The sequence below is a fragment of the Kogia breviceps genome, chromosome 2, assembly GCF_026419965.1.
Source record: "Kogia breviceps isolate mKogBre1 chromosome 2, mKogBre1 haplotype 1, whole genome shotgun sequence".
In the NCBI taxonomy this organism is placed as follows: Eukaryota; Metazoa; Chordata; class Mammalia; order Artiodactyla; family Physeteridae; genus Kogia; species Kogia breviceps.
The window spans coordinates 180,484,142-180,556,230 of record NC_081311.1 but is presented as its reverse complement, the minus strand read 5'-3'; positions in this window follow the sequence as shown (position 1 = coordinate 180,556,230).

Genomic DNA, 72,089 nt, shown 5'->3' with positions numbered 1-72,089 from the left:
AAAGTGTGAGGGGAAGCTGGAGAAGGGGCTGGGGCCAGATCACATGTGTGACTTAGCCTAGGACATGTGACAAGGTGTGGGTTTCATTTTAGGAGCAAAGGGAAAGCTCAGTGGGACTTGTAATTTCTGATTTGCATTTAAAGATCATTCTAGCTGCTATGTTGGAGAAAGATAGAGAAGGTAAGAGTAGAGATGGGGGTACTAGCAGGGAGACTCTTGCAGCTCTGCAGTTGGTATGATGACATGGTGTAGTGAACTAGGGTGATTCAAGTGGTTTGCGATTACGAGAGAGATTATTTGAGGATTGGAGACCTGGTAATGGATTGAATGCGAAGATGAAGGAATGCTTGCAGAAATGAGCAGCAGGGTGCTCAAAGCGACATTTATGAAGGTGGGAAAGACTGGAGGCAGAACAGATTTGGCTGGGGTATTAAGGATTCAGTTTTATATATTATGATTTTTCATTTCATAGTGCTTGGGCAAGATAAAAGAACGTGGCCATTCCTTGGGAAATAACTTGTCTTATATCCATTGCTAGCTTTGACAGCAACCAGCTGCTAACAGATACCATTTATCAACCATTATCTAGGTACCTTCCCATGCTTTTCTTCTGCTAATGAGCTTATTTTTGAGGATCTCAAACTGCAGATAAGGAAAGCTCTAGCTGGACAACCCTGTGGGATTAAATGAGCCGTACTAATCATATTTGAGCAGTCACCTGAAGGTCTCCTTTGAAGAAAATACCCCTACATTTTTCCTTTTTGGTCCCTGCCAAGGGAGTAGGGGATTTTGTTCTTAAAGGTCATGTGTTTGAGATAAAATCTTTACTGTTTACTCCTCTTTGGCACGCTGTCTCTGGATGTTTTCTGAGTAAAACACTCAGTTAACTGGTGAAACAGAGAACTATTTCATTACAGTGCATGCACGTTTAAGGTAGATGTACCACTTATTTATTTAGCTATTTTATTTTATTTTATTTTTTAACATTTTTATTGGAGTATAACTGTTTTACAATGCTGTGTTAGTTTCTGCTTTACAACAAACTGAATCAGTTATACATATCCATATGTTCCCATATCTCTTCCCTCTTGTGTCTCCCTCCCTCCCACCCTCCCTATTATTTAGCTATTTTAATATTGCTTGTTCTAAAGAGATATAGTTATGGAGTTTTCCCCTTTCAGAATTTGAGAGGATAGTTCACCTTTTATGTATCTACTAGATGTTCTTGGGGCAGTACGATATACATATAATTCCCAAGTCACATCTTGTGTAAAAATAGGGCTTAGCTATTGAAATATAGAAAAGAAAAAATATAAGATAATGTAATATTTAAAAAATTGAAAAACCCTCAAAGCAAAAATGTCTCATGTAATTCTTTGGTTATTTAACTGCTCTAAAAATGGCTCTCAGAGCGGTAGTGTTTTCTGAACAACAGAAAGCACTGTTTTTTTTTTTTTTTTCCTTGAGAATTTCTCTTCCTTAACTTGGTCTCCTTGCCTGTGGGATTTCTCTCAAATCACATGTATTTTCTCCGAGTACAGTTAGCCACTTTGAAGGCATAAGCTCACTGGTTGCAGGCATTAGGGTACAGAGGAGAGAGGCCTGGCCTGATTACGTGGCATCTCCCTGGGAGGCAACTTCCTACCTGAGTTCACCACCTGGAGCCCATTTCTTTTTAGAGAAGTAAAACTCTATTGGCGATCCTTGCCTGGCTGAGTTTGTGTGAGGATAAATGACCTGGGTGTGAGTTCAGAAACCATCGAGGACTGCACCAAGGTAAGATATTGTTCTGGTTCCTTCTGCTTGGAGGAAGTTTTCAACAGCCTCTCTTCTCAACCCTGCGGTCTCTGCCTTGGCAAAGACCACTTTCCTCTCTGCCCTGGACGGCTGAACAGACTCCAGCCTCATCCTCCTCCACAAAGTTGCCGCTGCAATCTTTCCCAAATGCACATCCCGAGAGGCTGAGTCGCTACTTAAACCTCGTGGTGCCTCCCTGAGTTTTACAGAAAAGCCACCTTTTATGAAATGACTTTCAGGGCTCCCCCAGACGTTCTGCCATCACTGCTCCAGCTATGCTGACCCACCTTCCATTCTCCAAACTCACCCGTGGTTACGTTCCTCTGGGCCTTTGCACAAGCTGCTTTCTCTCCCTGGAATCCCCTTGTCCTAGTCGGCCTGATGAACTACTCTTACTTCCTTTCTTGCCTTAGTTTAAGCCTTACCATCTCTTCCTTGAGTCCCCAAACCCCTGTTTTCCTCACCTCATTTATTTATTCTATTGCTTGTTTGTTGGGGCCGTATCCCAATTATAGCCCCTAAACTGTTTTGTAGTTCCACATTTTGTGGAACCCAGGTGTTCCAGGCTTCAGCACTCTGAGGAGAAATGCAACCACCTTCAGCTCAGTGCCCCATCCAAAGGGCTGTTCTCTCTTCTCTGTTCACAGGCTTCTCTTCTCCAAGAATTTCTGGGAGTTCCAGGGTTGCGGGAGAGGGTCACAGCCGGGTCCTTGAATCCTTGCTCCCTTTTGCTATGTGGCCTGTGAGGCAGCTGGTGATTGACTGACTCCCCCCTCCCTCTGCAGCTTCAGTTCGAACCACCCTGGATGTTGGCCGCCATCACATCCGTGGGGAGAAGGGATGTGGGAGGCCTGAGGTGAGCTGTGCTGCTCTCCCTGCCCCGCCAGCTGACGTACAGATTCCTGCCTGGTTTCCCTCCTTGACTTTTTGAATCAGAAGAATGTTCATCCAGGGCTAGAAGCCTCCAAGAGTGACAGAGGGGATGATGGCTATACTGTCAGTTCATGCTACACTCTCTTCTCTCCCCAGACCCACAGTGCTGTGGATTTGGGCTGGGGAATTGTCCATCGTCCAGTGGGAAGCTGTACTGATGGTCCCCACAAGCAAGGTGATAGGAAATGGTTAATATGAATACAGGGATCCTGGCTTGTCTTATATTACCAGGAGCAGGGGGAGGTGTGGAGACTGTTAAGTGTCATTTTTACATTTATACTTGTTTTTAAATCCCAGGGACTGTGAGAACAGGCATCCTACAATTTCCAGAAGTCACAGTCTAGACTAGAGATAAGATTCTCTAGTCTCTCTGGCCAGTCTTCTTCCCTTCCGGCCCCCCTCAGCAGGAGAGGGACTCTTTTTACAGTTCTGAGGTCTCTGGGGACATTATTCTGCCTGACGGAAAAGAAGAATTCCTTAGATGAAATAAAAAAAGAAAAAGAGAGAGAGATGAATATTTCAGATGAAGAATTAGGGATGTGTCTGAAAATTCTGGCATAGATGGGGAAGAGGTCCCAATATGTTTTTGTGGTTATACAACCCCAAATTATGTTCACTACATGAATGATGTGACTTGACTGGGAAAAGGCAACCTGAGAGTATTTTAAGATTCCTTGGTTATGTAATTATATATCCAGGAAGTACCATATCTAGCAGAGTGATAGATTAGAAATTATAATGGGTGTTCTTAAGCATATAATTAGCATATTGAACATCGACAGTTCAGACCCTAATTAAGTATACAGTCTGCTAACAGAGGGCATTCTGATTTTTATAGTGACATAGGAGCCTTACTCCCCAGTGAAGGAAAATTTTGATCTAATCATGTAACGTTTCTCTTCCATACCTCTTGGAGCAGGAAATCAAAACTGCCCTCCTTCCTCTTAGATCTGAGGAAGAGAGTGGGAACAGGAAGTGTAGGAGGGAATCTCGTTGCTCTGTCAGAAACGTAAACTGAATATTCATCATCGCAGTTTCCTTCTGCATCTGAAATAATTTCATATGTGACTCTTTGGAGCATTATGGGTAACCTTTAAAATACTTAGTGCTTTTTCTTATACCACTGAAATAAGAAATCAACCTCTCTTCCCTCCCTCCCTTTCTTCCTTCCTTCCTGCCTTTCTTTTTCTTTCCCTCTTTCTTTCTTTCTCTCTCTATTTCTCTCTTTCTTCCTTCCTTCCTTTCTTTCTCTCTTCCTTTCTTTCTCTCTTCCTTCCTTCCTTTCTTTCTTCCTTCCTTCCTTCCTTCCTTTCTTTCTTTCTTTCTTTCTTTCTTTCTTTCTTTCTTTCTTTCTTTCTTTCTTTCTTTCTTTCTTTCTTTCTTTCATTCTTTCTTTCTTTCTCTCCCTTCCTTCCTTCCTTCCTTCCTTCCTTCCTTCCTTCCTTTCTTTCTTTCTTTCTTTCTTTCTTCCTTCCTTCCTTCCTTCCTTCCTTCCTTCCTTCCTTCCTTCCTTCCTTCCTTTCTCTCTCTCTCTCTCTCTTTCTTTCTTTCTTCCTTCCTTCCTTCCTTTCTCTCTCTCTCTCTCTCTCTCTTTCTTTCTTTCTTTCTTTCTTTCTTTCTTTCTTTCTTTCTTTCTTTCTTCCTTCCTTCCTTCCTTCCTTCCTTCCTTCCTTCCTTCCTTCCTTCCTTCCTTCCTTCCTCTCTCTCTCTCTCTCTCTCTCTCTCTCTCTCTCTCTCTTTCTTTCTTTCTCTCTCTCTCTCTCTCTCTTTCTTCTTTCCCAAGATCTGTTTAGAAGTACATTTGCGTTATAGCCAAGGGTAATCTCATCACTGAGCAATGCTTCTATTTATATGTCTGTCTCTCAGAGTCTGTCTGTATCTTAAAGAAATCCTCAATGCAGGAGGCAAGATATAAAATTGAATACCATCATGTAATATCCCAAGGGGACTTGTTTAGTGTTTTCTTATCCAGTTACCCATGGCTACAGGGAAATATTTTTCAAAATTCAATACAAATTGTGTTAGCTTGTTTTTCTTCTTGACACCCTAAGTCTTCTTAGATCACAGTAGATTTTAGAGGAAAGGAAAAAAAAAATTCCTTTAGATCTCTCAATGTCAAGGGGCACCCAGATAGTTACTCCACTGCCCTTGCACAGAACTGTTAATTATATAGAAGGACAAAGATATCTCAGAATAAGCATTTTGGGATCTCAATAAAAGCTGTTTGCTCTGCTCAGTGTCAGAAGGGCCTTGGGCACTAGCCAAAGGGAATTAATTATTGAAGGACTTTATTAGGAGATAGTTATCTCTGAAAGTCAATTCCATTTGTCATATCACTGATCAAGCATCAAGTAATCAACAGGTATTTAATTACTGAGAAACTATTATGTTTTGTGTACTTAAATTAATTAATTAATTAATTGATTGATTTTTGGCTGTGATAGGTCTTCGTTTCTGTGCGAGGGCTTTCTCTAGCTGCGGCAAGTGGGGGCCACTCTTCATTGCGGTGCATGGGCCTCTCACTATCGCGGCCTCTCTTGTTGCGGAGCACAGGCTCCAGACACGCAGGCTCAGTGTGTACTTTAAACTATTATGAAAGAAGTGGATAAAATACTATCAAATAGCATTGCACGCTACAGAGAAATTGTTCATGAAAGGAAGAGTCAGTCCACGCAGCAAACTTCACATGGCGTTTTATTATAACAAATTGCCACAGCCACTCCCACCTCCAGCAGCCACCATCCTCATTGGTGAGCAGCCGTCAACATCAAGGCAAGACTCTCCACCAACAGTGTTGGCCAAATGCTTGACCTTCTTTGGGTTCAGAAAATATAGTCACTCCACAGGAGCCAGAGACTCCAGAATTTGAAGGGAAGGGTAGAAAACAGCATCCTCATGGTTCATTAGGTGCTAGAATTCCTCAGATCTCACTGAAGACATTATAATGCAGTTAATATAAAAGACTGGGTGCTCTAATTCATTTTGACTTCCCTGAAGTAATTTTATAATGGAAAGGGTCAGTCTCCATACAGTTTAGAAAGAGAAGGCCAAAAAAGTCAAGCATGTTTGTGTTTGTCCTCCTGAGAGTAGAGCTCATGGTTTTCAGCATACTGAGAAAGGTAGCCACTTTGTGAAGTAGACATAGTCAGCCCCACCCCTTCCTAGTCTGAGGGAAATCTGTCATGGAGCCATCCAATTCCCTTTGCTGTGATTCTATGTCCAGCACATGACCTTGGGAATGCACATATTTTCCCCCCAGGGGCAGGAGGATCACGCTGGGTGAGTCAGGATCTGCCAAAATGAGGGACCCTTCCCCTGCCTGCCCTATAGCATACAGGCATATCATGAAGATGTTGCAGGTTGGATTCCAGACCACCACAATAAATTGAGGGTTGCAAATAAAACAATTCATGAAAATTTTTTGGTTTCCCAGTGCATAGGTTTATGCTATACTGTAGGATATTTAGTGTGCAATACAATTATGTCTAAAAAAATGTTTGTACCTTAATTAAAGAATACTTTATTGCTAAAAGAAATGATAACTATCTGAGCCATCAGTGAGTCATAATCTTTTTGTTGGTGGAGAGTCTTGCCTTGATGTTGATGGCTGCTCACTAATCAGGATGGTGGCTGCTAAAGGTGGGAGTGGCTGTAGCAGTTTGTTAAAATAAGATACCATGTGAAGTTTGCTGCGTGGATTGACTCTTCCTTTCATGAACAATTTCTCTGTAGTGTGCAATGCTGTTGGATAGTATTTTATCCACTTCTTTCAAAGACCTTCTTTCAAAATTGGAGTCAGTCCTCTCAAACCCTGCTGCTGCTTTATCAACTAAGTTTATGTAATATTCTAAATCATTTGTTACCATTTCAACAATCGTTACAGCATCTTCACCAGGAGTAGATTCCATCTCAAGAAACCACTTTCTTTGCTCATCCATAAGAAGCAATTCCTCATTCATTAAAGTTTTTTCATGTGATTGATTGCAGCAATTCAGTCACATCTCCAGGCTCCTCTTCTAATTCTACTTCTCTTGCTATTTCCACTACATCTGCAGTTACTTCCTCCACTGAAGTCTTCTTTTTAAAAGTGAAGTATAATTGACTTACAATATTATATTAGTGTCAGGTGTACAACATAGTGATTCGATATTTTTATACCTTACAAAACAAGACCATCATAAGTCTAGTTACCACTGTCACCAAGGTTATTACAATATTATTGACTATATTCCCTATGCTGTGCATTACATCCCTGTGACTTATTTATTTTATAACTGGAAGTTTGTACCTCCTAATCTCCCTCACCTATTTCACTCATCCCCCTGATCCCATTTTCTCTGGCAACCACAGTTTATTTTCTGTATCTAGACTCTGTTTCTGTTTTGTTACGTTTGTTCATTTGCTTTTTTAGATTCCACATAAGTGAAATCATATTGTATTTGTTTTTCTCTGTTTGATGTATGTCACTTAGTTTAATGCCTTCTAGGTCCATCCATGTTGTTGCAAACAGCAAGATTTAATTATTTTTCATGGCTGAGTAATATTCCATTGTATAAATTGATAAATGTATGCCACATCTTTATCCATTCATCTATCGATGGATACTTAGGTTGCTTCTATATCTTGTCTATTGTAAATAATGCTGCAATAAACATAGGGATGCATATATCTTTTAAAATTAGTGGAGGTTTTTTGTTTGGAAAAAGATGCAGAAGTAGAATTGCTGGATTATATGGTAGTAGTATTTTTAATTTTTTGAAGAACCTCCATACTGTTTTCTGTAGTGGCTATATCAATCTACATTCTTACCAACAGTGCACAAGTGTTTCCTTTTCTCTACATCCTTGGCAACACTTGTTATTTGTTGTCTTTTTGATAATATCCATTCTGACAGATGTGAGGTGATCTCTTATTGTGGCTTTGATTTGCATTTCCCTGATGATTAGTCGTGTTGAGCATATTTTCATGTGTTTATTAGTCATCTGTTATGTCGTCTTTGGAAAAATGTCTATTCAGGTTCTCTGACCATTTTAAAATCAGGTTGTTGTTCTTTTTTTTTTTAAAATGTCAAGTTGTATGGGTTTTTTATATATTTTGAATATTAACCACTTATCACTCCACTGAAATCTTGAACTCATCAAAGTCATCTCTGAGGGTTGGACTCAACTTCCAAACTCCTGTTAATATTGATATTTTGACCACCTCCCATGAATCATGAATATTATTAATGGCATTTAGAATGGTGAATCCTTTCCAGAACTTTTCAATTTAGTTTGCTCAGATCCATTAGAGGAATCACTATCAATGGAATAATAATATCATAATCACTATCAATTATGAAATATATTTCTTAAATAATAAGACTTGAAAGTTGAAATTACTCCTTGATTCATGGGCTGCAAAATGGATGTTGTGTCAGCAGGCAAGGAAACAACATTAATTTCATACATCTCCATAAGAGCTCTTGGGTGACCAGGTGCATTGTCCATGAGCAGTAATATTTAGAAAGGAGTTTTTTTTTTTTTTATGAGTAGTAGATTTTAGCAGTGGACTTAAAATATTCAATAAACCATGCTGTAAACAGATGTACTGTCATCCAGGCTTTGTGTTCCATTTACAGAGCGCAGGCATAGTAGATTTGGCACAATTCTTAAGGGCCCTCGGATTTTTGGAATGGTAAATGAGCATTGGCTTCAACTTAAAGTCACTAGCTGCATTAGTCCCTAACAAGAGAGTCAGCCTGTCCTTTGAAGCTTTGAAGCCAGGCTTTGACTTCTCCTCTCTAGCTATGAAAATCTTAGATCACATCTTCTTCCAGTAGAAGGTTATTTCACTACATTGAAAATCTGTTGTTTAGTGTAGCCACCTTCATTAATTATCTTAGCTAGATCTTCTGGATAACTTGCTGCAGCTTCTATGTCAGCACTTGCTGCTCCACCTTATACTTTTATGTTATGGAGATGGCTTCTTTCCTTAAACCTCATGAATCAGCCTCTGCTAGCATCAAACCTTTCTTCTGCAGGTTCCTCACCTTTCTCAAGCTTCCTAGAATTGAAGAGAGTTAAGACCTTCCTCTGGATTAAGCTTTGGCTTAAGGGAATGTTGTGGCTGGTTTCTTCTTCTATCCAAACCACTTAAACTTTCTCCATATCAGCAATAGGGCTGTTTTTCTTTCTTATCATTTGTGTGTTCACTGGAGTAACACTTTTAATATTCTTCAAGAACTTTTTGTTTGCATTCAAAACTTGGCTGGATTCTTCTGGTCATTATTAGTTCTATTGAGTCTTATCACCGCTAAAACTAAAATGTAAAAATAGTGTGTTAGGGAGAATTTTGGTAAGTTATTTCACAAGTATACAGTAACGTGTCTATAGAAAATTATAGGTATTACAGACATTTTCAAAATGGGAAATGTATACTTGTATTAGTTATCTATTGCTACATAACAAATTACCCTAACTCTTAATGACATACAACAACATACATTTATTATGTCACAATTTATTTAGGTCAGGAGTCTGGGCATAGCTTAGCTGGGTCCTTTGTTTCATGGGCTTTCACAAAGATGCAGTCAAAGGGTTTTCCAGTGCCAAAGTCTCACCTGAAGGTTCAACTGGGGAAGGACCTACTTCCAACTTCACTTATGTGGTTGTGGGCAGATTCAGTTCTCAAGGGCTGTTGGATTTGAAACGCCTCAGTTCCTAGCTGGCTGATGGACAGAGGCCACCCTCAATCCTTTGCAATGTGGGCAAGAACACTCTACTCCTTGCGACATGGCAGTAGCTTCATCAAACCCAGCAAAAGAGAGTCTATTGATTAGAAGCAAATTACTCAAGGGTAGGAGATTACTTGGGAAATACTAAGAAGGGGGAATCATTAGAGTCATTAAGAGGCAAAGTATATTCAAAGATATTATGAAAAATTCCATTTCATAGCACAGCTACTTTGGGAACTTCAATTGCATAGGCATGTTTAGTGGAGAAGTCTGTCTTAAATCAAATACAATTTCCTTAATTAAGGCACTGCTTTATTCCTCAGACATTCTGCAAACTTCCTAATCTAATCTTTGGAATCTTTGAAGCCATTATCAAATGCTTTCAAACTTTTGCCAAATATTTTCCTCTCTTTTATACTCCCACATGAAATTTCTCTTCTAGGTCATTAAAGAAAAAGCTCTACAGAAAGACACTGTGATTGTGTGTACTTTGAATTGTGGGCAAGGGATGGTGTTTATGAAGGTAAATAAAGCAGTTTCTGAAATCTTATGAACAAGATCCAGCCTTCAGTTAAGCTAAACAGATTGTATTTCATCTGCAATTCTCAGCATGGTGTATCTGTTAATGGCTGAAGAAAAGAGTTCTTTATTTTGAAAACATACAGAGATAGAAAAACTCTCATATTGAAAAGAAAAAAGGTGAAAAAAAAGACAGTGTGAGTCGAGTTGAGACAGTTTATTTGTGGAAATTTATAAAAATGTGTCACAAAGCTCACCTTAAATTTCCTAATTGCCAGCTGTGGACCTAAATGTGGGATGGGTCTTAATTTCCATTTCATGAGATTTTTCTCTACAGCTGTCCTGATTGCCTGGTTGCAATATGAGTGCATTTTTTTGAAAAAGTTGAATTCTCTGATTTCTTTTCTCTTTTGCTCTTGAATTCTTAATAAAATCAGCGCGCTCTCCTTTCTATCTGTAGCTAAAAAGTAAGCAAATGGAAAGTGAGGGGAAGGAGAGAATTTACAAACAAATGCCTCTCCTACTACACAATGTCTGATAGTCCCTGTATCACAAGAAAATTGCCTTTGGAGAATTGTATCATTTTTTTAATTTTCTGATTTAAATCACAGCCAGCGAGTAGAAGAAACCTAGTGATAGCACAATTGGGAATGCTCTGGGTAGTTAAGAACCAGAAAGAAGACATGTTCCTAGAAGATTGGTTCAGTGCTAGAAGAGAGAGGAGACCCAAAGGGGAAGCAAGTGTGCCAAGATAAACCTTAATTGTCATGTGCCAAGTTTGTCTATAATTGATCCTGGTAGAGGCTGGTTAATTTTTCAAAATGATTATGCTCTTGGAGATATGCTTTGTCTTCTGAACCTCACTGGCTAAAAAATTATTTTAAAGGGCATTCATCAATTTGGTCTAAATATAGAAATAATAAAAATTTTGAAGTATAGAAAATTTGAATGTACATGAAGCTGAGTGTTTGATGAAGATGAGACTTTAAATTATCTTTTATTGAGATAACTGCCCTTAGGAGAGTCCTCAATTTTTGGTTGCTGCAGATAGTGGGACTCCTAGTTCACACTTGATTTCGCTTTATCATAGGAATGAGTGTAAAGCAAACACTTACCTAGAGTTCTTAAAATGATTTGAAGTCACTGTGTCTCTGACTGCAGATGGTGCAACTGGAGGTATTAAGGGTTCAGTTCAGTAGTATGAACTGGATGTATTTTGAGATGGACAGTTATGTGCTTGAAAGAGTTAAAGAAAAAAATTTTTTTCCTTACATATGGATTTTGATAAACTTTTAATAATTCTCACTTGATGCTATCCAACAGATTTTGGGAAACATACCTCTGGCTATTGTGATTTTGTCTACTGAAAGAAAATAATCGTTCCGTTGCCAATTATCCTGAGGCATGAAATGAGTGTACCTCAGATTGGGGTAGAGGAAGATCTCTACCTGTGGTTGAGGCTAAAGCTTTTATGGGGCTATGAATGGGAGAGACCTAGAGGTTCTGGGTGGTGAGGGGTAAGCTGGCTTTGTCTCATGGTAGACAATTAAGAGTAAGATAAATAACTTAGGAGTAGAGTCAAGTTGCAAGTGACCACTTTTTGTAGCAGTAAAAGTCACTCTCCAAACTCTACATTTATTATTCCTCAATCACTCATAAAGTGTTATGTAAAACCACATTCTGGTCCCAGCTCTTCTTTGGAGTGGAAAGGGAAGGAACTGGGTCTGGGCTTTGAGTGAAAAGGTGAAAAGCAGAGAAACTAACCCAGAGGAGCCACTAATGTGAGGGATCAAATGACTTGAGAGATTGGGAGTATGATGTCCTCTTCCTCACCTCTGACAACACTGGATAGTATCGAGCTTCCTAAGTTTTGCCTATTGGACTGGAACAAAATAACACTTCACTATTATTTTAACATGCATTTCTTTAGTTATCAATGAAGTTGAACATCTGAATATCTTTTCAAATAGGTTATTGACTATTTGTATTTATATTTTTGGTAAACTTTTTATATCTATCCCCATTTTTCTATTGCATTGCTCATCTCCTTTTTAAAATTTATCTGAATTTTTTTTCTTTTTTTCTATGAGTTCTTTTTAAACAAAAGAAATTAGTCTTTTATTGGGTGTAAGATAGACTCAAAGATGTATTGTACTACATGGGGAATATAGCCAATGTTTTGTAATAACTGTAAATGAAAGTAACATTTAAAAATTGTATAAAAATTTTTTAAAATTAAAAAAAGACACCTCAGGAAAGTTTTCTATTAAAAAAAAGAAATTAGTCTTTGTGCTTCAAATGTGGTGTACATATGCTTTCTAATATTTGTTGTTGGTCTTTCAACTTTGTTTATTATGTATTTTTTCTATTAAAAAGCTTTACATTTTAATATAGTCATTTTTATCACTCTTTTCTTTATATGGCTTTTAGGTTTTCCATCCTGTGCTTTGAGGCCTTCCTCAAACATGTTTCAACATCATTAAAAAAAATCCTTCTTTTCCTTACTAAATTGAAATGCACTTTTATTAAAATTCCCATATATATTTAGGTCTGTTTCTCAACTCTTTTCTTCCATTGTTCCAGTATCAAAGAGCTTTAATTATTGTAGCTTTATTATATGTTTTAATATCTTGTGAGGCAGGTGCCTCCTTTTCCTTTTGGGAGTTTTCTTGACTAATCTCACATTTTTATTTTTACACGTGAACTTTACTAATACATCTGACAGTCTTGTCCCCACAAAATCCTATTGGTAATGAATTTATAAATTAGTTTAGGTGAAATAGACAACTCTACAGCAAGGAATCTTTTTGTTTTTATTTTTGTTTTACTGAATATTTTATTTTCATTACATGTTTATAAAAGTGCAATTGGCATAAACAGTTTGGGAACAAAGCTTAAGAGCCTTTGGTAAACATGTACCACAATTTTGGGGGGCTGAAGAAACAGAGAGCAACCCACTAGCATGTCCTGATTTACAATGCCAAGTCTGCTTTGCAATGTGGGGAGAGGGCATTTGTTAATCTGATGATTTTGTTATGTGGAGGTCGCGTAAAGGAGTCTTTTTTTTTTTTAATTTAGTTTTTATTTTATATTGGAGTATAGTTGATTTACAAACTTGTTCTAGTTTCAGGTGTACAGCAAAGTGATTCAGTTATACATATGCATATATCCATTCTTTTTCAGATTCTTTTCCCATATAGGTTATTACAAAATATTGAGTAGAGTTCCCTGTGCTATACAGTAAGTCTAAAGGAGTTTTTTCATTCAAGGGCACAATGGGTCTTTCTGCAGTTTTACTCATCACCTTGGCTTTGTTTTTCAGCATCATCTTCCCTGTGTAGTTCCAGGTTGGAGTTCACCAAAAGAGAAACATGTGTGCGGTGTTCAAGGCAGATGGGAAGCAACAGCCCTTAGCTCTAATGTCATTGTGGGCAGAGGTGATGAGAGGCAGGTGCAGAGGGGCAAGTGGGTTCCAGTGGATTCTTACTCTTCTCCACTCCATGTCCTGCTTTTCTTCCTGACTCTGACCCTACTGACCAAGAGCAAACCAGTCCCACGAACTGATATTTGGCTGTGAACTCACGGAGGTGGTACCTATGCATAGGTGGTAGTCTTCCCAGGCTAATATGCTCATCTCTCTTTGCATATCACCTTTGGCAGCTTCATGTGCCTTGCTTCCTGATTCTCCTGCAAGCTCTGACTTTTTCATCTGGACTAGTGCTCAGGAGAGCTGATGCGTTTTCTCTGATTTTAAGGTTTCCCATTGGACCTTTTCTTCCCCAGCTCCTTCCACAGTTGAATGAGGTCTGATTCTGTAATCAATTCCGTATTTCTTAGCACTCATAGTGATTCTGCTTCCTTTGTGGAGCCCTAATGGATACACTGCCCACTTACATAGCTCTTCTTTTATTTCTTACTACAGTATCAATGTATTCTTCATATAGATTTTACGTATTTCTTTTAGTAATTGTCCTTAGATGTTTTCTCTTTTTGCTTGCTTATTGTGAATGGAATTTTCCTTCCATAATATTTTCTAATTGGATCCTATCTCAAGGCCTTTGTACTTGCTGTCCTTCTGCTTAGTACCTTCATCCACCAGATATTTCCATCACTCCCTTAAGCTCTTTACATATTATCATCTTTTCAATAAGACCTTCCCTGGCAACCTTGTATAAAATTGCAGTCCCTCATACACCATGTATCCTCCTTCCTTACTTTATTTTTATCCTTAACTCTAAACACCATTTAGCCTACCATACTTATTGATGAAATAAAATTCATATTTTAAGACAAAACAAGAAAACCTTTATACAAAATTTTTTCTCCACATGTTTGGCCTTCTCCCTCCCCCTAGTGTGCATTGTGCATCTGCATTAAGCATTAACCAGAACTCCCCAATGGCAGAAATACATGCTCAACCTTAAAGATCAAGTTTTCTTCTCCTGGTGTCAGCCATGTAACTCCTTAGAAGATAATGTTTCTTTCTTAATCTTGTAGGTGGTCACGATGACCCCGCCTTGTATGTGCAGACACCTTTGGTGAACTTTACATACAATGCCTATATATCCCTTCCCTTAAAGATAGCAACTAGTGAAGAAAGACTGGGTCAGCCAACCTGGGGAGATACTGGGTCACACCTAATGAAAGTTCTAAGTATTTACATATGACCTTATTAGTGTTACTAGCTATATTACTTGTATTCTGCCTATTTTACAGGATTATTGTTTCTTGTATTACCAAATGTGCAACTGAGCCTCTGATAAAAATAATGCCTAGGCAACTTGAAATGATTGACCAACTATATCTTTCTATAAGATCAATGATTATAATAGTGTAACTCTAGATATGGGAATAAGCAACAAGAGGGAACCATTTCCCGGACCATGGCAGACTAGTTAAGACTAGTCTCTGGTCCAGAGATTTTCGCTACTGTTAACAGGGCCTAGTCCAGTAATAGAGCATTGAGTACACTATCATGAAACCCTTGCCTGACCTGGAAATGAGCATTCCTAGTGCCGTGGTACAAACTGGTCATGAAGTGCCACACAAAAGTTGGCTGAAATTAAGACTGAAAGGGAAGGAATTGTAAAATGAAGAATGTTGCTGACCATCCAATTCTACAAGAATCAAATCATTAGCCACTGTAGTTGCTAAGGGTGAAGATCAGGATGAGGCATCTTGTTCTGTGGGAAAGTTAGTAGAACTGGTCTTCAGATAGTGACATATTTTCAGGAGAAAATTTTATGAACTGAGTTTCTTGCGTGTTCGCATACTTAGAAAAACACTAACCATTCAATATATCTGTTCCTTGTGAATAACAGTAACTTTCTACCAAGATGCACTTGATTGCATGTACCCCTTCACCAAAATCACATATGTACTGGCCTCCTCCCATTACCTCTTTGGAACAGTCTTCAGAGCTTTCTGAAACACTGTTTCCTGGATTATAATCCTCAGGTTGGCTTGAATAAAATGCTCCATTTTGTTCTCAGATTTATAGAGTAATTTTTTCATCAACGTTATATAGTGTCTGTCTTTCCTCACAGAATATGAGCTCCATGATGACAGGAATTTTTCATCTGGTTTGTTTACTTCAGTATCTCCAGTGCCTAGAATATTGTTTGTATGGCAAATAGTAGGTGCTTACAAAATATTTTCTGAATGAATGAATGTATAGAAAATTATGGATTTAACAAAAAACTTTGCGTAACTCATCACCTTACTTATTCTGTTATTGTTTCCAGTAGTTATTACGTCAACTCTTTTTGAGTTTTCTAGTCTGTAAACTCACATCATCAACAAATAATAATTTTGACTCTTCCTTTCTACTACTTATACCTCATTTATTTTTATAGTCTAATTGCCTTGATTAGTTCATCTATAATGCTGTTAAATAATGTTGGTGATAATGAAGATCATTCCCCTCACAATTTTAATGTTTTTCCATTAAAATCTTTTAGATCAAGGTCATTAATCCTAGATTTATTTTATTTTATTTTTTTGGCCACTGCAGGGCATACGAGATCTTATTTCCTGACCAGAGATCAAACCCGTGCCCCCTGCAGTGGAAGCACTGAGTCCCAACCACTTGACCACCAGGGAAGTCCCAGGACATTTTCTATTTGCACATACCTTCTTTAAAAGTAATTACTTAGAGTTACTTATAAGGGTTATTAATGACATAAATAAGGGTTAATAACACAAAAGTATTATTGTTAAATCAGTTTTTTGGATCCCAGAATTTATTTTTCCATGTAAACAATGGTATATATAAAAACCAGGTTTCCTAGCTAGTTCATACGCCATGCTTCAAGTGTGTTATTTTTCTTCAAAGTAAGGCATCAAGGTCCATTTCCTTCATGACATTTCACATAGACAGAAATGAAAGTTCCATTCACTTAATAGTCATTGTCCTAATCATTTCTTGGCGTCAACACACAACACTGTATAATGGTGATTTGTGTTCAAGACTCTCTTTTTCCTCCCACAGATTTAGCCTGAGTCCACAAACTCGAATGAGGATAAAGGGACAAGCAGATCACATAAATGTTTGAAAGTTGGCCAGTGGATCACATAATAGGCAATGGTGGGGACTGGTGGGTAGGTAATGTGAGATCTCAAAAGGGGCACAGATAGCAGCTGCTTGGGAAAATGAACCTCACATTGCCAGATCTTCTGATTAAGATGGATGTGGAAATCCTGACCTCTATGGGAAATCTCCCATTTTTTAAAGGTGAATGCATTGTTCAGTCCTGGCAGGGCATACATGGCACATTCAAATTAGCTCATTGACAAATAAAGGAATTGTTTAAAAGATGCGAACAGGGTTTCCTTCACCCATCAAGGTATGGTGAAGCACTTTGGAGATAGCAAGAGCAGGGAGCATTACTGCTTCTTGATTGAAAGGGCTCAGCTGTGGCTTTAGGGGATGGCTGAGAGGGCTGTCTGACAGGAGCATGGTCTTGGATGGAAAGAAGTAGCCAATCCATGGTAGGGAAGGAGCAAAACACATAAGCACCACCATCTCCTTCTCTCGTGCTCTGATTTTCTGCATAGTCCTCTATTGGTTGAAACCAAGAGAAACTCCGAGGGCAGAGGGGTCCACTGATTCAGTCCCCAAAAGCCAGCCCCCTGGGTACAAAGCAGGGTGGAACAGAGGGGGAGTGTATCTTAAAGGCCAAATGAAAAATATCCAGCATAGATAGCTCTTAATTCAGATTAAATAAAATGCAAACAAATGCTAAGGAAGAAAACAAAACACGCTGCAAGGTGTCAGTGTGGGACTATTAGTTTAAGCACTATAAAGACTTTGGTATGTCTTTATATTTCTATCATTTTATCCTAGTAGTGTGTGTATACAAGATACTTGATAACTGGGTGAATGAAAGTCATTTGAAAACCTAATTTCATATGGCTAGAAAATGCATTTTACATTCTCCCTATAAGATAAAACTTTCTCTTCCAGATATTTCTTTTTCCAAAAGAATAAATATAACATTATCATCAGAGAGTTTATGGTCTAAATTTCTCAAATGTTGTGTTCTAACTTATTGTATTGTTATCTATTGATACACAACAAATAACACCCAAATTTAGTGGCTTAAAACAACATTTATTATCTCACAGTTTCTGAGGGTCAGGAATCCAGGAATGATTAGCTCAGTGGTTCTGGCTCAGGGTCTGGGTTGCATGACCTGAAGCCTGGACTGGTGCTAGGAGATGCATTTTCAAGAAGTCTCACCCACACAGCTGCGGCTGAAAGTCTCAGTTCCTTGCCATATGGCTTCTCCATGGAGTTTCCTTAATGTCTTCAAGACCTGGAAGCTGGCTTCTCCCAGAGCAAGTATTCCAAGGGAGACAGAGAATGAGACGTAACCAAGAGGGAAGCTGCAATGTCTTTAGACATTGTACTATATTCCACTGGTCACACAGACCACCTTGGAATAATACAATGGGGAAGGAGATAGGAATCACAGGAAGCCATCTTGGAGGCTGGCTACCATACTTATTCTGCCTTGTTTTCACAGAATGTCCTATTTTCATATGTTATTTTGTTCCTGAGTATCTTTTTCTTTACCAACATTAAAGAGTGGATATAGCAGAGGGAGGGCTTCTGTTTAATTAATATTTACAGGCAATGTCAATCAGTTTTGACAAGGGAGTGTTGATCCTCTACTGTAGGGTGACTCTTGCATCCAAAGTGTCAGCTTCACCTTCTCTGTAGAGCTTGGCATATAGATAACTAAGAAAAGAGAGGAAATGGTACTGGGAAGGATCCAAAAGAGGGAAGTCAGATTTTTCCATTGTTGGCCTGAGTCTGCCAACTCCAAGAGAAATCCCTTCACCTACACTTCTCCTACCCTGTGATGTGGACAGGTCTAGATGATCACAAATGCTCTCAGGTTCTGTATTTCCTTTTCCATACATACACACACATACCCTGAGCATGTGAGTAAGGAGATTGGGCTCCTAGGAATTGGAATTCTCTCCCACCATCTGTAAAAACTTAGGGCTGCAATTTGGCTCCAAGATACCAGGGATTCCCAGTGATAAACAGATGATAAAACTCTGAAGTAACAGATCTTCTTATATATTCCCAATCTCCCACTCCTGACTTGATCTGCTTTAGACATGGGCTCTGTAATAGATGGACAAACTATTCTTTATCTCCCCAGATCTTAATTTCATCTTATTTTCCCCCCTCAGCATCACAACAGTTTCATCCAAAATAAAGGCAGCTTTTCGTATTTATTAAATTCCTTTTCTGGTTAGAAGATTGGAATGATTCAACTTTCACACATGTTTCCTCCTGCTTTTGTCCTTGTTTTGAGAATACTGCATAAACCCCAAGGAATTTAAGGATTTCCCGAATCAAGTGATAGGTGTTCCAAATGAGATATGAGCATTTACAAAGAATGTTGCTAAGCAGCTGTTTACAAATAAAGGCATTTTTCCAACTGAAAAAAATTAGAAAGCAAATGTTATCATTAAATGGTGAACAGTTGGGAGACTACCTTGACTGCATTAAAATTTATTACTTGATCTCATTTTTTATAGCACAGATAATGGTTACTTGAAGAAGTAGGAAAATGTGTCAAGGGATTTTTATGAGGAAAAAAAAAGGTAAGTCTGTATGTTGGTTTGAATTGATGACCGAAGAATGATTTCATTTCACTGTAGTCCAGCAATAAATCTCTAACTCCTCTCTCACTAGTGACACTACACCCTGTAGGGAATCCAGGCCAGCTAGTTCCAGGCACTAATCTTTCATGCTGGGAAGAGCATCTGCTAGGTGTATTGGACCCAGAAAGTCTGGCAAGACCAGTTTTTGTATGAATTGGCTATTAATCTTGACCACTCTTGCTTACAGTTCATCACTTTAGGGGCTACAGTCTGGCTGTGCTGAGTTCTGGGACAATCTTAATGAAGAGGTACCTTAGCATGTCTCAGATTTTTCCATTGAGTGTGAGGAAGCAGCTACTTGGATGTTCACATTCTTTTTAGACAAAAATGAAAAAAAAAAAAAAAAGCAAAAAAACTGATTGCAGGAAGTAGAGAGAAGTAAAGAGATGCAGCTGGTGTCATTACTTGGACTTACCTTCTGGTTTTACCACCCACTAACTGGCACTTTATCTCATAGAACCTTAGAGTCTGCCTGTATAAAATGAGGTGACTGAGTTCGAACAATTGTTCCTGGCTTTTTTTATCACTGAAAACCCATTTTATTATTTTTTTCCTCTATAGACCTCATGTTTTGAGAGATTTTATCTAGATGATGACATTTATATTGTAGTAATTCATTTGTTCCACTTTTTATTTTATTTCCATTTCAAAGTTCTCCATATTTTAAGCAACTATGTATTTATGCAATGGTTTATAAATATGTTATGAAATCATATAATCAAAGCCATGGCTGAAATGTTAATAAGCATCTCACAGTACTATCTACTGCTGTTTTTATTTTATTTTGTGTACTAAGTGTCACTGTGTGCTTTTACTTTGTGTGCTAAATAAAGTGTCACTTTCACCTTCTGTACAGAGCATTGGCATGGAAGTAACTAAAAAACAAGTAGGAAATGGTACTGGGTAAGTAGGATCCAAAAGAGGGATGTCAGATTCAAGGTCCAAGGTCATATGTCCAAGGTCATGACTATGGGCTCTTTCTCTACTGTGACTACTTCATATGTGGATTTAGTAACAAACTCTCATAAACTGATAGAAGCTGAAGAGAACTGATAAGCAGAAGATGGCTGGTATTACCATACTGAGTTACTTCTAGTAGAAAGCAAAGACGTATGCGTATGTGGCTTTCACAGAAGTATTTGTATGTTTCCTTAGGTTATTAGTTTTGGATGGAAATATTGTAAAACCTCTAAGTATATAGAAAAATTTCATAATTCTAGAACTCTTGTGCAACAGTGGCTGTACTGCCTTCTCATTCACTCTTTTGTGTTGTGGATAAATGGAATTTGGGGTTGACTGGCACAGTTGATTGGAACAGATTGCTAATTATATCAGAAGCTTTATTCTGTTTATAGCTATTGGTTTCCATGCTCATCTCTGCCATCCTTCTGACCAATGCCTGCTACTTGTCACTGAAGAGTCACTCAAAGTCCCTTGGTCTACCTTGATTGCCAACTCTGGCAAGAATTTCAAAGAGGGGTTTCCTCTTAGTATCTTGGAAAGCATTAGCTCTGTGCCTCTACTGCTTCAAGGAAGCACATTATCTTTGTTTCCGCTCTCTTGTCATATGGTATACCAGGTGACTGAGTATATGTGTCAGAGAATAATTAGATTTTTCAATCAAGGCAATAGTTAGAAGATGCTTATTAGCTTTGCAGACAGGGTATCTGTGGTAGGCAGAATAATGAGACCCACAAAGACATCCATGTCCTAATTCCCTGAACCTATAAATATGTTTTGTTATGTGGCAAGGGGAAATTAAGGTTGCAGATAGAATTAAGGTTGCTAATCAGCTGACCATAAAATGGGGAAATTATCTTATATTTGCTGGATGGACCCAATGTAATCACAAGTGTTCTTATAAGTGCAAGGCAGGAGCTGTAGAAGGAGAAGAAATGACCGTGGAAGGAGAGGTCAGAGAGGTGCAATTTCTGGTTTAGAAGTTGGAAGGGGGCTATGAGCCAAGGAATATAGGCAGCCTCTAGAAAAGGCTAGAAAATAGATTCTCCCCTAGAACCTCCAGAAGAAAAACCCCCAGCCCTGACAATGCCTTGGTTTTAGCCTCATGAGACCCATTTCAGACTTTGACCTTCAGAACTATAAGATAATACATTTGTGTTGTTTTAACCATTAAGTTTGTGGTAATTTATTACAGCACCAACAGGAAACTAATATAACATCCAATAAAACTGACAAGTGAAATATCCCAGGTATAAGCTTCATAGCTCTGTCCTACTTTTCTGTTGTCCCTCTAAGGGTCTCTTCTTATTTAGAGCACCTCAGAGGAGGAGTTTGGGATCCACATTGAAATAAGAAGGCGTCTTTGATCCATCCACTGGTTTAACCGTTGTATTTAAATCAATTGTTTATGTATAGTTATATGAACTGTTTAATGATAATTTGGATACAAGAGATGCTGATTTCTTTAGTTTTCTATATCAAATTTATTCCAGCTTGCTTCTGTACTCCTGGGAGCTTTGTTAGAGGTCAATAATTGCTGTTATGGGTAGCAGGGGATCGGGGTGAAGGGAACTGCCTCTCTACTTCTTAGATTCTGTAAGAAAATTGAGGATTATATGGTCCTGGAAAATGGGGAGCAGCCTTGGTCATTCTTCTGGGATGGCCTTCAAAGGCAGGTGGCTCTGCCAACAACTCCATTTCTTCCATGCCAGGCTGAGCCACAGAAGCCATTCCTGAGGCTCCTGAGAAAAGGCACCTTATGCTGCTTCTTCAGTCACTGATATACTTGTCCCTATCCAAGAGCGCAGCACCCCGGGTGCAATGCCCTAGCAAGCTCTGCTCTCATTATTTTCACTGAATTGCATCCTTCCATTCTCCAGCCCTGTCTCAGGGGACCCAAGCAGGCTCAGTTCACTTGGCCACTGCCATTGCTACCCTCCCTCTCTTGGATGGGCACTTCATTCCCTCAATGCACCTAGACCAGGCATGGAAGTTGAGCCCTGTGGGCCATGTTTGGCCTCATTTCCCTCTTGTCTTTCCTTCGTGTGCACAGTAGCATCCTGCACAGAGTTTAAAGTCTGAATTAATTGCTATCATTTACCAATGAGGATGTTATGTGAATATGTCCAGGTTTTCTTGAAAATTCAGCAGGTTTGGAAAGGTGGAATCTTTACTTCCCCATGGCAATAGCCAACTTGGCAGTGAGTAATGGCTGGCATTTGCTTTCTTCATCTCTGCACTCCCCACCTTTCTATACTGTATCCTCATCCCTGAGGCCAAGGTCAGCTGTTGTTTTTTCATCTCACACCAGGTTCACTTTACTCATTTATATGATCTTTCTGCCCTTTATATATCTGAGAGTCTGTAAACCCTGGTCTAGACTTTCCAGATATCTGATAACTTGTGTTTTTTTCTAAAGCCCAGAAATACAAAAAAAACTCTATCTTCTCTATGGGGTAAGCAGAGAGTTTAGATCTTATAAACAAAGACTTGGCTACCAGTCTGGTGAGGAAGAGGCCATGGGAGGAAGGGAAGCTGGATTGCTTTCTGTGGAGTGTTTAGCAGCAAAAACAAAACACAGGATACTTTCCTTTCTTGGTGAGTCACTCTGCTACATGAAGTTATCAATGAGTCAGCTCACCAGAAAATGACTTCCCTGATGGTGAGGATGACGTCTGACCCAATGCATGGCTTATTGACACACTGGCAGCATGTTTTTTGAGTTGGGTGAATGAATGGAGAGGGTAAATGATGGGAGCTTTTTGCCACTACCTGGTGGAGAAATAAGATGTGGGCTGACCCACCTTGCCTTTTATACAACAGAATTAAGAGGAAACACATTAGAGAACATATCTCCTTTCTACAGTTTTGTGTCAAGGAAGGAAGGTAGAAATACTACGTTCTCTGAAATTGTTTGTAGTAATGCTGTAAAAAAGACAGTGCTTGTCTTCCTCACCAGTTCCAGTTGATCCGATCTTATGGTGCCTGAAACAGTCCTGTCTGAGATGCCTTCCTAGATTCTGCCCTACCTGGCACCAAAAACTATACATCAGGCTGGCAGAGGGAAGTGCAATCTTCAACGATTAGCTGGATAATGAAGTCAAAGGACTTGGTGCAGGGGGTTGTGCCTATCGCTACAGGAGAGGAGCATCTGATTATTGGTGGCGTGAACACAAACATGGAACGATGGAACTGGCAAGGACCTCCATGACCGCCAAATCCAACACCTGCAGCTTGAAGATGGAGACAGTGAAGCCTGCAGAAGGTCAGGGCCTCAACAAAAGTCATGCATCAAATTAGTGGAAGCTCTGGTTTTGGAAACCAGAACACCTGGACCCCCTGATTTCCCATCAGGTGCGTTTCCCACTATCTCAGTTTTTTGGAGGGGATTAATTTTGCAATCCAGTTTTTTTTCTGGATTTCCAAATTAATTTTCTTAGGATTAAACAAATTATTCTTCTATAATTCTTTTTCCTAAGCTAAGGCTGACTTAGTGGTGTATTTCTAACTTTTTTAAAAAAGAAATAACTATTCATAAAATTCTCATATCATAGGTGTTTAGTTGGATGGATTTTGATAATTGTATACAGATGTGTAACCACCACCCTAAGCAAGACATAGAACATTTTCATCATTTCAAAAAGTTCTGTGTGCCCCTTTCCAATCCATTCTCCCCTCACCCCTATCAGCATGGGTTGGTTTTGTCTGTTCTTGTAATTCATATAAATGGAATCACATATAGTATATGTTCTTTTGTGCCTGGCTTCTTTCACTTAATGCAGGAATTGACAAACTTTTTCTTTTTAATAAAGGACCATACAGTAAATACTCTTGTCTTTGCAAGCCACTTGGTCTCTGTTTCAACTACTCAACTCTGCTGTTATTGCACCACAGCAGTCATAAACAGTACAGAAATGAATGGGCGGGGCTCTGTTCCAATAATGCTTAGTTACAAAAACAGATGGTGGACTAGATTTGGCCTGTGGACTGTAGTTTGCCAACACTTGGCTTAACATAATATTTTTTATATTTATCAATGTTGTTGCATGTATTAGTAGTTCACTCTTTTTATTGCTGAGGATTAGCTTTATAGTATGAATATACCACAATATATTTATCTGTTCTCCTGTTGATGGACATTTGGGTTGTTTCCAATTTGCAGCTATTATGCATGAGACTGCTATAAACATTCTTATACAAGTCTTTTGGAGAACATATGTTTTCATTTCTCTTGGGTAAATACCTAGGAGGGGAATTGCTGAGTCATAGGGTAGATGAATGTGTAACCTCAAAGAAACTGCCAAATAGCTCTTCAAAATTGTTGTGCCATTTGATGGCCCCACCAGCAATGTCTGAGAATTACATTTGCTTCCCATCACTGCTAACATTTGCTGTAGTTCGTTGATTTTAGCCACTCTGATGGGTGTGACTCAACTGCTGTTTGGATCATGCCCTCTGTCCTTCATGATCATTCTTCTGTCTGTTATTTCTTACACTGTTTGTAACCTCATCTCTTTTCCTCTGTGCTCAGTTTATACCTATATCTGTAGGTTTGGTACTCTTTACCTCAGTATCTCCCAGTCAATTCCTAACCATCTGTCTTATTCGCTACCAACCATGTAACATTATTTTAGCTCCTTTGCCCAAGTGAGTTTCCTCCAAGCCTATCTTCACCTGAATACAGAGTCAGGACAATCTTACCAAACTACCAGCCTGCCATACCATCCTCATTTACCGGTTTCTTTTTTCACTGAGGCCTTTATTCCTAAATACATTGGTGTGAATATATCCAAGCCAAACCTGGTGTGGACATGGCCATAACCTTCTCTCGCTCCAGAAAGAGCTTCTGCCATGTGCTCAGTGTTCCTGGAAATTCCTTTAACAGAGCATTTTCCTCCTATAATGAGAAGACCTCAGATGTAATTTCTCTGGAACAAATAGACAGGTTCCTTTAAACTCATTAGTATGCAAATAACCAAGAGCTGCTTTCCTGAGAGAGGGTTTTGGTGGACAACAGAAAAAAGAGAGACTAGTTCCGGGACAGAAGGCGATGTTTCAGGCAGGGGTGCAGTGAAGGCAGTGGGGGTGGGGGAAGGAGGCAGCGGGTTGGGAGAGGGAGTAACTATAGTACAGTGAGGGCCAAATTCACCTTCCCCATTATTTGTACCAAAACGGACTCTTTGCATAGACCTGGATTCTAGCAAACTGGATGAGCCCTTGCTCATTCTTCTTCCTTAACTCCTTTCACTTTTTTTTTTTTTTTTCTTGCTGGAGATTAAATAGCTGCCCTTTGATTTAGCTACGAAGGAAGGTTTCAGCCCCTCCAGGTTTCTTCTCTTCCTACTCTTTCAATTCTTAACCTTCAGTTGCTGAGTCATTCCATATCGCCTCTGGCTACTGTTACCCAGTGGGGTATTTCTCTGTCTTTCTGTCTCTCCTAAACCATGTCCAGGCAATGACTGTCCCTGACTACCCTCATTGTATTTAAGACTTGATTATTCTGTACTTCACCTTGTAGGAAACCATTCATAGATGAATTTAGACACTGAGGAGTTAATGACTACACCTCCCAGGAATATTATTTGCAATCTAGCCAGGACAATCTACTAAACCAAAACAATAAATCTGATGGGGGAAGAATGAGTGAAATCTTTTCTAGAATAAGATGAGAAACAAAAAGAAAACAACTAATAAAGTTACATGTAATTGAATTTTCAGAAACTTGGCAAGCTAGCACAATATTTCCAAATTCTGTATCTTCTATTTTATAGAAAAGGGCATTCCCACACCCCTGATAATAACAATAAACTATCCAACTCTAGAATCAGCCAAATCAATGGCTTTAGACAGACCATCAGGAAGACAGACTATCTAATATCACATTTGCTGTTATTTGCCATGATTAAACATGAACAGAAAACATTACAAGACTTGGAGTCCTAAGACCAGGTTTAAATCCTAGCCTTTGCTACTTAATAGCTGTATGGTTTCTGGAGATCTCAGAAAAGTCACCTATGTCTTTGTTTTAGTTACCTTTTGCTGAGTAACAGACTATCCCAGCGCTGAGTGGCTTTGTGGGTCGGCCATTTGGATTAAACTTAGCAGAGTGGCTCTTCTGCTGGGCTTGCTTGAGTTCACGCAGATGACAGCATTCAGTTGGCTGCTTCCTGAGTCTGACTCGTCCAGGAGCCTCACTTACCCGTCTGGTGGTTGTTGCTGGCTGTTGGCTGGGCCTGTCTCCATGTGGACTCTCAAGGTCCAGTAGGCTAGCCCAGGCCTCCTCCTACGTAGTCTAAGGATAGCAAGGGAGTGAAAGTGGAAACTGTAAGGTCTCTTGAAGCCAAGGCTTGGAACTCCTACAATGTCACTTCTGCCATATTTTACTGCTAAAAGTCTGTCACCAGACCGCCTAGAACCAAGGCCATAGAGAAGTGTACTCTTCTTGATGGGAGAAGCAGCCACATCACATTGCAAAGGGATATGCTTATAAGAAAGGGGAGGAATTTGTGGCTATATGTTGCAAGCTACCACACTCTCCAAACCTATGTTTTTAAATCTGTAAAATGGGGCTAAAAATTGTCAAATAGATTAGAATACTTAGTTTCTTCTACTGGCTCATTTTTCTCTCTTCTGTCATTCTCTTTTCTATCAGGTTATATCCTACGTTCTCTGTCCCCTCTCTCCATGATTTCTTCTTAAATCTCTCTCATCTGTGTAGGCATTGGCAAACATTTTCCGTAAAGGGCCAGATAGTAAATATTTCAGTCTTTGTGGGGCATATGGTCTTTGTCAGAGCTACTCAACTTTGCATTGTAGCATAAAAGTAGCCCTAGAAAATCTATAAATGAATGAGCATGGCTGTGTTCCAATAAAACTTTATTTATAAAAACAGGCAGTGGATTACGCCAATGAGGCTGATTACTCTATCTGCTGATGACTTTCATTTCTTCAAGTCCACTCTTGGCTGTTCCCTTCATTACAGCAGGAGTAATTCCCAGAACTGAATGTGATCATTTCTCACTTGCTTAAACCCCTCCAGCGCTTCCCATTGGTCTCAGGATAGAGATGAAATCTTGAGCCCAGTCTGCAAGGCCCTGCAAGATCTCACTTGACACACCCCTCCAGCTTCATGCACCACAACCTTACTCCTTATTCTCTGAGCAATACTTTCAGGGCCCCCAAGCCTGTTCCTTGAAACAGCCATGCTGCCTGCACACCGCTTCCCTGCTTGGATGATTCCCTCTCTCTTTCTTTTTTTTTTTTTTAAATTTTTATTGGAGTATTGTTGATTTACAATGTTGTGTTAGTTTCAGGTGTGCAGCAAAGTGAATCAGTTATACATATACATATAACCACTCTTTTTTAGATTCTTTTCTCATATAGCCCATTGAACTGAGTAGAGTTCCCTATACTATACAGTAGGTCCTTATTAGTTATCTATTTTATACACAGTACTGTGTATACGTCAATCCCAATCTCCCAATTTATCCTTTCCTCCACCTCCCCCTTTGACAACTATAAGTTTGTTTTCTATGTTTGTGAGTCTGTTTCTGTTTTGCAGATAGGTTCTTTTGTATCATTTTTTTAGATTCCACATATACACGATATGATATTTGTCTTTGTCTGATTGGATGATTCTTCACATCTCCTTTTTAATCTCATTATTTCTGACCCATCCTTCAGCCCTCAGCTCATCTTATCTCCCCTTGTCTTTAGAGAAGTCTTCCTGATCCCCAGACAGGATCCAGCTCTCCTATGACCAAACACACTCAACCTTAGGTCGTGGTACTCCAGAGTTTTATATTATTCAATTATTTGCGATTAATTCTTGTGATGATCTGTATTATTGTTCAGCAAATGTTTATTTCCCTTGCCATCCCATTGTGGGCAAGGTATACTTCCCACCCCATTGCTTTTGGGCTTGGCCCTGTAACTGGTTTTGGCAAATAGGATGTCAGTGGATATGACATGAGCCAAGATCTGAAGAGTGCTTTTGGGGTGGGTCTTCTTCTCTTGTAGCTCTGCCATTGCCTTCAGAAGAACATGTACCTGGTCATTTGCTGGTCCCAAAAGAATGAGACACATATGGAGCTGAGCTGCCCAGCTGACCTGCATACCAGTGAGTGTGATAATAAATGCTTTGGGGTAGTTTGTTCTGCAACAGTAGATGACTGATGGAAATATATGTCTCCCCCACCCCACTGAATGAGCCACACAGAAAATAAATATGCTTGTTTTGCTCACTGTTGTATTCCTATTGCTTAATACAGAAGGTGCTTAATAAATATGTGTTGAATAAATAAATAATTAAGTGGGACAGTGTATGTGAAAGCATTTAGCATATTACAGGGACATAGTTGGCCTTCAGCAGATGGTGTTTTAAAATGGGTTAGGTGATGCTCAATAGAATCTGTACCTAGCTCTCTTCTGGACTTGAAAATACTCTCAGCTTTATAACTCAGGTTTATGTGCAAGAAAAATGTCCCTAGGTCTATAATCAGCTGTGTATTGACTCTGCAATCACATTCCTTTACCTACAGGAAATTTAAGATTATTAAGGAAAATAAAAAATAAATGCAAGTTCAGGAAGTTCTTTGCTCGTGTTACTTTGTTTTCTAATTTTAAATCTTATTAAACTGATAATAAAAAAAGCCATTTGGAGACAGGACAATATTATCACATCTGGAGAAACTTAATAAGTTTAGGACAAAGGCTCCATTCTCTTCTTCATGCACATGTGCAGTTCTCATTAACTTTCGTACTATCTCGAGGAAAATATTAGAAAATGTCACGCACCGTAAACATTCCACACAAAGGGAGTTAATTAATAGGGGCATGTAGTATTAATGCAGATGTTAACTATTAACTATGGTAAGTGTTCTCTAATAGCTGGTGTCCATGCATAATTAATGCTCACCAATTCCCACAGTACTTAGAAGAAAACATAAAAATAAGACACCAGTGCAAATGATTGATAAACTTTGAATAATTCCAAATAATTTTGAAAACATTCTTAAGATTTATATATCCAATAGTTTGTTGACTAGGCAAATCCTTAAAAATAAATATGCAATTTCTATAAAATGATTCAAGATAAACTGAACACCAAAAAAAAAAAAATCACTTCCCAAACTTCCTATATCTATAAAGTACTAGGTGTGGACATTTGCATATCTTTCCAATACCAGTGTGTCATTTTAATACTTTACATATACATAGAATCAAAACTTGCTTTGTGGGCTTCCCTGGTGGCACAGTGGTTGGGAGTCCACCTGCCGATGCAGGGGACACGGGTTCGTGCCCCGGTCCTGGAAGATCCCACATGCCGCGGAGCGGCTGGGCCCGTGAGCCATGGCTGCTGAGCCTGCGCGTCCGGAGCCTGTGCTCCGAAACGGGAGAGGCCACAACAGTGAGAGGCCCGCGTACCACAAAAAAAACAAACAAAAAACTTCCTTTGCAAATAAAACTGATTCCTGTATTTTTCTTTCAACACTCATTTTGGGTCACTTCATGCCTTGTCTATTGGATTTCTAACACTGTGTATTTTTAAATGTTTATGTGAAGAAAATATGATTACAAATATTAACAAGCAAGGTGTATGTGTGTGTAAGTTTGTGTACGGTGTTAGAAAGCTAAATAATGACAGTGCAGTGGATATATTTATGTATTCTGATGCAGTATTTAACTCAATTGGTCTTAAAATTTCCCATTGCTTTTCAAAATACTGCATCTGATCATTTGTCATTTGTTGAAAGTAAGATAGAATCCCATCTGCAGGAGATACAGAAATAGACAACTCGGATCCCCCTTCAAGAAGGGAGTCATTGCCCAGCTGTGGGGAGTGTGGTTGGTGGACACCTCTAGCCATGGGTCCTTGGGCATCCATCACAGCTTAGCACTGGGGTCCTGCTCTTCTTGTGGAAGCCTGCAGCCAGCCAACAAGATGGTGATCCAAGGCCCTAACCATTTCCACCCAAGTGGGACTCCTCTAGTGGGTAATGCTTTCCTCCCTGTAGGTCAGAGAGATGCTTTATAAGGTCTCCATTGCTGTCTGACAGCTTCTCTTGACTAATCATGCCTCTCTCTTTCCTTTCACGGAGGCTACTTTCCAATAAACCCTTTGTTCCCTTAATTTCTCCTCGGTGTCTCTTCCCAGAGAATTCAATGGCCACTGTATTTCCCAGGACCTAAGGGACAGACACAAACTTGGGATCTGATTTGTGAGGACAATGGTAGAAAAATTCCTTACATGAACAAACAGTAATAACCATACTCTGAGTTAGATAGAATGAAGTAAAGGAAAAATGAGAAAAAGAAGTGAATTTTCTAAGCTATGAAGAAATATTGGTGATGCGGAAATCAACAGAGTAAAATAAACTTTACTACCAACAGAACATGTAGATAAATGCTATTCCAAACACTTTTTAAAAAAGTGACAAACGTATTATGTACAGATTCTGTATGAAAAAGACAATTTTTTGTTGTAGTTAAATAAATCTCAAAAAGGGGATGTCCTGTAAGTGAATCTGTATAACACTAAAATATAATTTATAGTATGTACATAAGCAAAACTGTGTTAGTCTGTGCTAACATAAGGGCCAGGGAAATAGCCTCATTATTCTAAATCAAGTTTTTGAAGGTATCCATGAAAATGGTGTTCTGCCTGAAAAATGTTAAGCTTACCAAATACCATTCCGCAGATCATATTTTGAGAAGCACTGCTATGGTCAGTGTGCCCTGATGAATACAGTTCTATTTTGAGGTAAGGAGGAGATCAAAATGCAATAAAAATTCATCTCTAATGCTCAACTGAAGGAGGAAAACAGCAGAGAAAGAAAAGACCAACATGGCCCTCGATAACAAAGGGAGAAAATGCAACAAAACAAGCATGTGTTCGCTTGCAGTTACTTTAAGTAGTTTCATATATTTTCAGACAAAACCCATTTATTATGATGCGTCTGCAATAGTTGGCACAACGTGGAGTAAGTTGAAACATGTGTGTAATACCATCAGTTCGTGGGGTAGAAGCAGGAAAAATAGTTGACCGATTAAGTGTACTGTTCTGAGGGCAGCCCTAGAATGGTAACATCAACCCCTTGGCTGCCAGTGCTGAGTTCTTATCGTCAGCTTCTCAGGGCCAAGCCACAGGGAAGCGGGTGTGTGGGTGTCCACCTAAAATGCATTCAGAGGTGATAGAAATACTTCCCTGCACAGTTGAGCTTCAGCCAACCAGTCTTATTTGTTCCTATTCTTGTTATTTCAAAATAAAACAATACCACCTGATTTATCATAAAACAAAGAGCAAAGCTTTCCAAGTTTTGAACAGAGAAGAGTTTCAGAAAGAATCTCTCTGGGTGGGAAGGGGTGGTTATTGACAAAGACTCTCTCCTCAATCAAACTTTAGTCCGATTCCTGCCCTTGGGCCTTGTCCTCAAGAGCAAGAATCCTGCTACATCCCTTTCATCAGACTCTCCCACCCCTGATATTCCAACACCTTGATGTCAGATCAGTTTCCTCACTCTCCACCGTTCTCCAGGTGATGTCTGATCACCCCGGCCTGCTTTCAGCAAGATTCCTGTCAAGTCACTTTAGCCATTTTCCATCACTGTTCCCCACCCTGCTCCTTGGCTACAAATCCCCATGTTTGCTTGTTGTGTTCAAAGTTGAGCTGATCTCTTTCCCTTCCTGCAAAACCCTTATTGTAGCCTCTTCTTGAATAGAGTCTTCTTTAGCGTCTTTAAGAAGTATTGGGATACTTTTTTCTTTAACACTGTATAAATAAATTTCCTTTATCTTTCTCACTGAGGTTTACTTAAGTGAGCATCTATATCTTTGCTTCCCCTTCTCCTTCTGCTGTGATCCTTCTTTTGTAGCCATAATTGCCAATATTGATTTAAAGTTGCCCTTATTTATAATGGGTGTATGTTCACTTACTCTGGTTCAGCATATTTTAATGTTGTTTATTTGTCCTATTCCACTGGTGGGCCTCACCACCATGTCTCCTGAGTCAGTGGGAAAGAAAGGGGGTGTTGGTAAAGCTAGTTAGCAGATAATTGCACAAAGCTCCTGGCTGGTATCCTAACTGATTTAAGCGATGGGGAGTAGACAGCTGTCACTGATGAGGAAGTGACAGATGTGTGGACATTTTCTGCTAGGAATGTCATGGTGGAAAAAAAAAAGGCTGAGAACTACTAGCTGACAAACTTCTGAGATGAGTGTGCTGTTCTTATACTAGAATTCTCCTAATACGTTACAACCAAGGTAATGACTTGGGAAGGGGTAACTCTGCCCATAGCGGGCAAGCTGGTCAGCCTGGTGCAAAAGCATTTGCTGGGCATGCTGGTCAGCTTGAAGAAGACCAACTGAGGATGTGGTGGAAAAGAGCTGGAAGGAGAGAGACCACAGCGGTGTGGGAGTGTAGGGCAGAGAAAATAATCAGCAAGATCTGCTTACTGGGGACCCATTACGCTTATAGAATGAGTGGTGTATGATCATTTTTATGAATGATCTCATTATGCTAGTGGCCCCAACCCAGGGGAGCATGCTGGCTCCAGTTGTTGGGAGAGAAGAACTCAGCACACACTGTGCTTTCTTGCTCCGGTGGTCATTGAGGAGATGCACTCACTGGTCGAGACTTCGTCTTTTGTTAGACATGCCTTTTCTAAGTTATTTGCAAATGTGGTGTTTGCATAGTGTTCCCCTTGTAACCAAACCTCTTCTTACAAATTATGACTGTTTGGAGATCAGTGGGGTTGGATGTAGGGCAGGGGGACAGAGGCATGGGTATAATTTCTAGCCAATACAAGTGATATTTTGGGGAATACTATAAAGGGATACATGTTCCTCAAAACAGCACCCTGGGCTCTTGGAAGCCTTAGAAGGTGAATCAGAACAGCAAATGGGGATCATCTAATTTCTTTCTAGAATATTCTGACTCTACCTTATGGTCTGAAGGGCATCACTGGGTTGGGTACATATTTCAAGGACAAATGACAAGCTTATTGTTATAGCAGGGGCACTGGTTAGTGAGTCAAATAGAAGGCCATAATTTATTCTGGAAAGGAAGTAGGAAGAGGAAAAATCTCTGGACAATTTTCCCTTCTTCTGCCCTTGGGATCCTTTACATCCCAATATCTTTTATAAAGGTGCCAGACAACTCATTTGGAGTTACTAAATGCAAGCTTGAGCTTGTTCTTTGCATAAATGTGTGGTGCTATGTGATATAGGCCCAAAGTAAAAATTAGGTTATTGCTTCTAGTGTAGACTCAAGAATTGGGAGCTTTTCTTTTAAAAATAAAAAGTAATTACAAATTGCTGTGTTCCCATTAGTGGTTCAGTGATAGCTATAGGATGAGAGGGATTCAGGGGGAAAAGTATGATCCCATGTATTAATATTCATGAGCTTTGTAGACACACTCACATTCTGCCCCTAGAACTGAGAAAATTTAATGAACACATTTGCAAGGTTGAGATGGTCTATGGCTGTAATGAGGTAATGCCAAAACAATTAGATCATAAATGAAAAATGCAGTTGATCAACATGTTGGCTTGTCTCTCCAATGGCTACAATTAATTTTGAATATTGTTTTTCTATTGTTTTTCTACCAAAGTGAATTATGAGGTCTTAGTCAATCAATCAATAGCATTTCTTCAGTTTCATGGCAGTGTGGGAGGGGGTGGAGGTGACAAAAGGCAGATCAGATCTATTCATACAAGGCACTTAAAAATACTAGGTGATTGGCTGAGAGCTCAGAGTCATTTGGGGCCTCAGACTGGATTTTATTTAGATCACACTTCAATTTAATCCCTAATTTTTAAAGGTGTTCTAAGTATTATAAAAGAAAATTTAAAGAAAGTGAGGGTTTTATTTTATATTTCAATATCTGATCTGGTCTAATTAATACCTAGATTTTTTTCCATACATTTATACATTTATCCTCATATCTGAGTTTTCATTAAGTCTTGCTGATTTTTCCTTGTTAAAATGTTCTCACCTTTCCCTGTCCTCTTTTTTTAAAAATTGAAGTGTAGTTGATTACAATGTTGTGTTAGTTACAGGTATACAGCAAAGTGATTCAGTTATGCATATATATATATATATATATATATATATATTCTTTTTCAGATTCTTTTCCCTTCTATGTTATTACATAATATTGCATATTAGTTCCCTGTGCTATATAGTAGGTCCTTGTTGTTTATCTATTTTATATATAGTAGTGGGTATATGTTAATCCCAAACTCCTAATTTATCCATCCCCACCCCCTTTCCCCTGTGGTAATCATAAGTTTGTTCTCTATGTCCGTGGATCTATTTCTGTTTTGTAAATAAGTTCATTTGTATCCCCTTTTTAAAAAAAGATTCCACATATAAGTGATAGCATATGATATTTGTCTTTCTCTGTCTGACTTACTTCACTTAGTATGATAATCTCTAGGTCCATCGATGTTGCTGCAAATGGCATTAAGTCATACCTTTTTCATGGCTGAGTAATATTCCATTGTATATATGTTGATATAACACATCTTCTTTATCCATTCATCTGTTGATGGACATTTAGGTTCCCTTTCCTATTATAATGAACACTCACTAGTTTGGCTGACCTGCCTCTTTCCTCTGAGACATGTCTACTTTTCTTACAGTGGACTCCTAGCCACTAATATTTTACATGTGACTTTACTTACTGGTCCTAAATGATTGATCCTAAGCTGGATAATTCAGGCTGATGCTTATCAGGATCCAAACTTGCCATGAGAGACATAGAAAGCAGGAGAAGCCTGCTTTCTAGTAGGTTACATGTGCAGCAACACCAGGACTGGTGAGGTCCCTGGCTCTCCTCATTCCGTATCTCTGAGGATTGGGTTGCCTACTCCTCCTTAAATTCCAGGAGACATCCCAATATGATTGCAGTGATTTCTTTGTTTTTTGTTGAAATTATTTAGGGATGGTTTCTTAAGCAGTACAATAGCCACATTATTCAATAACACAAAGAACTTTAAACTAGAGACACTTTTACTGATTAAAATATTTTAATCTTGCAGACATGCAGAGGTGTCAATATTTTTTTCCTTTTTTTATAATGGTTTGCCCCAAATGCAAAAGAATAAACAGATCACCAACTTAGGTAGGTAGGGAAAAAAATGAAAGGAGGGAAACTAATATTTCTTGAGAATAAGAAGCATAGAACAGTGGAAGATACCTATCTCTATCTATCGATCAGTCAGTCAATCAATCTATCTATATCTGGTCTTGGAATAAAAGGACTTGAGCTAAAAGTCCGACCTTTCACTTACTAGCTATGTGACCTTGGGCAAGAGGTGTGGTCGGGGAAAGAGCAATAACAAGTGATATTGCTATGCAGTCTGAAAACTTAGTGAAATAAGATGCAATTGTTTAATATGATTCTTTGAAGGAATAATGATTCTCAGATTCAGTATTGATCACAGGACTCAGGGAAGATTTAGGAGACCTGGGTTCCATCTATGGATGCACCACTGTGAGGCTGTGTGACATCACTTAAAAATTCTAAGAGTCAGTTTTCTTCCATTTATTTATCTATTAGTTGAAGTATAGTTGATTTACAAGGTTTCAGGTGTACAACAAAGTGATTCTTTGTTTGATTGTTTGATTCTTTGAATCTTTTCCAGATTATTTTCCATTATAGGTTATTATAAGATATTGAATATGGTTCCCTGTGCTATACAGTAGGTCCTTGTTTATCCATTTTATATATAGTGATGTGTATCTGTTAATCCCAAATTCCCAGTTTGTCCCCTCCCACTTTCCCTTTGGTAACCATAAGTTTGTTTTCTGTCTGTCTGAATCTATTTCTGTTTTGTAAATAAGTTCATTTGTATCATTTTTTTTTTTTTTTTTTTAGATTCCACATATAAGTGATAGCATATGGTATTTGGTACTTTGGTTAGTATGATAATCTCTAGGTCTGTCCATGTTGCTGCAAATGGCATTATTTAATTCTCTTTTATGGCTGAGTAACATTCCATTGTATGTATGTACCACATCTTCTTTATCCACTCCTCTGTGGATGGACACTTAGGTTGCTTCCATGTCTTGGCTATCGTAAATAGTGCTGCTCTGAACGTTGTTGGGTTAGTTTTCTTCCTTTTGTTTTTTTTTTGTTTTTTTTTGTTTTTTTTGTTTTTTTTTCAGTACGCGGGCCTCTCACTGTTGTGGCCTCTCCCGTTGCGGAGCACAGGCTCCGGACGCGCAGGCTCAGCGGCCATGGCTCACGGGCCCAGCCGCTCCGCGGCATGTGGGATCTTCCCGGACCGGGGCACGAACCCGTGTCCCCTGCATCGGCAGGCGGATTCTCAACCACTGCGCCACCAGGGAAGCCCTAGTTTTCTTCCTTTTAAATGAAAGGATTAGAATAGAGTGTTAAGTGTCTGCCAACTGTGGAAATAACGACTTTCAACATCATTAGGCAGAGATGAGTTGGGTAAAGAACTGAGCAGAGAGCAGCATAGTGTCCTCAATGGGAGGTGCACCTACTGACCCTGTATGGCATTTTGGAAATTTGTCTGTATCGGGGGAGAAATAAGTGTTACCATGATTGGCAGAAAACAATGATGCTGCATGCTCTGCTGTGTAGGGGGTTCAAAAAATTGAAACAAACAATTGTCCCCCTTCCTGCACGACTTTGAACTTCCTCACAGTTTCACGTAGGTGAAAAACCGGTGTGTAATGGTCTGAGTCTAAAACTTTACTCTATTTTACATATCCGGGCAAAGTGTTTTCTGCACGGTTTTAATATACACTGAAATTTCCATGAATGCAATTACTGTGTAAGCAATGAATATTGCACTTTGCTCTGTTTGAACATTGAGGAAGAGAAGTGCACCATTTTAGATGTGTTCCAAATGCTCAGGGATCTGGGGCATCAGTAACCCTCACCGTGAGTCTATGGACAGAGACAGAATCTGAGGATTGCAGTTGTCTGGCTGGCTTTTAACCCAGCTGAATGCCTTGTGCTTCTTCTTGGTATTTCAGTTTAGGCATTGTCTTTATTTATTTAAATTTTTTGTTGGTAGACAGGGTATACTACCTACAAATTTTACTTCAGGACAATAAAAGGGGCATATTTGTTAAAAGGGGGGACATTGGAGTTAATGAGGTTGAAATTTACTGGGCTAGCATCAATCCAAGGAGCTGGCAACCTCAAATGGACTCACAACAGAAATGAGATAGGATATGAAAAGCGCCTGTTCAGGATCTGGGAAGAAAGTACAGAGGTTTTATGTTTGGCCTAATTTAGCTGTAAAAAACCAAAAACAAACAAACAAAAAACACTAGTTACATCTGGTGAGAAAGGGCTCATTTCTTTTCCTTTAAATCTTGCCTAATCATACCTCTATATTCAGAGCATTTCTGGTTTTATGGTGTTGGATAGATTTATTCTAAACTCTAAATGTTCTCAGTCCCAGGTTTAGGAAAAGTCAGGCAGTTAGCCTTACTCTGTCTGAGCCCAAGGCATCCATTTCACCAGCCTACTACTTCACGATAAGCAGAGCGTCCTTCCAAAAGAATGTCACAGGTAAGCACAGCATCGCCTAACTCAAAGGCCTTCTACCAGACTCCCCTTCAACCCTTCTCTCTTCCAATTAATCCCATACTCAGCAAGCAATTGAGAAAATTTAGCCTGCATTCAAAGCTATAGCCATTACAAGAAGGGCTTGTATGAGAAGTGGAACTCAAATTCTAATGGAAAGCTGAGGAGTAGACCAAGGCCTTTATTCTTGGCAGTCATGTTAACAATTCAATGACATCCATGACTGAAGAATCACTTTTGAGCCTTCCTTGATGGTAGGTCCCTACATTAATATTGTTTGCATTAGTGGTAGAGAACTGTGCAGGTCGATTTGTTTGTGGTCTGCTTTATAAAAAATGTGGATAAGAAGAATAAACAGTGAAATCCTCATAACCTCTGACATTCTGGTCTATTGCCTTCACATTCTCATTTTCGAAGGCATTTTCCAAAATGTCTTTAGCGTTGTTGATATTTTCTTTCTTTTGTTTAGCAAAGCCAAAAGCTAAACATTATAACCTTAATGAAGCAAAAGGGTGAATTTGGCAACAGATACTAACCTTAAGGGTAACACAGCGGACGTTTCCATTTCCAACATTTCCTTTACGGTTGTTGGCATGTGTTGGGCAATTTTAAGGTAATAAAATTGTAATGAACTTTCTAAAATGAGCTGCCTTTGCTGACTGCTCCACGAGAAAAAAATGGAAGTAATTTGGGAGAATTGAGACTGGCTAGTCTCTCCCAGGAACCTCTAGAGGAAGATTACGATGATCACGCACCCTTCCGGATGCATGAGGGATGTTCCTGGTGTGTAGGACCCCACAGAGCCCTGGATGGAAACTTCAGGATAAAGCATGAATTCTGTGCCTTCCAATTTCCTGAAAGGAATCACTTTGAAGTTGTCCCTTCTGAAAATGTCAGTTAGAGCCAGCTAACCTGATTATCAGATATAAAACCAGGTCCTTCTTTCCTCTGTCCGAATGCATCATTTTTGCGGTTTTGGAAGCTGTCATTTCCATATAACAAATGATAGAGCTCTAGGTCCTTGCTGTGGGAGGGGAGAGCTTTTTGGGGAAAAGCTCTGAAAAAGCATGATTCTTCTAGAAGGTGACTTTTCTCTGATTAACACTATACTGCTTCTGGGGCAATGATATCTCAAATGGCTCCCTAGACACTGTCTGACACCAATGCCAGAGCTGGCAGAATTCGAGGTGGGTGACCTTGTGTCCTTACTACTTTCCATAGTTCACATTGAACTCGTCTTGCTCTGCATTCTCCCCGTACATGACTTCTAGCACTTAATTATACGTCTCCTGGAACCCCAGTCTGTGTTAGGCAGAACTCTTTCGAAAAGATATAGAAACCTAACTCAACCTACCTCAAAAAAAGAATTTATTGTCTCACATAACAGAGAAGTCTGGGCATCAGCTGACATCAGGCTTCTAGATGCTTGGGCTCAACTACTGTGTCCAGGGTCTATCCCTCCTAATTTCTCAGCTCTGCACTCCCCTGGTTTTACCTATTTCAGGGAGGCTTCTGCCATGTGTTAGCAGGAGGGCCCAAGCAGAGAGATTCTCTTTCCAAAGAGTTCCCCAAATAGAATTAATTAGCATTTATTGAATGTGTAATATGTACCTGGCATGACTTTGAGTGTTTTACACTTATTTCAGCTGCCTTCCAATCCTATAACTAGAAGGTATTTCCCCACTTTCTACATAAGGAACCAGAGCCATCAGAAAAGAGATAACTTGCCAAATTCTTACACGCATACTTGTTAATTGGTGGCAATGGAATTTGAACCCAGGGTTTATTAGCTCTGCCATTACACTGTTTCGGAATTGACTCCCATAGGTGTGGCTTGGATCATGTGCCCATTCGTGAACCTATTCTTGTGTCCACGGATGGAATGCTCTGATTGGCTAGTCTTGGATCACTGTCTACTCCTGGACTGAGGTAGGTTCAATTCCATCCAAAATAAACGAACTGAAAGAAGATGAGAGGTGTGTTTTCCCAAAGGAAAATCAAAAGGGGAAATGGATTCTGGCCAGAACAAAACATCTGATTTCCACTACACTGTCCATTGTTCCACATGGGTTGATTTTGTCTCTTATTCCATAACACAAAGTCCAATATTGGGCACATATTAGATGCTGATTGATCGTTGATGAATTTAAGGGGGGATGGGTTTTGAGGTGAATTGGTTGTTCTTGAATTTGTGATGTGTTTCTGGAAAAGGAACTGGAGGTCAAAAGTGTTAACTCACATTTGATTTTACAATGGATTGTGTTGGGGTCAAGAGCTTGGCGTCCAATATTTTGCAGGAAGCCTACAAATGCCATAGTTTTACATATCTAAGTGACAATCCTCATATGTGCAATGTGAAGTTTCCTAAAATGTCTGTAAGCAAGCCAAATACAGTTGACAATAACCTAACTGTGTTTTATTTAAGATATTTATGGGAAAAGGGCTATAGAAGGTACAAGGAGGAATTGTGAGGCCGTGAGGGGAAAGAGTAAAGGACTGTGGAAGGATCCACCCTGCCTGGGTATGGGGAGGAGTGCTGGATAGTACAGGCTGGGATGGATTGAAGGGAAGATTCAACAGTAGCCTGGAACTGGAGTAGAACTTTATGTTCTGAAAGCATATTGGTTTAGTCATTGTGTTCTGGAAGAACCACGATTAGCAATATAGGTGTAAATACGAAGCAGTGGTGGACGGAGGCCCACTGGTATACCACCATTCCATTCACTTTCACTTATTTATTCATTCAACAGGTGAAGTTCACTGAGCACATACAAGAGGAACCAAATTCTCTAGGGTGGGTCGGGTAAAGCTTTTTGAAGAGATGACATTAAGCTTAGACTAAAGATGAGTAGGATGCTACCAATTCCAGGAGTTGGAAAGGGAGGAAGGGAAAATAGTTCTTTATTCAAAATAGTTAATTAATTAATTCAAAAATATATACACTGAGCACACTATATGCTAGACACTGTTCTAGGTGCAGGAGATACAGCAGTGAGGAAAACAGTCAAAGTCCCTGAACTCCTGTCATTAATTTGAGTGGGAGAGATGGGCAATAAACAGATAACATGCATATGTATGTGTCAGATAACAAAAAGCACAATGTTGAAAAATTAAGCAGAGTTAAGGGATGAGAAAGGAGCAAGCACTTGGGGAGGGCACTGTCATTTGGTAGAAGGTGATTATAGAAGGCCTCTCAGAAGTGATATTTGAGCAGAGACCTAAAGGAGGTGAGAGAGTGAACCACAAGGCTATCGTGGGAAAGTGTTCCAGGCAGGGAACAGCCAGTGCAAACGTCCTGAGGTGGGATGTGATGTGGTGTTGGAGAAACACACCTGTGGGAGCAGAGTAAGCAAGAGGGAGAGAGGTAGGAGATGCAGTGAGGGGAGTAGAGCCAGAAGGGCCAGAGGATGCACAGTCCTAGCAGCCACTCTAATGCCTTTGGCTTTCATTTTGAATGAGATGGGAAGCCAATGGAAGATTTTGAGCAGGTGGGCTGTGGACATGACCTGATGTATTAAAATATAAAGGACTGGTTTGCTTGCTGATTTGAGAATTTATGATAGAGGATGGAAGCAGGGAGATAATTTGGAGGCTAGAGCAATAATCCAGACAACAGAAGATGGTGGCTTGGGTCATGGTGGTGTCAGGGAAGTTGGTGAGAAGCGATTGGATCCTGGATGTATTTTGAAGGTGGAACCAGCTGGACTTGCTGATATGGGATGTGAGAGAAAGAGAGAGAAGTCAAAGATGGTTCCAAGACTTCTGACCCAAGGAAATGGAAGAAAGACAGTTGGCATTCATTGAAGTGGAAAAGGCGATGGGAAGAACAGGTTTGAGGAGGAAGATCAAATCAATTTTGAACATGTAATTTCTAGATGCCCGTTAGACATCCAAGTGATCAGTTTCTGGCCTGTGTGCCCTCTAGCTGTGAATTTTGGATAGATGGAAACAGTCAGAACTTCTCTGACTCCAGCACTTAGGAGAATCTGACATACAGCAGCAACTTAACTGTTGTCCAGTGCTTGAATGAATGCAGTATGGGAGATAAGACCTGAAAAGAATGTTGGCACCAGAACATAAAGGGCCCTTAGGGGTTGGGAAATGAGGAGCCTTTGGGAGTTTTCCATCAGGGAAGTAATAAAGTCAGTGCTGGGATTTGGGAAGACTGACCTCGTAGGTGTCCCATCCTGACCTCCAACCCATTCAGGAAGCTGCCAACCCCTACCCACTGAAAAGCCACTCTCCCAGGACCTTTCTCTCATTCCCAAATTATCTACTATCCCCACAGACAGGCTGACCACTGACTTGTGGCTCTGTGTTTAGACTGGGATTTCCCTGAATTTGAATGTTGACTTCCTTTATTGGATAAATTTATTCTCCTTGTACTCAAGTTCCAGTGCTGTGGATCCAACCCTTGGAACTGGCCGTGTCGCCAGGCCACTGCTTGACCAGAGGGGGGATCCAGACAGCAGAGTGTGTAGGTAAACAGGACAGGGAGGAGAGAGAGGAAGGCTGCAGAGACCAGCAGGCCATGGCCCATGTAGGGGGTGGTGGGAGTGACTAGAACAAGATACAGACTTCCTTACAAAAGGAAGGAAGGCAGGCATGCTTAGGTTGATTTTGTACCATTTATTTTGAGTATTGCACTTGGTCACAAACTTTTATTACCTCACGATAAATTTTGCACTGAACGTTATTTTACCTGATTCTTCATGAACTCTACACCCTTTACAATTTTCTTCGCACCAATTGTTTTTTCCCCCAGTAGGATTCTCACAGATAATTTTTCACAATCAGTTCTTTTTCATTTATTCTGTATGATGTTATCTTTTTTTATTTGGTACTCGGTCCTCTCACTGTTGTGGCCTCTCCCGTTGCGGAGCACAGGCTCAGGACGCGCAGGCTCAGCGGCCATGGCTCACGGGCCCAGCCGCTCCGCGGTATGTGGGATCTTCCCGGACCGGGGCACGAACCCGTGTCCCCTGCATCGGCAGGCAGACTCTCAACCACTGCGCCACCAGGGAAGCCCAAGTATGATGTTATCTTGAATAATAAATGGCCACATGGACTCAAGGAGAGTACATTTTGAATATAATATTTCATCTTTTTTCTAGCTTTGTTAAAAAAAAACCCAAACCCAAACCTCCAATTTTGTTTAGTATTAAAAGTAGTTTAAAGTTAGTAATTTAAAAGACCTATTAATTAGATTGCTCTAGACTTTTCTCAGTATTTATTCATTTGTCATCTATTTCAGTCTTTGTATTTATAGTTATTTTTATCCTCATCCTTACAGTTCCCTTCAACTCTTGGCAGCTGTAGCAATCAGCAAAAAAAGAAAAGAAAAATCTGCTGAAGGGGAGATAAGGGGGCACAAGGTCTCAAGAAATCCACACAGGGTTGATGTTGCTTTAGCAATAGGTTAGATCAGAGTTCCCAAACTGCTAAGCCTAAGTTTTCCATGAGGAGTTTATTAAAGCCATAAATGAGGGTAGTTGGGCTCTACCCTCAGAGGTCCTGATTCAGACAGTCTGGGGTAGGCCTGGGAATGCATATTTAAAAATAAATTTATTTTATTGAACTACAGTGGATTTACAATGTGTTAATTTCTGCTGTGCAGTAAAGTGATTCAGTTATACATATATATGTATTTATATATATATTTATATACATTCATTTTTTTTCATGTTATTTTCCATTATGGTTAATCACAGGATATTGAATATAGTTCCCTGTACTATACAGTAGGACCTTGTTGTTTAACCATTCTATATATAATAGTTTGCACCTGCTAATCCCCAAATCCCAATCCATTCCTTCCCCTTGGCAGCCACAAGTCTGTTCCCTATGTCTGTAAGTCTATTTCTGTTTCGTAGATAAGTTCATTTGTGTTATATTTTACATTCCACATGTAAGTGATATCATATGGTATTTGTCTTTCTCTGTCTGACTTACTTCACTTAGTATGATAATCTCTAGGTCCATCCATGTTGCTGCAAATGGCATTATTTTGTTCTTTTTAAAGGCTGAATAGTATTCCATTGTATATATGTACCACATTTTCTTTATCCATTCATCTGTCGATGGACATTTAGGTTGTTTCCATGTCTTGGTTATTGTGACTAGTGCTGCTATGAACATAGGGGTGCATATATCTTTTTGAATTATAGCTTTGTGTGGATATATGCCCAGGAGTGGGATTTTTGGATCTTATGCCAGCTCTATTTTTAGTGTTTTGAGGAACCTCCATACTGTTTTCCATAGTGACTACACCAATTTATGAAAATGTGTATTTTAACATCATCCCCATGTAATTATTCTGCATACCTATGTTTGAGAACCAAAACTATGTTTTTCTTTTGAATCAGACCTAGGTTGGGTTTCAACAATTTCATTTCTTCTGTTGCTGCAGCTAATATTATTGCCCTCATCTGGTTCATCACTTTCAACTGTAGGTTTAGCCTTTGTGTGTGTGTGTGTGTGTGTGTGTGTGTGTGTGTGTGTGTGTGTGTGAGACTAGGACCAATCCTGGCCTAAATAGAAGAGATTTAAGTATGAATGATATTAAATATATTTAACAACTGATAGATGGTGGTAGCCAGCCGTGGAGGCTGTGGTTCTGACACATGGCCATGCAGGGACGACTCCAGGGAAAGCCTTGAAGGGTGGCCACAATTTGGGAGAGGGGATACAGTAGATGCCCACCATTTGTCCACTGGGAGGCCAGTGCTGCTCAACAGGGCTGCATGTGGAGAGGGCAGAGCACTGGAGAAGGGGCTGGTTGACTATTGGACCAGGGCTTTGGGGGAGGGGTCTACGTATTTGTAACTGGTTGGAAAGGGGAAGAAGGCATTGGCTGAGGAGGAGAGGGACAGCAAGAAGTAGCTAATTACCAACCAGTAGGGTATTATTTCAATGTATTAATCAGAGTATTCCAGCAAGATTTCTGTCCAGTATTTAAAGATCTTCATCCTAGTTTCCTGGGGTTTAGTCATCTCCCTTGTTACTATTCTGGCCCCCCAATCTTATGCCCTCATTCTGAAACCTTGGAGTTTTTTGTTTGTTTGTTTGTTTGTTGTGGTACGCGGGCCTCTCACTGTTGTGGCCTCTCCCGTTGCGGAGCACAGGCTCCGGACGCGCAAGCTCAGCGGCCATGGCTCACGGGCCCAGCCGCTCCGCCGCATGTGGGATCTTCCCGGACCGGGGCACGAACCCGTGTCCCCTGCATCGGCAGGCGGACTCTCAACCACTGCGCCACCAGGCAAGCCTTGAAACCTTGGTTTTTATGCTTACATCCTTGCTTGATAATCTGCCCATATTTTGGCTCCTGTAGAACTGAGGCTTGCCTTTTTTTTTTCTAGTTCTAATTGTGGATGCTGGATCCAGCCACCCAGCTCCCGAACCACACGAAGCAGCTAGCACACAACTGCTAACAGGCTTTCCTGAGCCTGACTCCCGGCCAGGTCCCCACTAGCTCCTCTCCTGTGTCCCAGCCCTGGCAGGCCTGCCCCTCCAAGTCTGGCCTCATGCCCTGCAGATGATGAGGCTTTGCCCGGCAATGTTCCAGGCTTCTGAGACTAGAGCAAAAGAGGAAAGAAGCAGTCCCCCTTTCTTGTTCAAACACTTGAGTTAAATTTTTTCAAAACCGAATGCAGTCGTGAAGCCCAGAGTCTAAAAGGGTGTGTTATTCTGTCATCAGCCAACATATCGTAGAAAGGTAAACAATCATAACAGTGGATTATCCCAGCGATCCATTTAGTTTCTTTCTCTTCTTTTCTTCCTATCACCAAAGGGGAACGCCCCTGGTTTCAATACAGAAAATTAACCAAATGAGGATATAATTACAGAGGATAGTCGTAGTGCATTTTAACACTTCAGAAAAAAGAGAACTTGTTTCCAAACAATAATGTAAGGGACTCATCAATGCAGATCACACAAAAACACAAAGGTAGGAATGCAAGTGTGAGTACCTGAGCTGGCCTTAAAGGTGCTGGTATGGAATATTAAGATTAATGTTAAGATGGCACCTTCCCACCTCTTCACCTGGATAACATTGGACAAACTGTCTGCCTATTGTTCTATCTGATAGTTGATTTCTTTTACTTATTGATGTGTAGTGACTCTTTTATATTAGTTAACCCTTTGTGAGATAAATGGCAAGTATTTTCCCTAGTTTTCGTCCCTCTAATTTTGCCTATGCTGATTTCTGCCAACACAAATTTTGATTTTAATATTGTCTCTCTATTTATCAATATATTTTTATGGCATTTGTTTGATCATACGTGAATAATAACTCTAAAGTTAGTTTTAAAATTCTCTTATTTCTTCGGTGGTTTATTGTTTTATGTTTTGCAGTATATCTTTGAACCATCTTAAATTTATTTAGGTATAAGGTATGGAGGATAGATCCAACTAATTTTGGGGGACAGATGACTACTCAGTTCTTCCAATTCCATTTATTTAATAATCCATCTTTTTTATCCATGGAATTTAAAAAAATTAGCTAATATTTATATAGCCATTATTATATGCCAACACTGTTTAAAGCTTTTTATATGTATTAACTTAGTTAATGCTCATAAAACCATTTGGGACACATACTGTTATGATTCCCATTTTACAGATGAAAAATCAAGGCAGAGAGAAGATAAGGAGCTTGTTCAAGACATGGATCCAGAATCCATGGTATTAAGCAGTGCACAGTTCAGCCAGTGATATGATATTGAGTGATCCCCTTTAAAGGTCATGTCATTTTATGGCTAAAATCTCCAGTAGCTTCCTATTATTCTTAGTATAAAAGGTAAGTAAGTATTTTTATTGTGTTCTACAAGGCTTGTCAAGATCTGGCCCCTGCCTATATCTGCAACCTTAATTTGAACTACTTGCCTCCTGACACATTACATTCCAGTCATACAGACTTTCCTCTGCTTCTTTCCTACCCCAGGACCTTTGCACATGCTCCCTCTAATCTCAGAATATTTTTCCCTCCACTCTTTGTAGGCTGGCTTTTCCTCAGAGAGATACTCTTTGACCAATGTGACTAGAGGAGTTTGCTCCCTGCTGTTCTCTGTTTCAACTCCCTGTGTGTATCTTTCAAAGCACTTACCATAATTTTTAATTGTTTTGTTTACTTATTTGCATTTTGTCTAAACTCCCCCAAAATGTATCCTTCATGAGTGCAGGTACCATATGTATCTTTTTCCTTATTGTATCCCCAACATTAAGCACACTGGTGACACATTTTAGCTACTCAATAAATATTTGTGGAACAAATGAATGAAAATTGCTGCAAATGGGGACACGTAGAAGTCAAAATAAAAGAAAAATACATAACGTGATATTAAAGTGAATTATCAACTTATATCAACAAATATTTACAGACAACCTTCCACAGAACTGGCCCTTTTCATTTCTCTGCCTTTACCTGTACACCTCCCTCAGAGATTCTTTGATGTGTTATTTTACTCTGTTGTTTTGTATTTGTGTGTTTTTCTTCCTCTACCAAAATGTAAGGCCGTGAAGTCAAAGTCTGAATTAAGATGCCTTTGTGTCCCCTTTACTGAGCCCGCTGACTGGCATGTAATAATAAAAAAATGTTTTAAATGAAAAGGTTATATGAGGGGAAGATACAAAAAGTTGTAACTCACGGTCCGTGAATTTAAGTAGTTTGTTTATTATAAGAGAGACAAAAGGACACAGTAAAATACATACATTAGAAGTAAAATAACATTCAAGATATAAAAAGAATTCAAGGTCACAATATAGTCATGTTCCTAGACTGTTCGTGATTAATTACAAATACCGAGTTGCTTGACTGTTCAGAAATTTGTGATATCTTTTCAGTCTGGGAAGTCAGAAAGAATTTCCATAGAGAAGCCAGGATTTAAGTTTATTCTTGGGGGATCTAGGATTTGGATAATGTCAATAGAATCTACCTTTAACCATTTACCACTAATGAGGTCTGTTTCTGTCATGTATTGACTTTTTTTCCAAAATGGAAACTACTTAAAAGTCTATAGATTTCTAAACCAAGTAGGTAGCATTTTAATTGGTAATGTTATCAAATTAAGAAGTGAAATGAATAAAAGGAAAGCAATTTAATAAGTGAATGCTTGAAGTAACTTTACAAGTTTATTACCCACTTCATATGAAAGGACTGATACATAGAATTTTACCAGATAAAAATATACAATTACCACCTTTCACTCTCAAGGGGATAAAGAGAGGAACTGCTTTGGGTTTTGCTTATTCCACCTCTTCAAAATTACTTCTGAGTTAAATTTTTAAGTCCATTTTGGCCGTGAGAATGGTTATTCCTAAGACTGGAATTCTCTGCATACAATAGGGCTCATTCCTTCCGCTGCCGAGGACAAGCAAACATCTGTGCTTGTATGACTGAAAAACATGCATGTGGAGAAATCCTGACTCTGCAAATGGAGAGTATTGAGCGAAGCAATTTCCCTGCCAGGTCTCTGTCAGATTTTCAAGAACTAAATCAGGTCACTAAAGTTGTTGAACAAGGTGAAAAAGAAAAAAAGGTGTTACAATCTCAACTTTTCAATTTAGAGATTGTATCTGAAATTGGCTTACTACCGTCAAAGGAAAAAACACTGATAGGCTCAAGGCAAGGATCTACCTTGATTAATATATGTCTGCAGGATGTATGTCAAGGGAATGCTTGGGATCAAGACAGTTCTCTGAAGCTCAGTTGGGGTGTCAGTGTGGGTTCCAGTTAGGTTAGAGGTAAGCAGAACCACGTTGAATGGGTTATGCATTGGAGAGTAGACAGTTCTGCTCTTCAGTGCCCTTGTTTTGAGGTGTCTGGGGGCTTTTGTGACTGTTCCGGCCTGTGGTTTTCAACTAACACAGTCTCCCAAGCATTCATTCATCAGTTGCCAAGTCACCACAAATTGCAAGGGGAAAGGAAAACACAGCTCAGTAGAAAGAGTTAAGGAGCAGGTAAGAGGCTTACTTTCTAAGCCTAGATGAATAACTTGCTGAATTAAGACCATATATTCATGAAGAACATGCAAGAAATGTGCCACCTCAAGACCCCAATTTGTACCATGCTGTGTTTTGATTTAGGGAGCAGCCAATTTGACATGTTTGTGAAAAGAAAGAGTGTTGATTCTTTCAATCATGAAAACGACGTGAACTTCCAGAGCTCTCAAATCCCCAGGTAAACAGAAGAGTGTCTTGTGTTATTTTCTCAGTTGGAGTCTGTTTAGAATAAAATTGAGCTATTTCCCCAATGGCTAAAAAACAGTCATTGATCATTATTCAAACAAGGAAGAGCACGTAGTCTCCTCAACTTAAATCTGTTAACATCTATATTTTCTTAAGGAGTTAGGTTATGTTTAGACCTATTCATCATTAAAAAAAAAAACCTTTTACGTAAATAAGACCAGTGAAGATTTCCCACCCATTAACAATGTCTCTATAGGGTTTTCAAATGATTCATATAAATGAGTAAGCTTCATGCATTAAATTTTAATCACTAAATATATCTGATTTTAAATAAGCACTTCTTGTTATTCTGGGCAAGTATCCTAATTCCTGTTTCCTTTGTTTTTCTAAAATTTTTTTTAACGTTGAAAATTTATTTTTAAAAACATTGTGTATTGTTTTGTCTCAGTGTGTATATGCCTGGTTAGATGGGTTCTCATCAAAGTGTGTTGGGAGTTGCTGTCTGAAGCGATGTCAAATTAAGTTCAAAAACATCAGCTTAGCTGGCTCTTTGGTATCTTGTAGGCAAAAAAGTCATTAGGTGTTGTAAGTTCTTTCTCTTTAATTTTTTCAGAGACTTGTGTATATATAGTCTAGTCTAGTTCAGAAAAGAAGTAACCAGCCTGGTGGGAAATTATGGTCTTGTGCTTTGTCTGACTTTATTTATTTAAATTTTTTTTTTTTTTTTTTTTTTTTTTTTTTTGTGGTACGCGGGCTCTCACTGCTGTGGCCTCTCCCGTTGCGGAGCACAGGCTCCGGACGCGCAGGCTCAGCGGCCATGGCTCACGGGCCCAGCTGCTCTGCGGCTCATGGGATCTTCCCGGACCGGGGCACGAACCCGTGTCCCCTGCGTCGGCAGGCAGATTCTCAACCACTGCGCCACCAGGGAAGCCCTGTCTGACTTTAAAGGATGTTAAGTCTTCTCAAACATCTTGACTATTCTATTCACATTAAATGTATAAAAAGCAATGGCTGATAGTTAATGATGATAACTTTTATTTCTTGAGCTCTCAGATGCTTTATATTTTTTCCATTAATCTTCACAAGTGGCTCAGTGAGGAAAGATGTATTATCTCTATTTTGTATGTGAGGGTTCTGCAGCTTTAGAAGCAGATTAAGTAATTTTTCCAAGGTGTGTAGCCAGTGGTGGAGCTCAGTTTAAAATCCCTACCTCTAAGTCACAAGCTCTTGTCACTACTCACTGATTCTTGAACTTTCAGATTTCATGAACCGGCAAAACTTCAGAAAGCAAAAACAAAAGATCCTTAACTGAAATAAGGTTGACAACTTTTTAAATGTCCAAATAAATAGAAAATAAAAAGTAAATGGTATCATCTACTCTTAACGCTGTTTTGTGAAAGCAGTGGTGTTTAGTTATATTTATTATATTTAAAAAATGTTAGCATATAACATTATTTCATACCACCTTGTGTTTCTGGAAGGCCAGGAAGTTGTGAATACGGCTGATTCCTTATCTGGAGGAAAAGCTTACTTTGAGCATGTGTGGAGTTAATATATCCCAGGACATTTCAACCACAAAAAAGCAAGAAGGTCACATCTTAGAACAAAGAACAGTTCTTTCTGGGAAAGGACAGTTGGTAACCTTACACCAACATGCTTATGTAAACACTAGTCCACCTTATACTTCTCGTTTTTTCTAGGACTGTTGAAAACTGCCATGGGCCAGTGGAGGTCGGAGGACAAGCATTTGGGAACCATGTAAAACAAAACACTGCTTTCTTCACCTGTGCTTTCAAGATAGGGAGACAGAAGGATGGCCAGGTAGAGATTTCAGTATCACCTTCTGGATCTACGATGTAAGAAATGACTACCGCCATTTTGGGGATTGCAGCCATTCTTCGGTATCTTCCACAAGTTTCCCTGTGTTATCAGAAAACACAGCTTTTTCCCCATTCCCTAAGGCAATAGACCGAATCGGGTTTTCCTTTCCCTTTTATTGTTTTCAGATGTTTGCCAACTCTCAACTGACCATTTTCTTTCTCTGATAAATTTGAAGGAAATTACAGTCCCTGCACACAGAAGGCCAGAAGTGTCCCCTCAACCCTCTAGATAAGAAGGGACTGTTTCTTTCAACTCTGGGATCAACTAAACAATTGAAAAAAGGGGTAGCTCCATCAATAGGAGCTGGAATGATAACTCCATCGCTAGAAACAGCCACAGTTAACATAAGTTAGTTTCCAAAGTGTATATGAACCCAAGGAAAAGTCTTCCTCAGTGTCATTGTCAATTAAATTAATTTAACGACAACATTACATATGTGCAAATATAAAACTAAGTATAAATTATTGATGCTTATAGCTCTTCTAATTATAAAACTGAAATAAATTTACAAACTGAATAAGAATAAAACTCTAAAAGCAAGAAAACTCAAATTAACAACTTTAATTTGATGTGACAATGAAGTTTTGTTGAAATTAAATTGTTACTCCCAGTATGAATATGTTCCTGACTGCCATGGTGCAGGTTTTGGAATTTGGCATGCCTGTGTAGTTGATGCAGTACGGTGGTCCCAAAGCTTCCACCATTTCTTCATTTAAACTATGGAGAAACTTTGTATCTTGACCTCATTTACTTTCATTTGGCATAAATGCATCTTTTATTTTATAAATCTACCTCCTTTTTCTTCTCACCAGTCTATGTTAATTGAAATACTACTGGATGGCAAAGAGACCTGGAACACAAAGACAGTGAAATAAAGTTGCATTTTCAAAAAAACTAAGTACAAGGGCCATTTCCTATATTTATGTCTCTACCACTTAAAACAGGACAACAGCATATGGCAGGCCCTCAATAATATATGTTGAATGAATGAACAAATGAATATCAGTTCTGATAGAAGGAAGTAATGATTTAAAGCCCACTGGTTTGGGACAGAACTGGCTATAAACTTATGAGTGTAGGGGAAAAAATAATTTTCCCTCTACTTCTCTGAGTTCTTGGCTGAGACCTCTATAATAAAAGACAAATTAACAAGAGAAAAACAGACAGAAGTTTATTAACATGTATAGCACATGTGTACATGGGAGATACCCAAGGAAAAACGAGTAACTCTCTGAGGTGGCTTAGAACTCCAGCTTTAATATGACCTTCAGCTAAAGGCAAAAGAAGTGAGGTCTTTATGTGATTCTACTTTGTGTTACAAGTTTCTGTAGCAATATATTTTTCTGTATAGTTTTTGCACTGTATCAATGTGTGATTGTGGTGTATGGTAGAGAATCATGGAATATTTAAGCTGGGACATTAGCGCTTGACTCTCCAGAACCTTCATTTCATGGGTGTCTCTCAAGAGAGAATATACTCATCAGATTTCTTTTTGTGCACAAAGAAACATGACTCAATGGCACACCAATATAAATAATAAATGCTATTTACAAATAGTAGAAAATCCATGTTTCAGGTGGATATAAAAGAGCTTTTCAAACCATAGTAATGTATCAAAATAACACAGAGCAGATAATTTTTGTGAAACATTCCAGAGATATTTGGTAATTTCTTTGTCCTACATTGTAAAACAGTGCAATTAAATTAAGTTAATTCTACTAAAGTCAACTTAAAATTATTAAATATTTTACTGACTCAGTCGGTACTTTTGTCCCTAGGATGTGTCAGCCAAGGATATGCATTATCAGTGGGGCTATAACCATCTCCAAGGGGATGAAAATTTGCTCTTGTGGGAAGGGGAGCAAAAAAGTCTTAGGTATTAAAATGGTTTGTGGCTCTCCAAAAGTCAACCCTACCCAACAAAATCATATTCTTTAGCATTTAATTTCTCTCACTAGAGAGAATTTAAATTTAACTTCATTTCTTTCCCTTATGGGAGTGCTAATGAAAAAATGGCTAAGAAACACTGTCCTATGGGTAGAGCAATAAATACAATAAGTGGAAAGTACCAGAGGAAGTGATGGAGCACTTCCTTCTCCCCTGGGTGGATTGCTTCTCTATGTATCCTCATGGGGCCGCTCTGCTCTGACCTGCCCCCACTCTGACCTTTCCCTCTGGTGTCCTAGTTTGCAATACAACTTTATCCTCTATGCCAGGACTTTTCCAGGTCCTCTCTTTGTCCCCACCCAGGGTGAGCAGACTGGGTCTCCAGGCTTTAGCTCCAGGAGGGGTGCCTGTCTTCCTCCTGCGGGAGAGCACTTCCTCCCAGCTCCGGCTCAAGCCAGAGCAGGGACTGTCACAGGTCTCCGCCTGGTGCCACTCTGGTTGTCCCTGTCTTGCCTGGGGTGGCCTCCACTTTCCAGCTGGTGCTCCATTAGCAGCTGAAAAGGTCTTCCTATCACTGGCTGAACCTCCTGGATGCTTTGGTTCTGCTGTTCATCCTTTGAACATTTGAAGAAAGCAGCTTTGATTACCCATTCTTTATCAATTAATAACTGAAAATTCACCTTCTCTTTGTTTTTGGCGTATTTGTATACTCCAGTTTCTTCATCACCTTCAGGTTGGCTGGTGTGTCTTTGTCTGAACTTATTATTTGAATCTTTGCTCTCATATGAATGGGTAAGCTCTGGACTTGTTCATTTATAGTTCTGGGCCCTCACACAGTACTGGTGATAAAAGAATTTTTTTATATCACTAAAAAATCAAATGAAATGTTCCGCCTTACTTCATCTCCAAAAACAAAGGGGGTGGGGAGAAGTTTTAGATGGATACATTAGGTGACCTCACATGCCCCATATGTAGGAACGAATCACTGCCCATTGCACATGCGACCCATACTGTCCTAACTGCCCTGTGAGTGGCCAGACTATTCAGATGGTCATTGTGGTTGTGGCTCAAGCAGTGACCTGAAGTCGGGAAATCAAACTGTGACAGTCCAGCTGGGAACCTTCTGCCATTATATAGTTAGGCAACTGGACACCTGCCTCATCCAGGGAAGCCTGAAGCTTGTTTCAAGTTCCTGAAACGGTGTCAGGCTTCTCTCTGTTTCCAAAGTCAACGATTCAATGTGATTGCGAGCTCCCACTTACAGACGGATTGGGTTCCTACAGTTTATTTCAAAGTTAGTTGTTCTGAACTTGAAAATAATTTTTCCATCAAAAATAATAAAAGGAACAAAAGACCAGCCTGTAGAAATCTATTCAAATTTAAATCTTGATGAAATAATGTACATTTGTAATGAAAAGCAGTAGAAGAAGCAAATATTATAGTTTAGAAGGGAAGATCGTGCTTGCAAATCCATGAATTATGACTGAAAGTAACCAAATTCATAAGAATAGTTTCTTATTTCTATGATGCAGCTTTGTCAATGGCATTTTTAATTATGTGAGGATGAGAAAGAAGAAAGTTGGAGACTTGTGGAATTATTGAGAGGAAATTCTAAGGACATTTGGAGGCTTTAGAAGTTAAAGAATAATTTTACTTTAAGACTCTACTTTGACATCCATGTTTTACCAGTACCAATCAGCCACCATAGGGTTCATTTTTAATCATGAAGACAGAATGCAGAGAAAAAGAGGGAGAGTGTCCTAGGTCGGTTTCCTGGAATTCAGAGTCTGAGATAAAAATTCATGTATGTGAAGTTTACTGGGTAGCACACTCTGGATGAACCCCGGGGAGGTGGGGAGAGGGCAAAGGACTGGGGAACAGGAAGGCTGAGCTGAGATGCAGTCACAACCAAAGACTCAGCTGATGCCATGGGGAGCCATGGACCAGGTACAAACCCTTCAGAGTTGTCCCATCTCGAGGCAAGAGGCTGAGATTTTTATCTGGTCCTTGACAACTCGCTGGATATTGGTTACTCCCAGAGAAGGGGGTGTGATCTTGAGCAAGGTGGCTTTCCACCCAAGCGCAGTCCCTGGAAAGGAACAACCATGGCAGCCATCGGCCACTAGCGCCTCCAGCCATGGGGGATTGGTTCTTAGTCCTGAAATCACAGCATCCACTACAAAGCCAGGTTTATTTTCCTGAGGTGATTGGGTAAGAACTAAAGAAAAGAGGAAAAGCATGTTTATGTAAGTGTATGTATATAGGGAAGAGAAAGATGATCTGTGGGAGAATAAGCAAACCGTGAGCTGTGGTAGCTGAGGACAGCCTGGGAGCAGCTCTCGCAAGGTCCTTCGGTGGGGGGGCAGGGTTGGGAAGGAGGTGTGGTGGCGGGTCCTGGTCAGGCTGCAGGCTGTCCTTGCAGTTTAGCTGCTGGTGAGAGTAAGCTGGATTGGGGGTGGCAGCCCGTGCCCCAGTGTTGAATGTAGGGGACCTTGGATAAAGTAACATGCTCTCCCTTGGGGGGCGGTCCTGCACATATAAGCAGGCAGAAGCCACTGTGTTTGTTCCCAACATTTTTTGGAATGGGCAAACCAGTTTTCTGGGGAAAATCAGTTTTACTAACCAGTTTTTAGATTTTTGTGACATTGTGCATCTTTCTATAAAATAGTGCTTTATGGCAGGCAATTATTTTTGATGCCAATATGGGACTCAAAGTATTTATTAATTTTTAATTGTGCTGTGTTTTAAGGGTTTTGTGACACCTTCTGAGCCACGTGGACATGCTGGGTATTGTGGCAAAACTGGGTGGGAAGTTTTGGACTCTTGTACAGAACATTGACTGGAGGGGACAAAAGAAGTAAATAGCATGGCCCTTGCTTTTGAGGAGATGGTTATTTAACTTTGAAAAGACAGGGGCTTCCCTGGTGGCGCAGTGGTTGAGAATCCTCCTGCCGATGCAGGGGACACGGGTTCGTGCCCCAGTCCGGGAAGATCCCACATGCCACGGAGCGTCTGGGCCCGTGAGCCATGGCCACTGAGCCTGTGGGTCCGGAGCCTGTGCTCCGCAACGGGAGAGGCCACAGCGGTGAGAGGCCCGCGTACCACAAAAAAAAAAAAAGACAGAATGCAAAGTAAGCTGCTATTTCTAATGTCAGGGAGTACTATATTCTTCTAGAAAAACCTTCTCTTGGGACTCCCCTGGTGGTGCAGTGGTTAAGAATCCGGCTGCCAATGCAGGGGATACGGGTTCAAGCCCTGGTCCGGGAAGATCCCACATGCGCGGAGCAACGAACCCCGTGAGCCACAACTACTGAAGCCCGTGTGCCTAGAACCCGTGCTCCACAGCAAGAGAAGCCACCGCAGTGAGAAGCCCGCGCATCACAACGAAGAGCAGCCCCCGTTCGCCGCAATTAGAGAAAGCTCACGTGCGGCAACGAAGACCCAACGCCGCCAAAAATAAATAAATAAATAAATATTTAAACAAAGAAAGGGGGGGAAAAAGGAAGAAAAACCTTCTCTTAAATATGGAGAACACTGAGTGAGAGATAGCAGAGAGCGGGCAGGCAAAAAATCATCTTTCTTTCTCTATCTAGAAGGATAAACAGCCTGAGCCTTCTGGACTGAGTTAGCATGCTATTTTATACAAAGACCAGGAAATCGCAGGTTTTTAAGTATTGCCTTCTTGTTTATTTAGTCCTTGTGGTGCTTTGGAATGTGCATTTCTCAGATATTTGAGAGGCATTCTGTAATGTGTATTCCAGGCATTGCCTTTTACTCATCCTTTGGGCTAGTCCATCTGTAATTGACTGGGGTACTTTTCTGGAATCTAAGTTTATCTTCGTGTAGGAAATAATTGCTTGATGTAGGTGACCCTATTCTGTGTGTCTTTGTTCTACTTTGTAAAAGAAATTACCACTTGTACAGTTTGATTTTTTTTTTCTTTTAACTGAGCTCTTATTACTTGACAAATAACATGTTTGCTGCCTAGAAAATGACTTCCTCTGCAAATCAGCGCTTGGTGGGAACGGCAAAGAGAAATGACTAGGACCGAGAAGGCATCTGTTTCTCTTTATCTCTTGTTCATTCTTCATGGGCTCCAGAGAACCATTGCGAGGAACCTACACCAGCCACTTTCCAATTCAGTGCACTGATTATGCTTTAAGCCCATGTTTATGTTTTCATTCCTGCTGATATGGTTGTGGGTGCTCTAGATAAAGCTAAGATGTGAGAAAAGTTTATCTCTGAGTCCTCCTTCCTTCTTGCAGAAAACTTTCTCCTCTTGTCTGTCCTTTCAAACTCCAGGCTTGCTGCCACAATTTCTCCTCTGCCCTTCCATTCAGACCACTTCACAGGTAGCAGTCCAACCTTCTCACCTGGCTTTCAGTTTACACTTCTGCTGTTTAAACTTGCTCTGTTTGGGTTTCATTACCTCAAGGCCTTGTTAGAAGACTGGCCAGTCCTTCTCATGAATGAGTTCATGCCAAGTTGTTAATAGTTGATAAAAATCAACCCCAAATATGCACCCACTTGCAAAGAGCCCATTCCATTTTATCTGACTGGGATCTTTAATGCCTTACCTCTGTCCAGGCCTCCCAATATGGCCTGTGCTTAGGGAAAAATTCACAGAATACGCATAACATACTTTCCTGGAGTTTCAAAGTTACTTGAAGATTTTTTTTTTTTGGGGGGTGGGGGGGAACCCATATTATTTTTACATTAAAGCAAATAAAGAGGTATATGACAGTAGAAATCAAAATTCCCCATATCTTAAACATCAAGCATGAGAAAACACGACCTTTTTTGTTTGGGTAAACTACTCCGGGCTAGTCTCTAGATGCCCTGGGATTTGTTTTCACCTCTTCTCCTATCGAGGATTCTTGGATGAAACACTGAGAATCAGCAGCTTAAGTCAAAGTAGTTTTCCACTCTCAGAATTCTAGGCATTTCAGGAGGTAGGTAGGGAAGACTTTTTTTCATTTTGGAACTTCTCTGATCCCTTGTCCAGATATGGGATGTATTTGGTGGGCCAGTCCTGTGGGCAGGAAGGCATTTTCCAGGGCTGAACACTTTTTGAGTCTCTCTACAAAGTTATGCTTGGTTCTGTCTGTGCTTTCACGCCAAGTGTCTTGGCGGGTGATTTAGAGATCCGAGTGATGACATTTAGCAAAAAGATGACATAGGGCTGCTTTTTTAGTTTACATTTTGGAGTCAGATAAGATCCTTTAGGTACTTCTCTATAAAGGATATTTTACAATTGTTGAATTATTTACTCACAGTAGAAAAGTGAATGTCAAATGAGAATGAATCTTCAGTGAACTTTGAAGATAGGTTTAAACTTTTTAATATGTACATTTGTTTTATTGTATAATAAACTATGTTATTTAAAGAAAGAATGAGAACCTACAATGGGAAACTTCAAAATTAATGGGATTATTTATTTAGTTATTTTTATTGAGAGAACTTTCTAGAAAGGAATTATATAGATTTGGGCAATAGTTCAAATTATTCATACTTTGTTGCTTTAATGTCTGCTGGATCCAGCTATGACTTCATAGCTCATGTGCTTTCTTTTCAAAAGGGTCAAATTAATAATAAAGTCAAAACAACAGTCATTTCCTTTTAAGAAAAATTTCCATTTTTATATTGTTTTCAACGAATAATTTACTGTAACTATTGATTGAAATATGCTTACCATCTTTTGCCAGAAGTACTGGGGGGAAATTATATTTTATCTTCCTACAAAACTGGAGAGTAAGCATTTCCTTAGAGATTACAAGGGGTTTTTGGAAAGAGCCTTACCCCAAAGTGGTTTTCCTATCTTCATGTTTCTTCATGAAATCTACTAAGAGAGATTTATTATTCCAATTTAAGCAACATTCTGGGAGGAACAACCCCTAAGATCATTTATCAATCACTTAACTCTTAGTGCTAATTTGTGTATCAGCAGCTTTGCATTTTCAGTTAAGAGCTATTGTTAAGAATATCTATTGTCAAGTCAAAAAACCACTATTTTAATCCCAACATCAAAGGAAACAAACAAACAAAAAGAGTAAATAACTGTAATTGTACAGCTTTAACAGAATAAGTTCACCTTTGTGTTTTCCTTCCTGTCTTTGTCCATTTCCATACACATTTCTTTGTGTTGACTCACTGTGTACCTAACTAGTTGAGTGGGTTGGGGGCAGTGCCTCTTTGGTGGAACATCTGGATCACAGGGGAAGACAAAGCAACAAGGGACTGCCACAGTTTTCTACCACCGCTGCTCTCCATGGCTCCCTCTTGTTCTGTTCTCTACTTCCTTTCACTTCATCCTCCTCCCGACCTACCTTCTGTTTGGAGGTGAAAGTAAATTCAAGTTATCATTATTTGTGAATTTTTGTATGTTTACAGTTATTGGAGATTTCAAGTTGAAATTGCAAAGCAACCACCCAAACTAACGGCTGGCTTTTATTTTCTTTCCCTTACTCCCCCTGAATCCCACACCTAACCCAACTAACGTAGTAAATGAATTACCTTTCATTTGCCAAGCAACTTGCAGGACTGGGAAATACAGACATGACTAACCCTTGATCTCTACCTTAAAGCAACAGAGTAAAGATATCATTACAATGCTAGAGGTATTGTAATGAATGCTGTCTTCCAGGAGAGCAAAAAAGGAGCTACATTTGCAAAGATAATAAGTATGATAAACACTGAGATAAAGCATAATACAGGAGGCCGTGAGTGTAGCTGTAGGAGCCTTAACCTAACTCTGTGGAGAGGCTCAGGGAAGGTAACAGTTAAACTGGCTTCGGAACTTTGGGAAGCTGGGTGGAGAAGGACATTTTAGGCACACATGAAGACCCTGAAGTGTGGAAGAGTGATGGTGGGCTCTAGTTCAGGCCTCGGGGCCAGAGGAGAGTGTGAGGGTGCTGAGTTGCATGTTGTCCAGGGTCTGGTATTCTGTTAGGTAGTTTTGTTGTTGTGCTATGGGCAACAGGGTACCAAATGGAGATTTGGGGGCACAGAAATGACATGGCCAGTTTTTTGTTTGTTTTAAGGGGGAGCGTTCTGATGTGTAAGAGATCGGCAGGGTGAAGGTGGCACGGGGGGCCCAGTGGTCCTATAGCCCTTTCCTTTGTAGTGAATTTCTCACTACCTACCCTTCAGTGTGGTCCTTGTTGAAGAAATGAATGGACTGGTGTTGCACCCGAGCTTAAGGATAACTCCGATCTTGAGTGTTTTCCTTTGTAGTCCATAGGCTTATGGGCTTTTGACGACTTATGTCAAAACATCACACATCAAGGGCACTAGCTCAGTCCACTCAATCCACCTCTTTTCCCTGCATCATGGGACAGGTGGCCAGGAAAGGCAAACTGGACATTTAAAATCCACTTGAGGGAATCACCAGAGATGTCTTTTCAATTCTGGGCTAAACCTCGTTGGCTTTAGCTTCCATTATGAGTCTTGACTCTGTCCTACAGACCTGAAGACTGAGGTTGGTCTTCCTGGCCTGACTTTAGGTCTTCTCTAAAGACTTTGGACAATGCCAGTTCTTGAGCTCCTTCTATGACTCAGGTCTCAAATACATCTGCTGTCTCACTCCTGATCTAACTTTTGGGCCCAAATCCTGGCTCCGGGCACTGAAGAGTGCACAGGTCAGACCTGTCCCAACCTCCTCACCGGGGAACATGCAGATAGATCATACCTGTCCTGAATTCATTTCTCCTTGTGAAGATTTATTCACATTGTTCAGAATTGAACTGGCCCAAAGCTCTCTTTCAACAAATCCCTCTCTTTCAACATACCTCCCTGAGTCACCCTCTCATTAACCCATCTTCTCCTCTAATAATCAACCTAGGCCAATCTCTTTGAACCATTTTTTTCTGCTGGAAAAATCGTATACTTAAAACATTTGAGATAATTCTGAACCACAGAAAGGAAAAAAATGTCCATTAACGGGAATATAGTATCCTGTTTTGGGCACACTATACCTCTGTACATTCTTCTTAAGGATACTTTTTAATGGAAATTTTCAAATATATGCAAATTAGATAAAATAGTATAGGGACTCTGTGTCCTCATCATCCAGCTTCAGTAGTTACCAACAAATGGCCCAGTGTATTTCACCTATACCCCCAAACACTATTTCCTCAGCCCCAATTGTTTTCAGTGAAATCCTAGATCTCCTATGATTTTATATATAAATATCTAAAGTTAAGGACTCCTTTCACAAACCTAACCACAGCCCCAATATCACACCAAAATAACAATAATTTCCAATATAATCAAATAACTTGTCTATTTTCAAATTTCCTCAATTGTTTCAGATTTTGTTTAAATATCATTTTTTTGAATTAAGATTTAAGTAAGGCCATACATTGTAGTTGGTCGATAGATCTCTAATCTCTTTTGGTCTACAAATTCTTTCTTCATCTCCATTTTATTAGTTTTTTGGTAATGTATTTGTCGAAGAGACTGGGTAATTCATCCCATAGGGTTCTTCAGTCTGGATTTTGCTAATTGTATCGCCAAAGGACTGTTTAACATGTTCCTGTATGTGTTAGATGTTGAGGCTTAATAAGATCCAGGTTCTTTCCTTTCTTTCTTTCTTTCTTTCCTTCTTTCTTTCTTCCTTCTTTCCTTCCTTTCTCTCTCTTTCTTTCTTTTTCTTTCTTTCTTCCTTCCTCTCTTTCTTTCTTCTTCCTTCCTTCCTTCTTTCCTTCCTTAATTTTCTTTCTCTCTTTCTCTCTTTCTCTCTTTCTCTCTTTCTCTCTTTCTCTCTTTCTCTCTTTCTCTCTTTCTCTCTTTCTCTCTTTCTTTCTTTCTTTCTTTCTTTCTTTCTTTCTTTCTTTCTTTCTTTCTTTCTTTCTTTCTTTCTTTCTTTCTTTCTTTCTTTCTTTCTTTCTTTCTTTCTTTCTTTCTTTCTTTCTCCCTTTCTTTCTTTCTCCCTTTCTTTCTTTCAAGACAGTTTAAGTGGTGTTGTGTACTTCTACCAGTCTTCTTTTTGTAAAATTGGCAACCACTGATAATCACTGCCAAGCTCTATTAATTAATAAAGTGTTGCAAAACGGTGCTATCTAAACTCTATAATCCCACTTTCACTTAATTGCCTTATCAGCTATTTGGTTACTCTAGTATAGTTTTAATAGGCAAGGCCAGATAAAGGCCTAATTCTTCCCCTTAATCGGTTTTCAAAAACATTAGTTTGTTAGCACCCTTCAAATGTGACCTGTTAATTAAAAAAAAAAAAAAGATCATTATGAAATAAGCATATTTGATGTGTGTTCAGTCATTATCCTTATGGATGCTCCAATGTGTCCCTCTTTGAGCAGTGAGAAAATATTCAAGTTGTTTTCTGAGTCTTTTGAGCAATCTCAGTAACCTTTGGGAGCTTCCTTGTGTTATAGTCTGACAAGATAGTCCATTATCCTTTCTCAGACTTAGAATCAGCCATTTTCCCAAGGAAACATGATTCCTTTGAGTTGGAAATGATTTATAGAAACAGCAGTGACCTAAGGCTGTTCATTGCTCTTGGGTTGGTCATTGTTTCCAGAATTTTTCAGAGGACTGAGCTAAGAAATATGTATTTTTAAAAAATTAAATACATAAGTTCATGCTGATAGTTCTGGTTCAAATTTAGGACAACAGGGGATTAACTCATGGATCTTACATTTGTATCTCCTTTCCCTCCCGTCAAGAATCCTGGTGTTTGATGACATCATCACAAATAATCATTTTTTTAATCTCACAATACTCAAGTAACAGACTCAGAACAACAATAACTACCACTAGCATTGAGGATTTGATAACTGAAAGCAGTTTAAGAATTGTTTACAGATCTTTTGATCCTCAGGGTCTGTCCTAATAGGGATGTATAGTCAGTTTACAGTGCTTCAAATACCTCCTCTGTGTGGTTTTGGCCCCTACTTGATACACAGTTTCATTCACTTGATAAATTTTGTTCTCAATTTTTAAGAAAATTTGTGCAAACCGCAAACCTGTTTTATTATGGAAGACTTCTAAAAAAAAGACTGCTAAAAATATTCACAAGAGCAAAACAAAAACCAAAAACTTGACATGGAAGCAACCTAAATGTCCATCAATAGAGGAATGTATAAAGAGGATGTGGTACATATATACAATAGAGTATTACTCAGCCATAAAAAAAATGAAATAATGCCATTTGCAGTGACATGGATGGACCTAGAGATTTTCATGCCAAGTGAAGTAAGTCAGACAGAAAGAGAAATATCATATGATATCCCTTATATGTGGAATCTAAATAAATGGTTCAAAAGAACCTATTTACAAAACAGAAATAGAGTCACAGATGTAGAAAACAAACTTATGGTTACCAAGGGGGAGAGAGAGGGGAGGGATAAATTGAGAGATTGGGATTGACATATACACACTACTATATATAAAATAGATAACTAATAAGAACCTACTGTATAGCACAGGGAACCCTACTCAATACTCTGTAATGACCTATAAGGGAATAGAATCTAAAAAAGAATGGATATATGTATATGTATAACTGATTCACTTTGCTGTACAGCAGAAGCTAACACAATATTGTGAATCAACTGTGCTCCAATAAAAATTATTACACTAAAAATATAAAATCATAAACTCTCATAAGAGGTTCTTAATGCTGAGAAAAAAAACCAAAACCCACAGAAAACAAACAAACAAAAAGCCTCCCAAAGGCTATACTGGTGCACATTTAGCCCTTTGGCAAACATTCTGTGGTCTTTGAATTGCTGCTGTCAATTTTTAAGGATCACCTTTATGTTTAATTTTGTTATATAATTATGTAAAATATCTATATTGTGCCAAACTCAAATCTACAAATCAAGGTATATTCAAAGAAGTCTTGTTTTGTCCTCTGTCCTCTTTATATAATTTTTCATAGGTAACCATTTTTTAAAAAGTCTGTTAATCCTTCCTTTTTATTAAATGAGCAAGTACTTACAGGCATTCATATCTTTGTCCTCCTTCCTAATGATACACGCCTTTTTACAGTGGCCTTTTTCACTCAATGATTTACTTGAAGATCACTCCAGAATAGTGTAGAGATAATCCTCATTCCTTTTTACAGCTGCCTTGTGCTCCATTGTGTGGCTGTATCTTGGTTTCTTCAGTCATTCCTCTTTTATGGACATTTGGGTTTCTTCTAAGTTGTTTAATTTTACAAATTGTGTTGTGATGAATAGCCTTGTGTATCTTTTTGTATTTTTGCCAGTGCATCATTGGGTTAGATTACTAGAAATGCGATTGCTGGGTCAATATCTAGCAAGGGACCTCCAGGAGAGATTAGCAGATTTCCCTCCAAGAGAGACGTCTAATTTTGCATTCCCACCAGCAGAGCAAAAGTGCGTATTTCCCAAAGCCTTGTCAAAAGTGTGTGTTGTCAAACTTCTGGTTTTTTTTCCAATCTTGTAAGTGCGAATGTGTATTTCATGAAGTTTGGAATTATACTTCTCTCATTAGCAACGTTGAGCTTTTTGTAGGTCACTTACATTTGCCTATGAACTGCTTCTTAGTCCCTTGTGACAATATAAGGTCCTTGGTCTATTCTTCTCAAATTTTAAAAGCCGTTCATATACTAACGATATTTACGTTTGTAATATACATTGCACATATTTTTCCTAGCTTGTCATATGTCTTCTTTTTATATTATTTATAACGCTTTTCACATGTAAAGGGTTTTTTCTGTAAAGTTTTTTTAGATATTTATTTTTAAAAGATTTTTATTTTGGCTGCGTTGGGTTTTAGTTGTGGCATGCAGGATCTTCATTGAGGCATGCGGGATCTTTCATTGTGGCGCAGGCTTCTCTCTAGTTGTGGTGTGTGGGTTTTCTCTTTCTAGTTGTGGTGCATGGGCTCCAGAGAGTGTGGGCTCTGTTGTTTGCAGCACGTGGGCTCTCAAGTTGAGGCATGAGGGCTCAGTAGTTGTGGTGCAAGGATTTAATTGCCCCATGGCATGTGGGATCTTGGTTCCCCCACCGGGGATCGAACCCGAGTCCCCTGCATTGGAAAGCATATTCTTTACCACTGAACCACCTAGGAAGTCCCTCTGTAAAGTTTTACATCAATTTTTTTAGTCATTTCTGTTTTTGCATCTGGATTTTGGGTCATGGTTATGAAAAATTTTCCCACTCTCATGTAATATAGCAATTCATTCACGTTTTCATCTCATAGTTGTATGGTTTCATTTGATTACATTTCTGATACATTTGGAATTTATCCTATTTTATGATGTGAGAAATGGATTCATTTTTTCTGTTCAAAAGAGTTTTCTAGTTATGCCAATACCACTTACTTAGAGGTCTATCTTTTCCCCACCAAGTTGTGATATTAGTCTTATCATATGTTCAATTTTCATATAAGATTGTATTCCTTGCAGGGTTTTGTACTCTACTGAAAATATTACTAAAAGTTTTGACTGAAGTTTGAGTTTCAGTTAAATGAATCAGCAGGTCCTGTGTCGCCCAGAGTACAGGGAAGGTATAAAATGCTGTTACCCATTGAGCGTGCTCGATAAAAGTTCTGAAGCATTGTGGAAGTTTAATAAATATTTGGTTGCATCAGTGACTCATTAAAAAAAATAGTAAATGGTTAAATAAATTATTTGAGGTATATATTTTGAACAGGACAAGATTTCTATGAAATATCAATTAGTAACAATGCAGTGGGAGACAGTATAACAGGAAGAAAACTAATAGTAAGGTTTATACTCAATCTACTTAGAAAAAGAATACAATTGTTGTATATTTTAAAATGTGAAACTCTGAGAACTTGTGTGTAAATCAAAATAAAATTAGATAATTTTAATTAAATATATTGAAAAATATATTTTTAATTAAAATTTAATTTTAATTTAATAAAATTTAATTTTAATTTAATAAAAATATATATTTAATTAAATATATTGAAAAATATATTGATACCAATGAAGAATCCTCTCATGAAGGGATTAATCCTTTTGGATTGTGTATAATTGTGTTTTAAACAAGATGTTTTCTTGGTTCACATTTTGATGTGTAAGATTTTTTTTTGTAGTGGGTCACAAAACAGAGTATAACAAAAACAGTGACCATTTCTTGTTTTCAGAATGAAAGTAATGAAATGAAAAAGAATTCATCTAGGTCTTTATTATACCAGGAAGACAAGTCCATAGACACCACTGTCAAGACATCTTGGACATATAACCTAATTAGTGCTTCCAATCTAGCTTGGAAGTAAGAGCCAGACTCTGAAGGTGTCATCCTAACTCTTAAAGGATTTTTCACGTGTAGTTCAACATACAGCACTGCAAAAGAAGTTAGTTAATAGTTTCATAAATAAATTTCTTTAGGAGGTGCACAGGGAAATTAAAGAACAGGAAAGGAAGGAAAAACATTAAGTGAGAAGGAAAAATGACAAAGCTGAGAAAAGACTTCTCCATCTGGCTCATGGCTCAAAATTCTTTTTCCGGCCATGGTTAGAGTATACAAAAGGAACTGACAAAGCCAGTTCTAAGCATTTGGGGAGAGAGCAGCTCTTCATATAGTGTAGCTCTGCATTAGGTCACTGGTTTTTCTTGCTCTGAGATGTTTAATCAAGAGGTATTGGAAGTGTGGTTTCTCTTTTTATAATCCTGAGAATCAACAGTAAAAAATGCAGAGAACAATGAGATGATACATAGCGTGGGAAGAGCAGTCTACTTTATTTTCTCCTAAAGCTTAAAAATATGTTCGTTTTAATGATAGGCCAAGGTTTGAATTGGCCCAATAAATATTTATTTGGTTTTACCACCCTTACTAAGTATTTTTAACCTCTTGGTTGGATATTTTCCATACCTTTCTTTTCTTTCTCTTGAACCAGCCTTTGGATTCAGAACATTGGTTGCACACCCGAGGGGTATGAAAGTAATTTGAATTAAGTTTAACTTTAGAACATACGCTAAACCTTTTAAATTTGACCACATTTGCCTCTGGGGGACTGTTAGTAAGACTAATTTAATGCCAAAAATATTCTGAGGAGCATACTTTCCCTACTTCTTTTCATTGTTCCTTTCTATCAAATGGATCAGTGAATTTGTGCAAAAGTACTGTGCTCCAAACTTGTCCTCCTCATCCTTCCTGAAGTTTGAATTGTAATTCCAGCTCTTAAAAATGGAAAACTTCTTCAAACTTCTTTGCAAATTATTTTTTACAGCTATGAAAAAAATCACGGCAAAAAATATGGAGGTGTTAGATGGCTTATAGATCCAATAAAGATTTATGTGTGCTGCATCTAAGTTGAGATGTCTGGCAGAGAGGTCCAATGAAGGCCAGCAAAGCAGGTGGGGAACATAGTCAGTCTTTTTTAGCACTTTTTTGCACAACTTAAATTTGCTACAAAAGCCTTGTAAGATTCCATTGCTTTCTTTTTCAATGGGAGGATAATTCTGGTAGGGCTTTTTTCTGCATCTGGGAATTTTACCCAGAGTTTTAGGTTTCAACTTAAAAAATATCTTTACCCAACTTGGTGTCCTGAACTTTTCAGGTGTTGTGTTGGTTTGAAGGCGAGAAAATAGGATATTTCCATTCACTAGTTTCCAGAGGAGCAAACGTTGCTGCTTTGAAGGTGTGTAGGTTATAGGACTACCGTGTGCTTGCCTCTTTGATATATTTTAATTCATTGTGAAATCAGCTTAAAAATGAAATACTAGAGACTGTTTTAGGGGTAATAATTTTGAAAGAGGAAAACCTTAGGGCTAGGACTAGGTGTGGTGATAATTTTAAAAAATTATTATTATTATTATTATTTTTTTGCGGTACGCGGACCTCTCACTGTTGCGGCCTCTCCCGTTGCGGAGCGCAGGCTCCGGACGCGCAGGCTCAGCGGCCATGGCTCACGGGCCCAGCTGCTCCGCGGCACGTGGGATCTTCCCGGCCCGGGGCACGAACCCGCGTCCCCTGCATCGGCAGGCGGACTCCCAACCACTGCGCCACCAGGGAAGCCCTAAAATTATTTTATTCACTTATTTATTCATGTATTATGCATATAATACATGAATAATAATACATGTTATTAATAATACATGTTTTTTTTTTTTTTTTTTTTTTTTTTGTGGTACGTGGGCTTCTCCCATTGCGGAGCACAGGCTCCAGATGCACAGACTCAGCGGCCATGGCTCATGGGCCCAGCCGCCCCGCGGCTTGTGGGATCATCCCGGACCGGGTCACGAACCCGTGTCCCCTGCATTGGCAGGCGGATTCTCAACCACTGTGCCACCAGGGAAGGCCCATATAATACATGTTATTAAACACCTGTTTTATGCCAGGCACTAAGTTAAGTGCTGGGAATAGAACAGTGGCCAATATGGTCATAATACCTGCCCTTTATAAGGCTTAGTGTTCAACAGCTGTCAGACAATTAAACAAATACCATTATGCGGGCCTCTCACGTTGCAGAGTACAATCTCCGAACGCGCAGGCTCAGCGGCTATGGCTCACGGGCCCAGCCGCTCCGCGGCACGTGGGATCTTCCTGGATCGGGGCACGAACCCACATCCCCTGCGTCGGCAGGCGGACTCTCAACCACTGCGCCACCAGGGAAGCCCTAAGATGCTTATCTTATATCATCCATCTGGGACTCTTGAGGGTGAAAGGGGGAGTTCTTAATAATTAACGCTGGGCCAAAAGCTTTAAGCTGAGATCATCCTGGGCAAACTGGGATGTGCCTACACTTAAGGTTCGGGGCTCTAGAAGTTATTATGGAATTGTGCAACAGGAACACTTAATCTGGGCTGTGTGTAGTGATGGTGGGAACAGGTTTCCAGGAGAAACTGATACCTGTGTGTCTCCTTCCGGTGGGTTCACTCCTGTGGTCCTCTAAAGACTGCCAGCACTTCTGGGGACTAAATACTTTCTTGGTTTTTTTGCCAGTTGAAAAGAGGGAGTCTGCTACCCCAGCAGCTTGGTCAAGGTCTGAGAATTGAGTCTCATTGGTCCTGACTGGCCTGATTGACTCCTGCACCTGCCTCTGAACAAATCACTGTGAACAAGGGGATGGGATACGATGATTGGCCTGTCCACATGGTGGGGGAAATTCAGGGTCATGTTAGGAAGGGGAACTAGGTTAATAATAAAGCAATACTTATATAGCATTTAGTACGTGTAAGCACTGTTCTAAAAGCTTTATATGTATTATATATATATATATATATATTTTTTTTTTTTTTTTTTGCGGTACGCGGGCCTCTCACTGTTGTGGCCTCTCCCGTTGCGGAGCACAGGCTCCGGACGCGCAGGCTCAGCGGCCATGGCTCACGGGCCCAGCCGCTCCATGGCATGTGGGATCTTCCCGGACCGGGGCACGAACCCGTGTCCCCCGCATCGGCAGGCAGACTCTCAACCACTGCGCCACCAGGGAAACCCATGTATTATATTTTTAAATCTTCTAAAAACGTGTTGAGCTAGCATTTATTATTATCCTCATTTTACAGCTAAGGAGACTGAGGCACAGAGAGGTTAAGGAACGTTCCCAAGATCCCACACCTGGTCATTGATTAAGTCAAGAGTCCATCACAGGCCGTTGGCTCTCAGCCATTACACTATCCTGCCTGGACATCTCGTGCAGCAGAAATTTGGTCTGAGTGGAGTGAAGAGTGTGAACACGAATGGGGTGAAGTGCTGCTTTTATTAATGCTTGGTTTGCTTTCCAAAGTCAGAAAATGCAATAGTAATCACAACCCCTTCCCCAGCTGTATTGAGAGATAATTCCCATACCTTACACTTCACTCGTTTAAAGTGTACAATTCATTGGGTGTTTTTGGTGTATTCATAGAACTGTGCAACTATCCCACAATCAATTTTACATTTTTATTTCCCCCACAGAGAAGCCCCATATCTATTAGCAATCACATCCCATTTTCCCTCTTTCCAGCTCTAGGCAACCACTGATCTACTTTCTGTCTCTAAAGATTTACCTATTCTGGACATTTCATTTAAGTGGAATCATGCAGTACGTGGTCTTTTGTGAACGGTTTCTTTTTTTTTTTTTTTTTTGCGGTACGCGGGCGTTGTGGCCTCTCCCATTGCGGAGCACAGGCTCCGGACGCGCAGGCCCAGCGGCCATGGCTCACGGGACCAGCCGCTCCGCGGCACGTGGGATCTTCCCGGACCGGGGCACGAACCCGCGTCCCCTGCATCGGCAGGCGGACTCTCAACCACTGCGCCACTAGGGAAGCCCTATAGGTTGTATTTTTAATTTTCTATCTCTACAAAAGTTAATTTTGATGATTTCCAATCTTTCTATTTTTACTTGTGCTTTTTGTACCATAACTAAGCAACCATTACTAATCCAATGTCACAAAGATTTATGCCTATGTTTCCCTCAAGAGATTTATAGTAGTTTTAGCTCTTATATTGAGATTTTAGATCTATAAAACTATAACACTATAACTATAAAACTATAAAATTTCTTCTAAACACCACTTTAGCAGCATCCCATATGTTTTGGTATGTTGCATATTCATTTTCACTCACCTTAAAATATTTTCTAATTTTCCTTGTGGTGTCTTCTTTGATCTATTAGTTATTTAGTATTGGGTTAAGTTCCACATATTTGTAAATTTCCCCAAGTTTTTTGTTATTAATTTCTGATTTCACTCTATTGTGGTTGGAAAACACTTTTTTATTATTGTAATTCTTTTAAATTTATTGAGGCTGTTTTATGGCTTAGTGTTAGTCTATACTGGAGAATGTCCACATGCACTTATGAAGAAGTGTATTTTGCTGTTGTTGATTGGACTGTTTTATGGATGTCTGTTAAGCCTAGTTGGTTTATGGTATTGTTCAAGTCTATCTATTTATCTTCTGTCTAGTTGTCCTATTCATTATTAAAAGTGGAGTAAGTCAAGTCTCCAACTATTGTAGAACTGTCTATTTCTCCCTTCAATCCTGTCAGCTTTTGCTTTGTGTGTCTTTGAGTTTCTGTTGTTAGGTGTATATGTGTTTATAATTGCTATATCTTCTTGAGGGATTGACATTTTAATCATTATATCTTCATTATCTCTAGTAACTTTTTTGTTGTTATTTTAAAGTCCGTTTGTCTGCTATTTTTGTAGCTACTCCAGCTTTCTTATGGTTGCTGTTTGCCTGATATAATATTTTCTATCTTTCAAACTATTTGCATCTTTGAATCTAAAGAGTATCTCCTGTAGACAGCATATAGTTGGATCTTGTTTTTTTTTAATCCAGTCTTACAATCTCTGCCTTTTGACTTTGTTACATAGTAAATTCACATTGAACGTTATTATTATTATAATTGGATTTATGTCTGCCATTTTACTCTTGACTTTTTCTTTCACTGAGCTCTCTGTTAAGCTATCTGCCCCATTTGATATTACACTAAGTTGTTAGGTTTCACCAATTGCTGGCTGATTTCTCTATTGTTTTTGACAATGCCTGTTGTATAACTTGCTCCACGGTCTCATCCAATTAAATTCAGGTAGGAGTAGTTTTTGAGGTCAGTCTTTGAGGTTTGTTCTGACCTGTGGAGTGCTCTTCTTGGTTATCTATTTCCCTGGCTTTCTCTTGTTAACTATCTTGCCTGTGGTTTAGTTTTTATTCTTATAGATTCCCCTTTTAATTATTTACCACCAAAATTTTCATTGTTTTTGAGAGCACAGTTAGGCTTGAACTTCCCCACACTCTGTTTACAATAAAGTCAGTTCTTTTAGGGAGAGTTTTGGAACCCTTTGTTCTTTTGGATCGCCTTTGCCCCTGAGCGAAAATCTCTGAGCCACTGCTTTGTGTGCTGGGCAGGAGGTAGGAGCCTCTAATCTTCTTGGCTTGCTTCCCCTGATGTGGAACCTCTATCCTAAAAGTGAGCTGGAGGGGATGATAATTGGATCCCTAATACTGACCTGGCACATCTGGTATAGAGCCTCTGCCCTATGAGTGGGGACTGAATGGAAGATGGGAAACCTCAGCCTCTCAGCCACACACTCACCAGAAATTTAGCCTTTCCAACTTGAAATTAGAGGGGATGAAAAATGCTGGTGCCCTGCTCCTCCCAGTGAGATGCCATATCCCTTAACTGGGGAGCAGGGGGAAAAGGAGCCTCACTTTTTGGGAGTCTCATTCAGAGTGGAACTTCCCCCATGGTGAGCTGGAGGGGAGTGGTAATTAGCAGGTCGTGGCTCGAGTGCCAGAGACTCACTGCTCTCATGATTTAGCAGATTTTCTTGAATAAACATTAAAAAAACGTTCTATATGGGCTTAGGACAATTTCTAGAGATGTTAAATGTTTCTAGAAAATAATTTTCATCGGTTATGATTGTTTCATGGGGAATGGATCCTCAGGGCTCCTCACATGGTCATTCTGGAAGTGGAGTCTATAGCTACTTTTTTTTAAACGTAGTCTAAAAATGCTCATGAATGTGAAAGAAACATTTCAGATTGGAACTATGCATTGGAAAACTGAGAGAGGAATAAACTCCC